This window comes from Panthera onca, chromosome A3 (assembly GCF_046562875.1).
Source record: "Panthera onca isolate mPanOnc1 chromosome A3, mPanOnc1 haplotype 2, whole genome shotgun sequence".
Classification (NCBI taxonomy): Eukaryota; Metazoa; Chordata; class Mammalia; order Carnivora; family Felidae; genus Panthera; species Panthera onca.
Window position 1 is genome coordinate 3,774,989 of NC_138341.1, and position 71,251 is coordinate 3,846,239.

At 48.8% G+C, this 71,251-nt stretch overlaps 1 protein-coding gene and 2 long non-coding RNA genes across 3 annotated transcripts; 1 reads left to right on the top strand and 2 right to left on the bottom strand.

The window, feature by feature from the left end:
- Positions 1 to 16,074: 16,074 nt before the first annotated feature.
- Positions 16,075 to 29,543, bottom strand: LOC132687541 (uncharacterized). The gene is made up of 4 exons (XR_009614178.2): positions 29,391 to 29,543; positions 20,637 to 20,938; positions 16,785 to 16,915; positions 16,075 to 16,474 (listed from the first exon to the last, which is right to left on the bottom strand). It is a non-coding gene; the product is annotated as an uncharacterized LOC132687541 (long non-coding RNA).
- Positions 29,544 to 45,568: 16,025 nt separating this feature from the next.
- LOC132687544 (uncharacterized) lies at positions 45,569 to 46,623 on the bottom strand. The gene is made up of 2 exons (XR_009614179.3): positions 45,999 to 46,623; positions 45,569 to 45,817 (listed from the first exon to the last, which is right to left on the bottom strand). It is a non-coding gene; the product is annotated as an uncharacterized LOC132687544 (long non-coding RNA).
- A 378-nt stretch (positions 46,624 to 47,001) lies between these two features.
- Positions 47,002 to 50,446, top strand: SOX11 (SRY-box transcription factor 11). Its single transcript, XM_060647839.3, has one exon. It carries the CDS (start codon positions 47,479 to 47,481, stop codon positions 48,883 to 48,885), a length of 1,407 nt encoding a protein of 468 aa, XP_060503822.3. The 5' UTR covers positions 47,002 to 47,478; the 3' UTR covers positions 48,886 to 50,446.
- Positions 50,447 to 71,251: the final 20,805 nt, after the last annotated feature.

The following is a 71,251-nucleotide window of genomic DNA, read 5'->3' on the forward strand; positions in this document are numbered from 1 at the left end:
TCTCCGTGACTCTGCCTCACCTCCCTGGCTGGGACAGGTGGCCCTTCGTTAATTGCACCGCACGCTGGGTTTCCCTCCGTCTCTCAACGTATTGTTCTTCATTCCGTCCTATCTTTTCATTTCTCTGTCTCCATAGCTACCCTGTGAAGTCCTTGAGAGCAGAAACTATGACTTTTATCTTTACCTCGAATAACGTGCCCTTTACTCACGACACATTACATTCTCCGTAAATGTTTGATGGGTGAATGAATGGTGTCTTTTACTGGGCTGTGAGCTCCAAGGGCAGGAATTGTATGTCCTCCGATTTCTGTTGTAACTTCCATTCGAGACACAAGAATTGATATGAAACGAAGGCTTAGTGGTTGCGTTCGGAACGCAGGATGGAAGGTCTGGACGAAGAGAAAGGTCGGCCACCACTCTTGCTAATTGCCTCGACATCAAGAAAACAGCAGCAGAGCCCGGAGAGGGAAGCAGGTCTCCTAGACACTCTTGTTTCTCCTCCAGGAACTTTCCTGGCTGGGACTCTGATATCTTTGCCTTTAGTTTTCAAACCACCTCCCTGGCTTGTGGCCTTTGACTGCAGCAACAAACATACTTTACGTGGTAGCCATAAAAATGGCCATGAAAGGATTGCTTGCTTCCCGCCTGGCTTTATATTGTTAGTCTTGTCAATACCTATACTCTGTCCTCCTACAAACAACAGGTTGTTGTTTTTTGTTTTTTGTTTTTTTTAATAAATAACACTGGGGCGCCTGGGGCGCTCAGTCACTTGAGCATCTGACTTCAGCTCAGGTCATGATCTCGAGGTTCACAAGTTCAAGCCCCCTGTCGGTCTCTGTGCTGCCAGCTGGGAGCCCGGAGCCTGCTTCGGATTCTCTGTCTCCCTGTCTCTCTGCCCCTCCCCCGCTCACGCTCTGTTTCTCCCTCTCTCAAAAATAAATGAACATTAAAAAAGGGCAAAACATGGGGCGCCTGGGTGGCTCAGTCGGTTGAGCGTCCGACTTTGGCTCAGGTCACGATCTCACGGTCCGTGAGTTCGAGCCCCGCGTCGGGCTCTGGGCCGATGGCTCAGGGCCTGGAGCCTGCTTCCGATTCTGTGTCTCCCTCTCTCTCTGCCCCTCCCCCGTTCATGCTCTGTCTCTCTCTGTCTCAAAAATAAATAAACGTTAAAAAATAAATAAATAAATAAAAAAGGGCAAAACATTTACTGAGTACTAATTGAGCCAGGCACCTAGGTATTTTACAAGGAATATCACTATCATTGCACAGAATAGCAACGAGATTCTGAGACGTGATTAGATTTGCCCAAGGAAATATAACAGCAGGAAGCACGGCACAATTGGAGCCCCGGTTATGTTGCCGACAAAGTCCGTACTTTTACCGGTACCCAAACTTTATTCTCTCAATGTTTCTTAAAAAATAAAGGTAAAATATAAAGTGTATTATATGCATCAAATGATACATAAGATGCACAGACCTTGAAGTCAGACCAGAGGGCTTCACACTCAGGCTCCGCCCTGCTTTGGATACATTCTTTAAGGCTGTAACCTTAGGGGCGCCTGGGTGGCTGAGTCGGTTGAGCGGCCGACTTCGGCTCAGGTCACGATCTCGCGGTCGGTGGGTTCGAGCCCCGCGTCGGGCTCTGTGCTGACAGCTCAGAGCCTGGAGCCTGTTTCAGATGCTGTGTCTCCCTCTCTCTGACCCTCCCCAGTTCATGCTCTGTCTCTCCCTGTCTCAAAAATAAATAAACGTTAAGAAAAAAATTTTAATGCTGTAATCTTCAACGTCTTCATCTGGAAAACAGAGATACTGATGACATATCCCTTTTTTTGGAAGACAGAATGAGGTCACATGAGTGAAAGGCGCTGTGCACATCACAAAGCACTGTATAAATGTTAGTCATTATCCCAAACATCGTGCAGCTTGAGAAACAGCAAGGAAGAAATCCCTCCCACCTTACAATGCCTCTAATGGCCATGCTATGAGTTTCGGCCAGCAAATACCTGCTTCGGACTCTGTGTCTCCCTCTCCCTCTACCCCTCCCCTGCTCCCTCTCTCTCTCTGTCTCTCTCAAAAAACAAAAATAAAAACATTTAAAAAAGAAGAAGAAAAGGCAGCAAGATGGGGACGCCCTGTGCTCTAGGGACCAGAAACAACAGTAAACTGAGGCATTAAACACGGAAGAGGGAAGAAGGGAACAAGGATCAGAAGTGCAAAGAAGAGGGGCAATTGACAACTGTATGTAGGGCTGTTCCTGTTTAAACTCAGAAAAACAGGGTCCAATTATTTGTGAGGTAGTGAACTAGGTGCAGAAATCCTGCTTCCAGGACGATTGCCCGTGGACTCCGCCGGGCACAGAACTGTCTGAGTGATTCCCCGAAGTCCGTGTGAAAAGCAGCAGGGGTCTCCACTCCCCCCGCCGGGGGGTCTGGCGTGGCTCTGTGCCTGGGCTTTGTGTCACCGAGCCACTTCTGTCCCCTTTGCCCGTGTGGGCTTGAGGCGGGCTTGCCGAAATCCTTCCTCAGCTGTGAATTCTGCTGATGTGAGATGTCCATCAACACGGTTTTAATTCCACAAGGATATTTTCCCCCAGGTTCCCAACTTACCCGTGTTGGAAATAATTAGAAAAAGAGACAACTGGGTTGGAAGGAGGTAAGAAAAGGAGGTGAAAGGGAAAACAAGAAAAAGAAAGAAACAACAAAGCAAGGAGTGCGGGCAGAGGTCCTGCAACTTTCAGAGCATTCGGAGAGACAGGTCCTGGGAGGGAGCTGAGCAGGCATCACAGGGGCCAAGAACAGGTCCCCGGGGAGGCTGCCTCTGTTCTGTGGCCTCACCAGCCATCAAGGCTGCCAGACAGGTCCCCAAACCACCAGCTGAGCCGGGAACCCTGGGAGAAGTCTCGGCCCGGGAGAAACAAAGCAAAGGAGATCATCTCTCAACGTGCGTATTATCTGCAAAGTAGCAAAGCAAATGTACAGACATCTGATTGCAACAGTCAGGAAAGGTTGCAACTTCTCAGGAGTCCTGAGAAGATCCTTCCAGCAAATATCCTTCCAAAGATCTCAGGAGTCCTGAGAAGTTCCTTCCAGCAAAGCATGTTCGTCAGTCAGAAACATCTAACGACTCAGCACATTGAGATGTGCAGAATGTCCCAGAGTCTCTTGTTTTCCTCCCTTGCCTAGTTCTCCGTGCCACAAATGCACATGTGCAAGCCCGAGACTTTCAGAAACCCCGTTCCCATGTTTGGGAAGTCTTTCTGTACTTTAATGGGGCGCTTGTATCTACACCAGAGAACAGGCAGTCCCTCGGAAGGCTAATGTAAGGGGAGGCAATACATTCAACGTGTGTATATGAATATTGCCATTTTTACGTCGCATGCGTTTGTTTACAGAAAAGTGCGCAGAGTACTAACCCTTAAAAAAGGCAGGCTTATTGTCAAGAACCTTAGAGGGCCCAAAGAAAGACAAAGGGAAACCCATAATATGCTCATTACTGCTTACACTTTTAACTCCAGCTAATCATATCCTCGTGTTCCCTGCATGTACACATTAAAGAAAATGTCAGTAATTAGTGGAAAATATAACATAATGGATCCATGTAAAAACAAGGTTTTAATTACAGCATTTACACAGGTTACAAATTCCAACTTGCTTTTGTGTAACAGACAATCAGATCCATACTTTATTTTTTTAAAGCTATTTTAGGGAGGGAAAAAAAAAAAAACAAAAAATAAGCCTTTGATATTTGAGTCGCGATCATGCAGTTGGGTTCCAGGATGGTGTTCTGGCATTTTTCAAGCAGATCTCCATCCTCGTTGGGGAGAAGGGGTCATTCTTACAGCTCACTGTGCATAACCATCATTGTGGAAAAATACACACTTGGCTTCATACTAGAGTACTTCTTCCTGGGTGGTCCCAGTCCCAAAGACCTCTCCTCAGGCTGGTCCAGGACAAGCCAGAGTGGACGTCAACGTTCCGTTTCAACAGTTAGGGATGTGGACCGTGCTTCCGAGATCGAACAAATTCTAGGTCACGAGTTGGGGGGTGACGGGGCTGACGTCCTTCAGGAATCCCGAGAGAGTCAAACCCCCAAGATGGACCAAGAAGCAATGCAGACCAGCCTGGTCCGCTGGACCGAGTTGACGTAAGTCGGGTCTAAAAAATAGTCAACCTGGGTCTAGAAAGAAGACGAAATCTTGACGAAAATGGGAAAATATGCAGGTGTTGGAACTACTGAATGTGCAGAGTGACTCCGAAGCCGTCACTCAGTCCTCATCTCAGAGACGTGCACGTCCAGGGGTCCCACTGGGCTCCCAACAGAGAAGTGGGAGCCTCACAGCCCAGGGTTGGAGCCTGCCCGGACCTCACTCACTGGTTCCTTCACAGCAGCTCGTTAGGGAGCGCAGTTCATCTGGCCCGATTTAGTGAATTTCAGGATTAACTTGTCTACTTTTAACTAAACCAACCTGGCCAAAAGGTTAAGTGGCTTAAAAAGTTTCCTGCAAAGAAATAGCAAATTAAGCCTAACGTGATAATGTAAGATGAAGTTACCAGGACAACGTCATAGTCTCCCTTGCTCTTTTTTTTGTTTTTGTTTTTGTTTTTGTTTTTTGTTTTTTGTTTTTTGTTTTTTTGTTTTAAGTTCATTTATTTTGAGAGAAACAGAGACAGTACTAGCAGGGGGAGGGGCAGTGAGAGGGAAGGAGAGAATCCCAAGCAGACTGTGCATTGTCATTGGGGAGCCTGACCCAGGACTCAAACTCACGAACCATGAGATCGTGAGCTGAGCTAAAACCAAGAGTCAGAAGCTTGACTGACTGAGCACCCCCCCAAGCGCCCTCAGAGTCTCATTTCTAAACTTGGTCCTCCATGCTGTTACCTGACCCATAACGGTTTACGATAATGACACAAAGCCAGCCAAAACTTCTAAACTACCAGAAAAACACCTTGAAATACGGGTTGTGCCTACGGTCATCAACACTGAACCTTGTCGTAAGTGCACATGCTAACTTGACGCTTAAAGGTGATGACGGTCTTCGAAAAACACGTACAATCTCATAACTCATGCTTAGAGCCATGTGACATGTAAGCATCTACCATGCAAAAACTTAAATTTAATGATAACATCGATCTTACCAATAGCAGACAAAAATCTGCCTACTGTTGGTAGATTCTTTGTTATTTACAACTGAAAGGCTTATTTTTCCTATTATTTTGATACGAACAGCAGGGATGATACATGGAACGTATAAGAAACTCAGTAAATAAAACAAGAGACAATATGCTAACAAACTGAAGGAGATTTCTTTGTATTTTCCTACTGTTACATGATCTATAGAAAATATTACTAAACATGTAGAGAAATTAGTATTAAAACAGAGGACACAGAGCTGGAGGTGGGCTACCAGTCGGTTGAAAAGTGACGTATCTTTCAGGAGTCGGCTTGTAGAAATTTCTAGACTCTGTTTCAGTAATGGATCAATACAGAAATAATTGTTTTAGAAGCTACTAAAGAGAAACATGTAATGAACAATAACGGAATCCTTTTTTTTAATGCTGATTTGTTTTGAGAGAGACAGACAGAGAGGGAAAGGGAGAGAGGGAGAGAGAGAGAGGGAGAGAGAGAGATTCCCAAGCAGGATCTGAACCGTCACCACAGAGCCCGACTCAGGGCTCAATCTCACGAATCATGAGATCATGACCTGAGCCGGAATCAAGAGTCGGAAGCTTAACCAACTGAGCCACCCAGGCGCCCTTTAATGGAATACTTTTCCATAATAAATAATGTATATTGGGAACCTGACAGTGGCCATGAGGGTTCTTTTTTTTAAAGTTTATTTATTTTTGAAGAGAGATGGAGCATGAGCAGGGGAGGGGCAGAGAGAGAGGGAGACACAGAATTCGAAGCAGGCTCCAGGCTCCGAGCCGTCAGCACAGAGCCCGACTCGGGGCTCGAACTCACAGACCGTGACATCATGACCTGAGCCAAAGTCAGACGCTCAACCGACTGAACCACCCAGGCACCCCAAACATGAGGATTTTTTTTTATCAGACACCATTTGTTGGTTTTCTCTTGACAAATTAAACCACGTTGTAAACTCAAAAACGAATGTTGCGTTATAAATAAAACTTAACGAAATGAAAATTGTGCTTTTCTCTCACAAAAAGATGAGCACGCAAAACTTGCTCAGTTATGTTGCGATGACACGTCCCTCACAGCGGTGCGTTACGCAACACCCTTTTACACACACAAGGCACAGTCTCACGGCTGATCCAAACCTTCAAGGACAGGGGTTATCTGACCGCGAGTAAGAAGGTAACCGTGATTCCGAATAGCATATGCTACACAGGGGGCATTGTGTAAAGCATTTGGGAAATGTTCCTCTTATCTGATTTCTTAATCTAAAAATGATGTCAGTTTATCAGCTTTAAAAGACTTTTATCTGCTTTGGGAAGCGGAATTGATTGAAATGTTTACAGCTGTCTGAAAAAAGTTCTTGATAAGGCAAAACCCCCACATTTTCAGGTGACTGTGCGACATTTCTGCTCGGATGACTAATAGGCCTCTTGAATGTAGCATGCCCAACACCAGATTCCTATCGACCTCCTGTAAACTGGTTCCACCGTTACGTCTCCCATCGAGTTAGTGGAAGTCGCACTGTTTCGGCTACTCAAGCCCAAACACTGGTACCCAACCTTAAATCTTTTATCTCTTCCTCCCCCCCAACACCAAATGCACCCCACACCAAATGTATCAAGAAATCCTCTCCGCTCCACCCTCGAAACATATTCAGAGTCGGACCCTTGTCTCCACATCGCCCTGGCAGGGTCCCCCCCACTCCTGCATGGCTCCCTCAGCTCCTGGCCCACCCTGCTTCCCCCTTGTCCTCACCTTTATTGTCCTCACCGCGTACAAGACATTCCTGTAAAAATCACCGGGCACCCGGCTGGCTCAGTCAGTGGAGCACACGACTCCTGATCTCGGGGTGTTGAGTTCAAGCCCCACGGTGGGTGTAGAGATTACTTAAAAATAAAGTCTTCAAAAAAATAAGTTATGATTCCAGGAATCAAATTAAAAAACAAAAACAAGAACGTGAACCATGTCCTTCTTCTCTGCTCGAAGCCCTCGCACGCCTCCCATCCACACCCTATTGTTAAACCTATCAGATTTTGACAAAACGACACTGAGATGCCACCTCACGCCGGTCAGAGTGGCTAAAATGAACAAGTCAGGAGACTGTAGATGCTGGCGAGGATGTGGAGAGACGGGAACCCTCTTGCCCTGTTGGTGGGGATGCAAACCAGGGCAGCCGCTCTGGAAAACAGTGTGGAGGTTCCTCAAAAAATTAAAAACAGAAATACCCTATGACCCAGCAATAGCACTGCTAGGAATTGACCCAAGGGACACAGGAGTGTTGATGCAGAGGGGCACTTGCACCCCAATGTTTATAGCAGCATGCTCAACAATAGCCAAAGTATGGAAAGAGCCTAAATGTCCATCAACTGATGAATGGATAAAGAAATTGTGGTTTATATACACAATGGAGTACTACGTGGCAATGAGAAAGAATGAAATATGGCCCTTTGTAGCAACGTGGATGGAACTGGAAGGTAGCATGCCGAGTGAAATAAGTCAGGCAGAGAAAGACAGATACCATATGTTTTCACTCATATGTGGATCCTGAGAAACTCAACAGAAGACCAGGGGGAAGGAGAAGGCGGGGGGTGGGGGGGAGAATGTTACAGAGACGGAGGGAGGCAAACCATAAAAGACTCTTAAATACCGAGAACAAACTGAGGGTTGATGGGGGTGGGGGAGAGGGGAGAGTGGGGGATGGGCATGGAGGAGAGCACCTGTTGGGGTGAGTACTGGGTGTTGTATGGAAACCAATCTGACAATAAATTTCATATAAAAAAAAAGAATTTCTGGGGAAAACATGGGTGTGTATTGAAATCAGAGGCTGAACAATGTGAAAATAAAGGGTGCCTTTGGGTGCCTGAGTCTCCTCTTTGCAAATGGCTGTTTTTCTAGGACGCTGATAAACCCAGCCTTCTACATTCTACTGAGCAACTTCAGAGAGACTCCTACAAACTTTAATTTTCCCGGAATCCATGAAGTAGAGACATACAAATGGGAGTCTATTTCCCTTGTCCATTCTGTATCTCACTAGTTCTTAGAACACATTTAGTCATGCATGGAAACTGTTTACAAAGTGCATGCGCGGCCTACCTTCTCTGATGCTCCCCGGATTGCTTTGGGAGACCTGATCGAGTACCTTTGCTCTAAGTTACAAATGAGACCACTGAGGTGCAGAGGAATCAGGGACTTACCCAATCAGGTGACTGTGGGCCACCTAAAGCCACAGCTCCCACTGAACTACCACGTCTAAAACAGGCCACAGCTGCGGGTCAGAAACACACTTTAAAAATACAGTCCGGGTACATCCAAGATTCAAACCAATTACTTAAAACACCTTTATTAGTTAAAGTAATTAGTGATCACTGGCATTTTGGAAGACCCAGGAAGATTGCAAGTTCCTAATCATACTGGAGAACATTTGATTTCCCATTGTTTATATTGAGTCTCTGTTAACACAGGATAGCATTATAAAAATAAAAATTCAGGAGGCACTTGGGTGGCTCAGTCGGTTGAGCGTCTGACTCGATTTTGGCTCAGGTCATAATCTCAGGGTCATAGGACCAAGCCCCATGCTCGAGCATGGGGCATGCTTAAGATTCTCTCTCTCTCTCTCTCTCTCTCAAATAGAAATAAGAAATAAAATTTAAATTAAAAAAATAAACATTTTTGGAATAGATTTGAGTCTTAATAGGCTGAAGAGGTAAGTCAGTCCTATCTAGATCCTTTGGATAATCAGGAATGGACAGAAAGCAAATAATTGCACCTTTCTGATTAAAAAAAAAAAAAAGTAAGTTCAGGTATTTGTACCAACCCTGATGAGAGCATTGAGAAATTCTGAATAAAACGTGGAAATATAGACACATTCGCAATAGCATCAGAAGCATACAAGATAGTAAGGGATTACCAGACCAAAATCTAAGTGAAATCGTGGTCCTAGAAAAGCAAACAGAATACTGGATCCCCTTATCCTTAGAGAGTTTTGCAAAGCTGAGAATGCGAGCTGCACTTTTTGAGGTTTTGTGGCATAACAGGAAAAGGGGCCAAGGCTCAGGACCCAAGCAACCTGTATCGAAGTATAGTGGACTTTCCCCTGTGAAACACACCCCTGAAAGAGCTCTAACTCCAGGGTAAGGATACACTACAAGTTGACCCCCCCAGGCCCCTCACCTCCACATGCCAACAAGATTTCACTGGGACAGAGCAGAGCCTGGGGGAAATGTTGTTGTGGCGTAAAAATTCAAGCCATACATTTAACTTAAGATGATTGAGTCCATAGTGCCTGATTTAAAAAAAAGAAGAAAAAAATTTCCCAGGTCCTCCTATTTCTGAAAGAATTTTTGCAATAATATTCCAAGGAAAATAACCATGGATGTAAAAAGAAATACTCAAACAAATAGAGAAATAAAGCATCATGAAAGAAAACTAGCAGAAACAACAGAGAACATAATGGCTCTACAAAGACTCTGGATGTAAGAAGAATCGGGATAAAGGTTTGTAGAACAACCCCGCTCATCCTACACATGTATAAAAGGCTTAGAAATACCTCAGGAAAGAAAGTGGTTAAAAATGTGTCGGCACGTGCGAGAAAGGAAACGATGAGACTTCGGATATTGAAAGACACAATAACTAAGATGTACAATTCACTGGCTGTTTAACCTTGTCCTGAAACAGCTAGACTGGGAGGGTGGGTGCTGGTGCCCAGGTTGGTCAGAAGAGAAGAGGCAGCGTGCATCACAGGAAAGCAAAGAGATGGAGATCAGCGCAGAAGCAGCAACACAGAGAACATGGTAAAAGCGTCCGCACGCACCTACCTGGATCCCCAGCAGGAGAGGAGAAGGAACGTGGGCAGAGGCAACACCGTGGGGGGAAATGTCGAGGTCATGACTAAGGATTTCCCTCTAAATTTTTTTTTAATCTTTATTTATTTTTGAGAGAGAGACAGAGTGTGAGTGGGAAAGGGGCAGAGAGAGGGAGACACAGAATCGGAAGCAGGCTCCAGGCGCCGAGCTGTCAGCACAGAGCCCGACGCAGGGCTCGAACTCACGAACCGTGAGATCAGGACCTGAGCCGGAGTCAGAGGCTCAACCGACTGAGCCACCAGGCGCCCCTGAGGATTTCCCTCTGGCAGAGACGGCAGGAAGCCCTCCACATGTGTAGCAGGCTCCACAACAATCAACTCATACTTGAACATGGCATAGTGAACCGTAAGAATCAGAGACAGAAAATCTAAAAACAACCACACGCACACACGCACACACACGATGGGGAATTAAACAGCCTATCCTGAAGGCAGCAGTGATAGTGACAAGTGTCTTCCCCACAGCAGCACTAGAGGAAAATGCCAGTGGAACTATATCTCCAGTGTGCTAAAGTAAAATAAATACCAACCTGGAATTTTCAAGGAAATGCCTTTTAAGAACAGGGTGAAACGAAGACATTATTAGACGAACAGAACAAAGAGAGTTACTCAAGAGCAGATTCTCGTTAAAGGGTGTAATTAATCTATAAGGAAGGTGTCGATTAAGAAAGTGGTGAACATGTAAAAATAATAGAAATAGTCTTTAAGGTGAGGAAAAGGAAGCCAAATGCAAACTGAAAGTCAAGAATAACATAGGAGTTGGAAGAAGACAGAGATAGGGTCAAAATCCTCAAAGCTACTAATTTTTCAGGAGATGGATAAAAATTTGGATACAATTTATACTTTGAAAAGCTAAATATGCATTTGTTGATTTTCAGAGTGACTCCCGAAAGAATAGCCACAAAGTGTTTAGCTAGTAGAGAAAAAAGTGAATGAGAAGATAACCTATCCAAAAACAAAAAACAAACAAAAAAACCAGCCACATGCAAGTAATATCCTCGTTGATGATTTCTAAATCCATTTCCTTTTTAGAAACTTTGTCCTTCCTCTCTGCGATAAGACTCAGGATATGTTGATTCTGATGTGTGGGGTAACTCATTTAATACGTTACCTCCATTACTTGTAAGTTTTCCTTATCACGCGACCATCTCATTATTCAGACATCACAGTCTAGAATAAGCATGCTATGCCTCTTCCCACGCTTGAGGTATGGCGTCCAGACTCAATGTCAGGGGCGTGATCTCAAGAGTAATCAGCCTCAATAGGGGATCCAAATTTCACTAGGAGCTCTTCACGAAAGAGCCATCATGTCCTGCCGGTCCAAGTCACTGCCCCCTGAACAAGGACATGCCTACCCCATACCACCTCACGGCCGAGTGCACGTTCAGCCAACCACCTGCTGTCCCCACGGTCTCTGTTCCAGCTGCTACAATCTCTGGCACAGTTACCAACCACATGAAGTTCCTACAAGATGCAGCCTTCGTTGGCCAATGTCGAGTGGTCACGGATGCCATGCTATGTCTTATAAGGAGAAGCAGTGATAGTCCAGAGAATGTTTCCTGGGACCGTCCCCAGCGGATTCCATCGGCTCCATCTCGTGCCAATGTCCATCCCAACATCCGGGTCCCTCAGCGCCTCATGTCCCAGGCGCCCCCTCAGCACGGGGACCCAGCCTGCCTCTACGAGTCTGTAAAGGTCTGTTTCCCTCTCTTCTGTTTCTAAATGGGGAGCTTACGCAAACCGGTATTCAGCCTCTCCTGACCCACAGTGTCAACGTGCATCCTTTGAGAACTCTTTTCAGGTTCTTGCTCCCGGGCAACCTCTGAAGCCGAACATTCTGCCCTCTATTCCTGGGCAGGTGGCTGATGGCCGCAAATGAGCCAGCTAACCTTCGCAGTGGAAATGGAACCATCACCTCTCGTTCCCGTGATTTAAAGCCTGTTCGACGGAGAAAGGCACGTTTCCTATCTGACAAGGCAAAAAGCAGGCATAACACCACTCAGTGCTAGAAACTGCATTGATATTTCCTTCGCTGGATCAACAGGCATTCAGTGACCACAGTTACGTGCTGAGGGTATAATAGGAAAGAGGGTTCGAGCAGCACCACCCTTCCCAAACATATTTGCAAGCGCAAAAATCCATTCCAGGCGATTTTCTCCTAGAAGGGAAAGGACATCTCCCCGTGAGTCAGCAGTGGCCCCTGTGTGTGGACACCAGCACGTACAGGGATGGTCTGAAATCAGTGTGACCCCACCACGAGAGACATAGCTCTGGAGGGCTGGGTTACATTCAACACATGCACTGAATATTTTAACATATTGTTTTTAGCAAGTGGATAAAAAGTCTCCCTCAAGGCATGAAGCTTCTCTTTCCAGCTCCTTAGAAACGTCCCCCCTCGGAAGGAGACAGGGGTATCTGGGCTTGGGTGTGGGCCACCCCCTTCCAAGGGGGGAAGAACACAGCTCAGGGAAGGAGCACGGCTCTCCAGGCACCGGAGAGTGCTTATTTCTGGTGCCTCAGGAAAGAAAAGGAACAGAGTGGCCGCCTGCGGGAAGGAGCCCGAGGGACCATGAAGTCTCAGGAAATCGCTTTTCTTGTGTCCCAGGCTGACAGCCGCCTCATGCAGCACTTTGTGGCTACGGCCTGCCTCTTCACACCCATGGCCCGGCGTCCCGTCCTCTCTGCTCCTGCTCCAGGGACAGAAGGCCCTGCGGACAGGCCCACCGCCCCGCACGTCTCCTACCCTTCACGCCACCCACCGGCCAAAGCTGGAGATCGAGGGCATCTCAACACCACCCCGGGAAAGCCCCCTCCGCAGCGGGCTGCAGGATGCTGGGTCTCTGGCCACCGGGGAAGCCCCGCTAGCTCAAAGATCTGGGGCCCCGGCTCAGCTCCACACCGGGGAGAGGAAACTTCCTCTTCCCGCCCATGACTCCTGCCCGCTGTCCTGTCCCACTCCATCCCGCTCTTGAGCCTGCAGGTGCCTGCATCCAGCCCCACCACTTCTGCAGACAAGTGACGAGCGCCCTGCCCTGTCCCCAGGCCTCTCGGGCCGCGTGCACCTGTGACTCCTGAACCCCTCCAGCCCGTCCCCCGGCCCGGAGCCCCCCTTCCCACCCAGCGCCTCCTGCCCCTCTCCTCCCTTCCCTGCTGGCACTGCCCGTCTCTCCAGAATGTCCCGGGCTGGGAGATCTTCCCACACCCATTTCAGGCCCCCACACCATTCTCGGCATCCATGCGGCCTCGCCCTCGCCTCCTGACGCGGAGTTCCTGCGAGCCAGCGGCCACGTGGCCCGCTTCTTTCCATTTCTAGAGCCGCACACTGTTCCTGGGCAGCAGAGAACTTCAGCAGCGAAATCTCAGCACATCAGACAACAGACTGGAGTCAACAGCGTCCTACAGGTTACCTGTGGGTAACTCGAATTCACCAAATCCATTTACTCGTCTGCCACGCAGAGGATAATCGAAGCGAGGCAGACTTACAGCACCAAGAGAACAGCCCTGTTTCCCTGTAAGATCGGTAAAGATGTTTTGAAATAATCATAACAGTTTCAAGAGCACGGGAGGTCCTGAACGCTGACCCGACGCTGGGCGCGTACCTCGTGGGAGTTGTGTGGAACCGACCGACGACGTGTACCTGCACATTGACCTTGGACGCGCCCTTCCTTGAACTCCCCCCGCCCCCCACCGGGAGAAACCGTCCCGTGGAAATAATCAGATATCCCGCAGACACGCGTCGCCACAAGAACGCTGATCACAGAAGTGTTTGTCGTACTCAGAAATTAGAAACAGTCTGGGTGTAACAACGATTGGAAAAGCCTGTTGTCCTACACCTGCCGGCTGGAATATTATACAGACACAGACAGGACTTTGGAGGCAAGGAATATGATGAAGTTTACTCTTGTTATGCGCTGTGGGTTCTCATCTTCTCTGGTCTTTAAATATTTGTATGCATACAAAAAATAAAAAAAAGATCCAAAGCCTATGAAATCAAAACATGAACCGTGGTTATCGCTGAGCAGTGTGGCCATGGGTAATTCTTTTTTCACTATTTTTAATGTTTATTTATTTTTGAGATAGGGAGACAGAGTACAAGCAGGGGAGGGGCAGAGAGAGAGAGGGAGACACAGAATCTGAAACAAGCTCCAGGCTCCGAGCTGTCAGCACAGAGCCCGATGCGGGGCTCGAACCCACGAACTGCGAGATCATGACCTGAGTTGAAATCAGAGGCTTAGCCAACTGAGCTCCCTGGGTGCCTCTGGGTAATTTTTATTATTGTATCTTATTTTTACTTTCTTCATTTTCATTTTTATGTTTTTATGTCTAAATTCCACTGCTTGCTTAATAAGAAAAAAAGTAATGACCATGCTAGAAGGCAAAAAAAAAAATGAAACACCAATTAAGCAATATTGCCATGACCATGGACCTTTCTACCCACAACTGTTGTTTCTAAATATCATGAAGGAATTTGGATCCCGGAGCTATTTCTGGCCTGGGCGCTGCTGGGCTATATCCACTCTCCGTGGGAGGATGAGCCCCGTGGTATTTAGGAACCCAGAAATCATTCCCTCACAACCCCCTCACCGGCACGGAGGCCACGCCGCGTTGCGACAGGAATTTCAAATATGAGTGTTTTCCGTGGCTTGCGTGCCAGGCTTCAGAAATGCCCAAGCCCCACACCACATGTATTCAAGGAGCCTCTTCCGAGATCTCTTACCCTCAACAACAGTCAGGAGCTAAAGGTCACGCGAAGAAGAGGGACCATCGCATCTGCGCAAACAGGTTGAAAATACTTTGCACGGACATTTGGAGGCAAAAGTCAAAACTAATGTCCGTTTCCAATGAAACCAGTCACTGCGTCCTCATGAGGAACCTGTCAGGTGTGCTCAGAAAAGGGGTGGTCTTCCCGCAAAGCCAGACCTCAGGCGCCCTGACCTGGAGTAGCCCATCTGGCCCGACGCCAACTCCGTGAGCCCAACACGTGTGCCCCTGTTTCCCTGAGGAATCTAAGCCCCGAATGAGTCCAAGGGCGCGTAGCGGTGGAATCAGGATTCCACGTCTCCAATCCAGAACCATGTACGTTCTAACAACGGAGACAAAAACGTGGGTGTTGGTAAGGAAAATCCAATATGGTACAATTAAAGCTACAAAAGCCTCTAAGCACCCTGGACAAGATCGTGAAATCAATGTATTAAACCTCGTATTATGTTTTTTGGAAAACGCCTCAGCCCCTCATGCGGAACCTATATGTTCTCCTTTTAAAGGCAAATTTTTTAGGAGTGCCTGGGTGGCTCAGTGGGTTGTGTCTGACTCCTGGCTTCGGCTCGGGTCACGATCTCGTGGTTCGTGGGATCGAGCCCCCCGTCAGGCTCCATGCTGCCAGTGTGGGACCTGCTTGGGACTCTCTTGTCTCCCTCCCTCTCCGCCCCTCCCACGCTCACACTCTCTGTCTCAAAATAATTAAACATTTAAAAAATAATAAAACCAATGCAACATGTTAGGTCCTCACTTACGCTTTACTGTTGAGCTCTCCGTCTGTGCTGTGGGGAAAGTCACCAACTCCCCGTCTTCTGTGTGCGATGCTTCTCACCCAGACATCAGAAACCACCCCAGAGCTACAAGGATCAGGAAGCATTTCCTGCTCAGATAAAAATAACTCGAACCTCTTCTGGGATTGTAAGTAGTTACATTTGCCGCAATCTGGGGAGAATGGAGATATCGCGCCCCTGGACGCACACACCTGACCCCTCCAGGCACAGACTCTCGGGGGCCCCGTCTTTCTGGGGCAGGGGGACATCTTCTACGCATCCTGGGGGGTAGGGTTTAAGTGCCAACACCAGAGGAGCCGATGTGTGAGACAGGACAGCAGCCTGCCTCTCTCCTCGGGAAAAGGATTGTAGCCGAGGACAAAGCGGCCAAGCAGATCCCTCCTTGTGCAGGAAATGAAGGAAAACGACCCAGATCCTCCTGCCTCAGAGAGCCTGAATTAACCTCCGGGGGCCCCTGAGAGTTCCTAATACACAAGGACCCTCCCTCACCCCCTTCTGTTTCATGGAGCAAGTACACATGCAGCCAGTACGCTTCTTGGACTCACACTGGGCATTTTATCTGGCCTCGCTTTTCCACTGTAACGGAAACCCTTCCAAGGCAACACGTCCAGAACCACGAAGCGTCTTTTCGACTTGGAGTCAACCGGCAGCATCTCACCGCGAGCATGGCTTTGAAGCTACTCTCGTTCCCTCGTACAAATCACGACTCCTGGTTTTGTTATAAACCACAGGTATATCATATAGCTTATTTGCCACAAAACCAAAAGACGCCTTTTTCACACATGCAAAGCCATCTTTTTTCTGTGAATCCCTCTTCTACAATCGAAAGCACTCGGTGAGCTTAGAGGGCACGATACCACGGGCCAGGTAAGTTCTCACTTCTTGTGCTGATGTGAAATTCATGCCAATGAGGTATGGCCAAGTCTTTCTGAAGATTAAAAAAAAAAAAAAATCATGTGAATACATAATTCCCTCCCTTCCCCCATTTCTGTAAGTCACAGGGCATTTTCTCAGTGACCGGCACTCAGAACCTCGTTCCCTTCCCCTCGTTCCTTTCCAGCGCACACACACACGCACACACACACTCACAGTTTGTCCAGATCAGTACATCCCACTCCTATGTCTGTGGTCCTCCCCAGAAGGTCACGGTGACCCCCCTCTTTCGTGCGTCTCTTTCTGTCCTCCTCACAAGGCTGGAATTCACCCTCGCAAGGTGTGGATTCAGCCACATCACGTACCTCGTTAAAATTCTCCCAGGCCTGAAGAATCGAATACAGTCACCTGGGGGGACCCACAAAGTTGGGGACGGGGTTGGTGGTTCCTGTCCCTGTGGAGAACAAACAAGAGAATGGCGGGCCGGGCTCCAAAGCTGTGGAGAGGCAGGGAAGCAGCATAAATGGTACCGAGGCATGTAGATAATGCCAGCTCCTATCTATGCATGGTTACGCGGGTATCGATACAGACAGCTTTTCCTTTTGGGGACTAAAATGAGACAGTTCCCTGTGCAGATGTCAGACCTCAGTGATCCTTCAGTGGGATACAGCCTCTGAGAGGGCGTTGATAGGAGTTTCTGTAGATGTCTGCATCCAAATTTTAATATACTATGTCCATAGTTGGGCTAAGGGGCACCTGGGGGGCTCAGTCGGCTGAGCGACAGATTTCAGCTCAGGTTTCATCTCGAGGTTTGTGAGTTCGAGCCCCGCATCGGGTTCTGTGCTGATGGCTCGGAGCCCGGAGCCTGCTTCGGACTCTGTGTCTCCCTCTCTCTCTGCCCCTCCCCCCCCCCCATAAATAAAAACATTTAAAAAATATAAATAAATAAATACTTGCGCTAAGGTCTCTATAGGGCATTTCCTCCTTTACAAATTTTACTTCAATTAGTTGATTAATTCTCCTGCTATGGTTTTAATAGCACATACATATCAAAATGTATTGTTTTGCTATTTGATTTTGCCTTTTTCTTTGTATTTAAATTACCATTTTATTCCTGTAATTGTTTTCTTACATTGTGTAATGTCTTACATCGTTATGGGTTTTTTTTTTATTATTATTATTTCAGTTTTCCAAATTGTCTAGTCGGTAAAGATTATTTGGTTTTGCTCTCTTATTGCCATTCCATTTTATTATTTTATACGAATTTGTTGCCATTTTTTCTTTGTCTCTCTCTCTCTCTCTCTCTCTGGCATAGTCTTAGCTAATTTTGTGTATTTATTTCATCACCTTTGACTAGGTAAGAAGCACTCATGTTACAAAATTCAAGAGGAATAAAATAACATAATAAATGTAAACTCGGCTTTTATTTCTGTACCCTATCAGCCAGGTTATGAGTTTCATGCATATCCTTCTACAGATATTTATATTTATAATTATGTGTAAATATAATTGTATATATAATTAAAAGTACAAGCTACAGGTTATATAATCTCATCTCATGTGCACATTGATTTCTCATCTAACAATACATTGTTGCAAACTTCCTGAGCAGTACATTTACAGTATATTATGCTTTTTACTTTTTTTTTTTCAGTTTGAATTTTTATTTTTTTATTTTCTTTTATGATCTTAATTTCCCCACTTATTTCTTTTTTTTAATAGAAATTCATTGTCAAATTGGTTTCCATACAACACCCAGGGCTCATCCCAACAGGTGCCCTCCTCAGTGCCCCTCCCCCACCCTCCCCTCCCTCCCACCTCCCATCAACCCTCAGTTTATTCTCAGTTTTTAAGAGTCTCTTATGGTTTGGCTCCCTCCCTCTCTAACTTTTTTTTTCCCCCTTCCCCTCCCCCATGGTGTTCTGTTAAGTTTCTCAGGATCCACATAAGAGTGAAAACATACGGGATCTGTCTTTCTCTGCCTGACTTCTTTCACTCAGCATAACACTCTGTGGTTCCATCCACGTTGCTACAAAAGGCTAGATTTCATTCTTACTCAAAATAAATATATTTTATGCTTTTTAAAAAGTAGGCTTTCCGGGGTGCCTGAGTGGCTCATTTGGTTAAGCGTCCAACTTCGGCTCAGGTCATGATCTCATTGTTCTTGAGTTGGAGCCCGGCGTGGGGCTCTGTGCTGACAGCTCAGAGCCTGGAGCCTGCTTCGGATTCTGTGTCTCCCTCTCTCTCTTCCTTCCTCTGCTCGTGCTCTGTCTCTCTCTGTCTCTTAAAAAATATATAATAAACGTTTAAAAAATGTTCAAAAATTAAAAAAATTAAAAAATTTTTTAAAAAGTAGGCTTTATGTTTAGAGCAGTTTTAAGTATATAAAAAACCTCCACAGAAAATAGAGAAAGTTCCCGTACCTTCTACCTCTTGCACAAGCTTCTCCTATTATTAACAGCCCGTGTTGTCATGGTATGTTGGTTACCATCAGTGACACAGTATTAGTACATTATTATTAGTTAAAGTTCACAGTTAACACAAGAAGTCACTTCGGGTGCTGTCCCTTCTGGGGGTTTGGACAAATGTGTGAAGGCATGTGGCCAGCATTACAGTGTCTACAAAACATTCCATCGTCCCACGCACCCTCTGCGTTCCTACCTGTTCCTCCCTCCCTACCTCGTAAGCCCGGGCAACCAGGGAACTTTTGTGGTGTCTGCCTTTTCCAGAATGTCATCCAGTTGAAACTACTCAGAATGTAGCCTTTTCAGATTGGCTTTCACTTAGTTATCCACCTTTAAGTTTCTGCCATGTTTTGTTTTGTTTTGTTTTTTTAGGTGACCATAGCTCATTGCTTTTCATCAGTGCAGGATATTCCACTCTAAGGGAGAGCCCCAGTTTATTTGTCCATTCTCCTACTGAACACCATCTAATTGCTTCCAAGTCTGGACAGTTATGAATAAAGCTTCTCTAAATACAGGCATGCGGATTTTTGTGTGGCCATAAGGATTCAAGTCATCTGGGTAAATACCTAATGATGAAGAGGTGAGTCACTGAAGATTTCTAGGGCAGTGAAACTTCTGTATGAGACTGTAAGAATGGAAACATAACTTTTTGTCAAAACCCGTAAGGTGTACAACACAAAGAGTGAATCCCAATGTAACCTACGGTCTTTGGTTTATACTAATGTGTCCATATCGTTTTCTCGGGGGTCAGGAACATACACACGAATGCAAGATATCGATACTGGGGGAAACTATGTCTTGTGGACAGCGTATGGGAACAGTCTGTATTGTCTGCTCAGTTTTTTACAAGCTCGGAATTGCTTTAAGAAATAAAGTCCAGGGGCACCTGGGTGGCTCATTTGGTTGAGCATCCGACTTTGGCTCAGGCCATGATCTCACAGCTCATGGGATTGAGCCCTGCATCGAGCTCTGTGCTAATGGCTCAGAGCCTGGAGCCTGCTTCGGAGTCTGTGTCTCCCTCTCTCTCTGCCCCTCCCTCACTCACGCTCTGTCTCTCTCTCTCTCTCTCTCTCTCAAAAATAAATAAACATTAAAAAAAAAAAAGAAAGAAAGAAAGAAAGTCCATTAATTTAAAAAGGGATGTTTGGAGATGATATTCTCAGACACTCAAACATCTATATATTTTTGCAACTAGATGCCAATAATAGATTCTGCCTTCCTCATCATGAATGATTCTCAGGCTATATATCTACCAAGACACTCAGGGCCCAATGAAGCCTGGAAAAGCCACTCTGAGGAATCTCCTTCCTTTTGACCACACTTGAACTCTGAAAACCTCAGGGTCCTGCTTCATTCACCATAATTTGGTCTCACTGCTAATAATAAAATTATCCAAGGATTATACAAAATCTTCCCCAGGCTGAAGACTGCTTCCTGATTTACACGTGTTTTCTCTAATCTTTACCCCAAACAAAAGGTCATATTAGTAACATCATTCCCATTGTGTAGATTAGGAAACTGAGTGAGTGGTAAAGAAATTTGGTCAGGTTATCCTGCTAACAGAGGAAGGTTCTGGAAATCAAGCTCTACTCTGTCTGATGACAAGACCCATACTCTTTCCAGTATCTTTCACAAAATCCTAAAGGCTGGATGCCTTTCAAAGTTGATATTCCAAATCTTATTCTTTAATTCCCAGATAAGTAGCCATTAAATAAATAAACAGGAAAAAGCCCACGATGTAGCATTTCTTACCCATAGAGCTGTGGCAACCAGAGAGCAAACCCCCTGCTTCACACTTATGGACAATTAGTTCAGCAGATTGTCCAATGTTCTAGAGGCTCCCAGGGGCAGGGGCGGGACTGGAGTCCAATTTCCTTCACACCAAATCCATTGGCTTTTCCTTGGAGTAACGGGGCCCCTGGAGACACATCCGGACACAAGGCCACCAAAATCTTCTTTCTTCTTTATCATCAGCTACCCCGTCAAGATCGAACTTTCATTTGGTTCCACGCTTAGAAGTAATATTTCACATCCAGCCACAGCAACCACCTTTCCTGAAATAAAAGAAAAGTAAAAGGGGCTCGGAGACCACTCTCTAGAGACTGTAAATTTCCGCTGAAGTATTAACACAATCTATTAGGTCACATTATACTCCATTGTGCACAGGGAGGAAACCCTACTCAACAACATTACTTGATGGCATTTTGATGTGCCATTCGCTGGACGCAGCGAAGAATGCGGAGGCTGAGGGCCAGGGTGGCCCGCAAAGCTAACGGCTTTCCTTGGATGCTTACTTCCCGGGCTTAAATGAGCTGGGCATCGGCCCAGGTGATCTATTCAGCAGATCTTCAACAGTGTGCTATGCCCGAGGCGAGCTGACTCCGGACGGACCGGTCCGATTTGTACGCGATCCTGCGGACGAGTGTTTGTGACAGGCACCCTCACATCTGCTTGCCCGCATCTTTGTGACACAGATGCCCGTGGTCACGTGTCGGAACAACCGAAGTCTGTGGTCTCCATCAGGAAGCCCAAACCCAGAGACATAGGCGGGGGGGCAAGGCAGAGGAGTGGGTTTTTTTTGGTTTTTTGTCTTTTGCCTTCTGAAATTTTTTGTTCCCTAAGGACCCGTAAAATTACCTACTCACTTATTTAACAAATAATCACGTGTGTGTGCAGTGTAATACCAAGCATCGTTCTGGGCCCAGAGAGGCAAAGGCGGGAGGTAAGGAGAATGAGAGAGAGATAAATAAAATGTGGCTCCCATAAGCACAGGATAAAACCATCACATTATAGGAACAGTTGAACACACAATCTAATGAAAAGAAAAAACAAAAAGGGGTTGCCTTAAAACGTGAGGACTCCCAATCACCATTGGAATCCGGGTTTCTCAGGGCCGTGTGATGGTATCAGCATTAAGACAGTCACTGAATTTCATTTTTCCGTGGTCACTGTATTTTACCCTTTCTGCTCCCGTCTCCACTTCTCGCCCACTGGGGACGAAAGCCCTGGGCTCCCGGCCTCCTGCAAGAAAGCTGGCAGGGTCAGGAGGAAGGACTGGTCCGACAGCCTCCTCCTTGCTGGGACATCCAAAACCCTAAACCCTTAGGAGGACGCAGAGGCGAGTCCAGACCAAGCGTGTGAGGAAATGTCTCTGGGCCGCGACCTTCGCCCGCGTCGTCATGAAGGTTCTCCAAGCTCCCGGAAGGAAGAGAGAAAGGGTGGACGAGGAGTGGCGGGTGAGAGCGGGCCTGGTCCCTGATTCCTAGCGGGAACCCCAAGGAGGCAGCACACTCAGGACAGGCCGTCACGTGGAGTGGATCTGGGAAGACGGGGCTTTTGCACAGTGCGGGCAAGATGCTCCCGCGCCAGCCTGACGCGCAGAGGCCTGAAGAGTCGGCACATCGCACCCAGTGCTGGAGACGGTGACCGAGCCGGAGGCCAAGGTGATGCCTCCGGGATGCGCTCCACGCGGGCCCGTGGCCGCGGGGCTGCCCGAGAGCGGGGGCCTCCACAGATAAACGGGGGAGCACAGGTGAGTCCAGCACTAGACGTCCCCGGGTTCCCTGTGACAGCGTGTCCCTAACTGCCTGGGGGCTCTGCCACCTTGCCTGAGGGCAGTCTGGAAGCTCTGCAGACACCGGATTATAGGAAGACGACAAGAAAATTGTTCATTTCTTGCAACATCTGGGTTCTGGGCTGAGAGATACAGCTGTTACACCCTGATTGGTAAGCTCGGAAGAATTTAAAAAAATATAAAGTTCTGGGTCCTTTTCCCTTCCCGAAATTGTAACAATGGCGTCATAGAAATCTCATAAAGGCTTCTGTAAACAATGTCCCGCGTGTCCTATCTGTCCCTTTAAGCAGGTGTCGAAAAGCAAAGAAACAACGGAAGCATCTTTGCAAAGGGGAAGTCTTTTGTAGGCACAGCTGATGTATGTGAAGGTCCTGTTGTGTGTGTGTGTGTGTGTGTGTGTGTGTGGAGAGGGAGACAGAGAGACAGAGGCACAGAGACAGGCATATTTTAAGGAATTGACTAGGGGTGCCGTGAAGGCTGGCCCGTCTGAAGTCCGCCAGGCAGGCAGCAGGCTGGACTCCCAGGGAAAAACTGATGCCACACTCCCAGTCTGAAGGCCGTCTGGAGGCAGAACTCCCTCATCCTCAGGGAACTTTCCTGGAGTTTTCTCTTAGAGCCTTCTACTGATTGGATGAGGCCCACCCTCAATAGGGAGGAAGATCTACTTTACTCAGCCTCTGATGATAAAGGCTAGTCTCATCTAGAAAATGCCTTCTCAGTAACATCCAGATGCGTTTTCACCCCCGCGTCCGGTCACCACAGCCCAACCAAGCTGACAAAGAAGAGAAGCCGTCCCAACGCGGAGGAAGGCAGGGTCCAGCAGCCACGGCGGGTTCCTGCTCTGCCCTGCCTCTGGCTGGACTCCAGGTGCCCCTCTCCTCGGCTACACTTCCTGTGGACGCAGTGACTCACCCAGTGGGGGAAACCAAGTCTTCCTGCCTGAGCTCCTGTCACATCGGTCACTGATGCCCTGCGAGCCCCGCCCACAGAGCGGAAGAGTCCCACGCGCCCAGCCACGTTCCTGTCCCCTTTACTCGGCCAGAGACGCTTCCCCCCACCCCTGGCTTTGCCTGTGGAACATAATCACCTGCCCCTACCTGCCACACAGCCTGGCGTGTGTTTGCAAGATTCAATTTTAACGGTAATGATGAGGATGTCCGTGATTAGGATAAAGATAAACTTCATTCCCTTTGGCTCTGTTTTTTCCTAAGATTCAAGAATCAACTAGAATAAACACACTGCAGCCTGGACACAGACGGCCACCCTCTCATCTGGAAGGTAAAGAAATTACTGAAGTCAAATCGAATTTACCCAATACACCTACGGATGTAAATTTTAGCTCCCCTGAACCCGCCCAAAGAGGAAAATCGGTTCATTGCAACAGAAGCGGTCCAAGGGACCATGCTTCTCTTTCCGGAAAGCCTCATGTTAGCTTGCAGCGCATTTTCGTGAATAACTTTTTAAGCTCATTTATTTATTTGGAGAGAAAGAGAGAGACGGCGATCAGGGAGGGGCAGAGAGAATCCCCAGCGGGCTCTGCACTGTCAGCACGAAGTCCACGCGGACTCCAACTCACGAACCGTGAGATCACGACGTGAGCCATAATCGGGAGCCTGACGCTCCACGACCTGAGCCGCCCAGCCTGCCCCAACTTGTAGAGAATTTAACTGACAACTGAAACATTCTTTAAAAGTAAAAGAGAAACTATTTCTTCACCAGAAACAGAACAACAAAACGCTGACAAACAGCCAAAGCGCAGAGCGGTTGGAAGGAGAGCTGCACGGGAACATGATTTACTCAGTGACGTTGCCGTGAAACCCCAGAGAAGTCTTGCTGGTGATTATGAAAGATGGTTCCAAACCTTCTACCCTCACACAATAACCAGCGTTAAAGGGTTTTCGCAGTAGGCAGGTCTTCTGGCGTAGATTTAATTTGCAGATGTTTTGCCGAAACACGAAGTAGACATAAATTGAAAATCTGTACGTGCGCTCATTTGTAATGAATCAGGGTTGCTCCAAATTAGTAAAAGGGGGGAAAAAATGCAAGGACTTTTTGGCCTTGGACAAAACCATCTGAATTTCTTTCATGGTTTTTCCTTGAAATAAGCCTGTATCATGCTCTTAGAGCTCCGTGCAGAGACGCTATCAGAGGTACATTCTGGGGCTTCTGCGTCTCCCGGGCATGACGCACGCTCCCATACTTCCAGGCTACCGGAAAGTCTTCCAATTGTGCAAATCCCACGAAAGAAGAACGTAGTCGAGTGTGCTGTTAGAAGCACCCATTTGGTTAGAACTCTCCCAAGAAAATCTTTGTTTCTTCCCGTGTCCCCATTTACAAAGAGGCAAATGATTAAATTTGCTTCACCAAATTAAACTCAGCCCCGCTTCCTGCTGGGCACCGGGGAGCCCTTCTGGACGACCACCTGCGCGTCGGCTGCTCTTTTCTGCGGGGCCTGAATGTCATTACGTGGCGTCAGCCGCCTGACACGCTGGCGGAAATGTGGGTTTGCCACAGGGCTACTCTGCTGGGTGGGCAAGTGGAGAAGCCAGAAGACCATGATCCAGGCAGAGCAAACACCCCCGAGATTCAGGAGAAAGGCTGCTGCTGAATGCGATGTAAAACCAGCCACGAGGGACGAGACTGTAAGAGGAGTGGGGGGGAGGCAAAGGGAGAGACAGAGAGACAGACAAGACAGAGAAGAGGAGGGAGAAGATGGGGGGGTGGAGAAGAAAAAGAAGAGAAGGAAAGAGAGGAAAGGGAAGGGAAGGGAAGGAAAGAGGGGGAAGGGAAGGGAAGGGAAGGGAAGGGAAGGGAAGGGAAGGAAAGAGGGGAAAGGAAAGGAAAGGAAAGGAAAGGAAAGGAAAGGAAAGGGAAGGGAAGAGAAGGAAAGAGGGGAAAGGAGAGGAAAGGAAAGGAAAGGAAAGGAAAGGAAAGGAAAGGAAAGGGAAGGGAAGGAAAGAGGGGAAAGGAGAGGAAAGGAAAGGAAAGGAAAGGAAAGGAAAGGAAAGGAAAGGAAAGGGAAAGGAAAGGGAAAGAAAAGGGAGAGGAAGGGGGAGGGGAAGGGAAGGGAAGGGAAGGGAAGAGCAGGGAATAGATCCGTTCTTCTCTTGCTCTGAAGGTTGTATCAACCGACAGTCCACTTCTACCTGTGACCTTAGCTGCTTCTGTCCCAAGGTGATGCTCGCACCCAACAGAAGCTGGGCTTGTGTTTGCAAATATTCAGCTTGAGTTTATCTTTATCGCCGGCCAGCTCCCCGCACATCTGCACAGCGAGGGCCTCCCTGTTTCTCAGTGCATGCACCTACAGAGGAAGGGGCTGCCTCTGGCTCTAAGTCCAGCACAATTCTCCTCCCGCATGATCGCAGGCATGAGTATCCTTGCCTGCAGAGAGATGCAATTTTCTTCAAGCAAAGCTCTGATCCACTCACACAGGATCCACATGCCACAATTAGTATGGATCAAAGTTTAGTGAACAGCACCCGCATCTAGATCGTATAACATATTACGGGGAGGGGGCACTCATTTCCACCGTTTGCCAACCCATCCTCTTAATTAACAAAAACCCTTGTTCCTGGCATGCTCGGTGTGCGAGGGGGAAAATGGCTGCATTTTAATTGACAGAGAACAGAAGAAAAGACCACAAAACCGGTGCATGCCAGGACTTGGTAAGGAAAGGAAAATAACAAACAGATCTTAAAAAAAAAAAAAAAGGAGAAGAAGAAGAAGAAAAGAAAACCACTAAGGCTCATTTGAACTTACTCGCAGTACAACAGGGCAACTTCCCCACACACTACCATCCCGGAGGTGCCACTGAGGGTCAGAATTCTGTACCCTCAGGTCACCAAGCTGCACTCGACCATTAGGAGCAGAAAGAATGTCTCCTTATGTTCCCGTTGCCACAATTAGTGTGGCAGAAAAGCACACAGGTCTCTCAATATCTGCAGCGGATGCAATGAGAGACATTGTTCAGGTCTGTGTGATTTGGGGGGTTATTGGAAGCCACATTTCACTCATTGTTGCAGTTGCAAAACCGCATTCCATAAATGTAAGATGATCGGGGACCCACCAGGCATTGCCGACGCAAGAATAAACAGGACAGTCTCTCCCCTCCAAGAATGCGTTCTAGACAAAGGACTGGGATGCAGATTTCCCCTCGGGTTTGGCAACACGGCTTCCTCTGATTTGTAAAAATTGAACTCGGATGTTCACTACCTAGTTCTAAACAAACAAGGCCCAGGAACCCCCCCCCCTAAGTTTAAAATAATACTCCTCCCAGCTTCTCCATGCGTGAAATCTTACTCATCCTTCAAGGCCGTGATCAAATACTTGCTTTTGAAGTGTTTCTTGATCGCTCGTCTTGGCCCTTCTACCAGGCCCAATGACATGGCACCTGGTAGAAACTGGCTTAGCTGCTTGCACCCCTGACTCTCCCTCCAGACTGTGAAAGGATAGCAACCAAGCCTTTGAAAAACACTACGGCTCTCTAGCATAGGAGACCGTATCGTAAACATCACGGATATTCAACAAACTCTTGCTGGAATAGATTTTTGCTCTGGGCTCTGCAGGCAGGCAAATCTGAATTAGCATCGGGCCCTACCAGATGTTGACTGCACGACATAGTAAAGTCATTTAGCGTCGCTGAGCTTCAGCTTCTGGGGCGCCTGGGTGGCTCAGCCGGTTGAGCGTCCAACTCTCAGCTTCGGCTCAGGTCGTGATCTCACGGTCCGTGGGTTCAAGCCCTGCATTGGGCTCCGTGGCTGGCCGCCCGGAGCCTGCTTGGGATTCTCTCTCTCTCTCCCTCTCTCTCTGCTCTTCCCCTCTCATGCTGTTTCTGTCTCTCAAAATAAATAAGGAAACTTCCGAATCCTCACTCTCTCGGGCCCCCATGGGGATTCAAGGGAGTAAAGAAAACGAGCCTCGTAGTAGTCGTGGTAATCTGGCAACATTCCTCCTTTTTCCTTTTTTCTTTTTGAACTTCACCTTTACTGGGATATAATTGACATGATATCATTGCAAGATATTAAAAGTGGGCATCGTGGCGAGATGAGGTAAGTGCACATTGTCAAAGGAGACCCCGTCTAGCTAACACGTAGACCACTTCCCATAGTTATCTGTGTGTGTGTGTGTGTGTGTGTGTGTGTGTGTGTGTGAACACTGAAGTTCTAGGTTCTCAGCAAATTTAAATTATACCAGTGTTATTTACCAGACTCCGTGTGTGACAAGGCTCAGACCTTACCTAGCATACAGCTGGAAGTGTGTACTGTTTGACCAAGCTCTCTCCTGTTTCCCCTACTGCTAGTCCCCGGAAGCCGCTTTTCTGCTCCCAGTTTCTAGGACTTCGACTTTTCATTTAGATCCCACATGCAAGTGATACCATGCAGTCTCGTCTCTCTCTGCCTGGTCCATTCGAGGCATCACTCCCTCGAGGTCCATTCGCTGTGGCAAATGGCAGGGGTTCGTTCTTTCTCGTGGTTAAATAATTCTCCACTTTACTGTTACCCCCCCCCCCCCCATCATTCATCTGTGGCAGGACGGCTAGGTTCTTTCCACACCTTGCCTATTTTTTCTTTTGTCTTTATCCTTATTCCAGTGGACGGCTTGGGAGGGTCTAAATGTCAGGTGACACCCTAAAGAAATCGAAGAGTCAGTCTTTTGAAGGGACTGTGTTTCTTGCTTGTCTTAGCCTTTTCCTATAACGTCCGAAGACATAGTTCTGATTTTAACAAGAAGAGAAGATTGCATGAGCACGCACAGTTGGAAAATCGAGATGCGTTCACCCTGATGATTTTCGAGCTGTGCCCTTAATCACCAACACTCACTCGATCTCTGTGCTTCTGGCACGCGACGTCCAAAGGGGATTCGCAGATCTGCAGCCCAGTCTGTGCTCCGTCCACCCGGGTGCGGGGGGTTGCGGGGAGAACGCCCTGGATCCCACCGTTTTGACCTCCCAGATTTTTGTTTCACTCCTGGGCATGAGGTAAACTCCCGGACCCACGCCTCACGCTGAAGGGCATTGGAAAAAGAATTTGGCTTTGCCAAAACCACCATGAAAGCCGCTCTTGACCAGATTGTCCTCCTGTGACGCCATCTCAGGGGGTAAACAATTCTCCCGTGTCTCAGTCCCGACAATGCATTCTGAAAAAGCACCTGGGGGGGCGCCTGGGTGGCTGAGTGGGTTAAGCGTCTGACTTCGGCTCAGGTCATGATCTCGCGGTCTGTGGGTTCGAGCCCCGCATCGGGCTCTGTGCTGACAGCTCGGAGCCTAGAACCTGCTTCGGATTCTGTGTCTCCCTCTCTCTCTGCCCCTCCCCCACTCATGCTCTGTCTCTCTCTCTCTCTCTCTCTCTCTCTCTCTCTCTGTCAAAAATAAATAAACACTAAAAAAAAAAAATGAAAAAAAATGAAAAAGTACCTGGTTTGTTCGTAAGCTGCGGACCCCGGGAGCCCGTGACACATCACGTTCCCTTTTTGGATTTGGCTACTTGCAGACTCAAAGCCAAATGTGTGCCCTTCACTGAGGTTGGCCTCGTGGAATGCCTAACTACTGTTCCACGGCTGCTTTCTGCCCTTACGTCTTCTTTGCCCACAAAGTCTCCCGTTTTTATTTTGATCTCTTATTTTACACACATTTTTGTAAACTGCCTGAATTCTGTTTTGAAGGAAAAAAACGGAAAAGAGCATTTCTTTTGCTCTGGTCCCATTGAGCAGCGTGCCCCCCTGAGGGCGAGGATTGCGTCAGGGGGCGGTGAAGGGCTGGCCCGGAAAGGAAGGGTGAGGCCTTGGTTGAGAGGCCCCGGGTTGGACCCAAAGGACAATTCAGGGGCCCTTCGGGGTTTACCAGACCTGCTAAGGTCAGCAGCCACAGGGTCCCCCCAGGTTTTCGAGAGGTGCGTGGGGGTGCTTCCCAGCCTCCGACGCGTGGGAACCGTTACCTGAGGACCCTGTTTGATTCCAGAACTCTGGGTGAGGCCTGAAGGCTGCGTGTCTCAGAAGCTGCCAGACGAGGCCAATACTAGTCAGGGGTCAGATTTTAGTAGCAAGAGCACAGCCTGGCGAGAACGAGCGGGCAGGAGCCGCAAGCTGTGAGTGGGGAGGCAGGTGTGTGGGCACTTGGGCCCCGCCCACCCTCCGTGGTAAACAGCCACGGGTGGCCAGGAGGGGCGTCTGTGACGGCGCGCGGGGGCCCTCCGTGCGTGCTGCGTCAGGGTCCACGGGAGCCCTGGCCGGAGGCCAGCTCTGCCATTCGCTGTCTCTCCCTGCTGGCTCCTTCTGCATCCAGAGGCGCCAGGGCGCACGAAGCACCTGGCTTCTCGCCACCTGCCCCTGCAGCTCCTGTGGCTGAACACCTGCCCGCCCCAACGCGGCTGCCAGGGAGGCGCGGGGCTCCGGTGCCTCGGGGCAGGAGGGTGGCACCAGGGTGCCAGAGGCCGCAGGGGAAGGCGTCCCTTGGGGAGTCTGGGGAGGAGGCAGCTGGCACACTCAGGAAGGGGGGGGTCCCTGGAGAGCCGAGGTTCGGGCAGGTGGCTGGGGAGGAGGGGAGAGGCGCTTGTCTGCAGGGCGGCTGGGGCGGGGGGAGGGGAAGGGCATGAATACCGAGGGGGGATAATCGCTGCCCAGGCTGGAGCCGGATTCTGAGTTGTGGGGACGGCCAGGCAAAAAGCAGAGGCTCCCGCAGCGAGGTGGCCGCAACGCGTGTCGTCCCCAGAGTCACCGTGCCCTCCATTTAAAACCAACACGACTAACAGTTAAGCTGAAATAGAATCTGTTTTCCTTTACAGAAGACAGAGAACGTGGTTGTCTTTTAGGGTTTGTTTTTTTTTTAAGAGCTATTAAAAAACCCAGTTTCCTCATTTGGGTGAGGGTCCCACTTGGATGCCTCTTTTCCCGTGTTCCATGAAGCCACTGGAATTCCCGTGATTTTCCAAAGCCCTTCACTCCAAAATGAGTCATCCAGAATGACATGTGGGATTAGCATGAGGATGTATGCTTGAGTCGTAGCTCGCAGTGGTGGGCGACTTATAGACCTACACGGACGCACCCGCCATGTTGAATAGCGCGCAATTCACCGTCTTCTCACCCGGCACTGGATCATGACCCTGAAATTTATGTGTGTATGTACGTGTGTGCACGCACGCACACACGCACACGGAGTAAAGTCCTGGTTTGTGAGCATAACTGGTTCCAAAAATCTGCTTGTAATCCAAAGCACTCGTATACCAAAGCGAATTCCAAGATCCTTTGGCTCCGTTGCGATCTCGTGACATTCGACGTCACGCACTACTCGTGTTGCAAGACACGGCTCGTTTATCGAGTCAAAATTGATTAGAAATGTTTGTTCGTCTTGCAGAACGCTCTCAGGACAAGTTCCTCGCAGTGCAAGGTTTTGCTGTAGATCTCTATCTCTAGCTCTGTCTCTATCATCCAGAGTTGTCCAAGCATTAAATATACGTCGCATGCCCCCTGGAGATACCACTTGAGTTTCAAGCTCAGTAGCTTCCCCCGTCATTCTCCCCAAGCCAACAGGCCAGGCCTCCCCTCGTCCGAGAACCTGCAGGCGGCCAGTTCTCAGGAAACACCTGCCTGAGATTTAAAAGCCTAAGCCTTTAAAGCAAGGCTCATATTGAAAAAAAGACCCTCAAAAGCCAGAAAAAGACATTTTGCATAATTTATCGAGATCAGGGAGCCAGTCAAAGCCCCGCGAAGAGTGAGTGGCGAATTTGAAGATGAACCTGGAGGTGTGTGTGGGGTGCCCGCGGAGTGAGGACCGTGGATGGACGGACAGATGGACGTCACCACAAAAGTAGCACAAAAGTTGGAAGGTGAGGGGCGCCCGGGTGGCTCAGTCGGTTAAGCATCTGACTTCGGCTCAGCTCATGATCTCACGGCTCGTGAGTTCGAGCCCCGCAACAGGCTCTGTGCCGACAGCTCGGAGCTGGGATCCTGCTTCGATTCTGTGTCTCCCTCTCCCTCTGCCCCTAACCCACTCACATTCTGTCTCTGTCTCTCTCAAAAATAAATGAACATTTAAAAAATTAAAAAAAAAATATTTAAAGGGGCGCCCGGGTGGCTCAGTCAGTTAAGCATCTGACCTCGGCTCAGCTCATGATCTCACAGTCCGTGGGTTCTGGCCCCGCATCGGGCTCTGTGCTGACAGCTCGGAGCCTGGAGCCTGTTTCAGATTCTGTGTCTCCCTCTTTCTGCCCCTCCCCACTCACACTCTGTCTCCCTCCCTCTCTCTCTCTTTCTCTCTCTCTCTCTCAAAACAAAAATAAGCGTTAAAAAAAAAGTTGGAAGGTGAACGTGATGGTTCCGGACTGTCTGTCCGGTGACTGGAGTGACACAACAGCACTCCTGTCCTTGTCCTCAGTCCCACAGCCTTCTCCACTGTCCTGCCTCAGGGGGTCTCTGGACAACGCTGTTGCGTCCCACTGGGACGTTTCTGTGAAAACTTCCAGAAAGAGAAGTACTCAACATCAAGTCTGCACGTGCTACACACACACACACACACACACACACCTTCCAGCATAGATTTTAGTTCTCGTAAAGCCCACTTAAAAAACATACAAACATATGCATGCTAAGGGCATAGTTTAGCATAAGTAAAGGTCCTTTGAGAATTAAGGACCGCATAGTCCCCGCATTTCCTATGTCACCTACTTTATAACAGCGCTGTGCATCTATAAATGACTCTGGGCACGAAGATTTCTTCACTTCTGTGTACGGACAAGGAAACAGTCTCAACGCAGTTATGGGACCTTCCCAAGGTCCCCCGCCAGTAAAAGACCACAATGGTACTTCGCTCCTGGTGCACATTTGGCGATCCTTGGACGCAGAACGTCAGGAGAGATGTTAAGGACAAAAAGCTCCTGGAATTACGCATTGTTGTCTGTGTTCCTTCAAACAGACTGCCCCCCCCCACCCCTTACCAACCTCCATATTCCCAGAAGAGAGAGAGAGCACCGGGCATAAACCCTTTCAAACTGAGCTGGCCACGGAGGAAGATATTCTGTGATTCTTAGAAGGAAGTTATTCGCAAACGACTTTACAGTATTTATTTCTATGAGCCATCTCCTCGTGGAACCCATGGTGCTAAATCCTGCGTGGGTCTGTTCCTCCCCACAGGACCACGAGCTTTGCGGGGACAAGCATCTCTACTTGCCCTCTGTATCCCCAGCGCTCAAACACAAGGCACGTTACCTGCACTCATCAAAGACACGCCCGGCTTCCATAGAAGGCGCGCTCTTCATTAATGACCTGATCGTGGTGGTTGGGATAGAGTTGGAGCTTAGTAAATACTTATTAAACATATAGACATGTACACATGAATGGCTGACGGATATTGATACCCCCTAAAAGAAAATACGGAGACACGTAGTGATGGGAGACGATCTGTTCGTAATATACTAAAGAGAAAAATTGTTCTCTTTGCTTGTTTGCTGTGGAATGTTCTCTCGGTAGCTAAAATAAACAGAAAATTCTGTTTCTTGAGCAAATTCCAACCCCCCTCCCCCATTTTGATCAGAGTGTCATCAGCAAGGATGAAGTCGTCCCAAACGAGACTGGCTCCTAATGGCATTAAAAAATTGGTAGGGACCACGTCTTTTAAGCACAAATTGTGACTTCATCATGGCTCATCACGGCTATGGGCTCCCCAGGTGTAAACATACAGCAGTTGATCCAAGAGCCGACTGAGTATCTGATCTCAAGTCATGAGCTTTAGTTGGGTGTGGTCATGCTCAGTTTGATGGACAGAAAGAAAATGTTAAATCAGATATCCCGATGGAGCCCTCTGCTATCGTCACTTGTGAAAAGACCCTCTCAGCTTCTGTCTGGGTGAAGACGAGAGAATGACCTTTTTCTGAGATGGGGGTCGTCTGAAGTTTGGCCTCGTAGTGTTTCTTTCCAGACTCCAAGTTTAGTTGAAGGTGGAAGATATCACAGGTCCTGAGTAACAGAATCAATCCTCAATGAGGTGTTCTATAATTTACTGTATTTATTACTTAGTGATGATCCCCTATGGTCTGTCAATTCCCAATAGAGCTGAAATTGTAAAATTTCATAAATAGCACGAAAACCAGGAAGAGCCAAGCTGGCATGGCCTAGGCAGCACGCATTACCATTGAACTCCAGCCTGGTCGACCTTGTCAATATTGTTCCTGCCGCCCCCAGCTTCACAAGGACCTCCCGACTTTGCAGCAATTGCTTCTGGATTCTGTGCTCTCAAAGTTTCATGTCGCCTTTCAGCGAGGTCCCTAACCTATCGAGAAAGCTCTAAGTCATCCTAGCAGGCTGGATCTAAATATTGCTTTCTCTCCTTTCCACCTCCTCTATCCAGAAAACATTCAGGCAAAGACTTCCTACCTTAGGAAGGCAAAATCATCACATCTCTGGAAGAGACGGCTAAAACGCCTTCTTTCCTGTGTTCCACCTCGATTCCCAAAGCGCCTTGGCCCATTTTTGTACAATCCTACGGGAGCTTTGTAAAGTACTTCTCAACCGCCTGGTAACTTCAGGGACATAGGTGGGACCTACTCAGCCATTTTCCCAAAGACAGAACTGTGGCTCTTACAGAGTAAGTTTACCAATTTGGTGAGCGGAGATTCCAAGCCGTAAAGCCAGAGCCCCTCATGCAGAATTGTGTGTGCTAAGTACTCTCAGCGCACACTCAGTATACATCGGAGTGTGTCGGGGATGTTGGTGTCGCACCCAGAAAAGCAGTGGCCGCGCCCTCTAAGCGATCTGGATGCCGCACATTGTCTTTGGATTTCAGGCGGATGGCGTGGGGGGGAGGGGCGGCCACCTGATTCTCGTCTTTCGCTTCTGGAAAATAGGAGCAAATTTACACGCGATTGATGTCAGTGGAGTAGGAGTTTTTATATCTCCCAAGTACTTGAATGTGTCATATAGAGCAGCTAATCATTTTTGTACAGGGCATAATAGGATGCTATATAGCCCTGCTGGAATTAACATGAACACAATACACAAGCTACAGCCGCGGTAGCTGAGCAAGTAAACGCATGACCAGGAAATACTATAAATATCTTTCCTTTTGTGCCTCAGATCCTATTCTTCGCTGTTAGGACCAAAAGCACACACACCAATAGTTCACTCATGCTGTCATTATTCCCCCAGAAAATGTACGTGTCTCTTTGCTCTCTGCTTACAAGAAGGTAACTAGAGGCAAGGCATCCAGTATTAGGAACGGCAGAGTTAGGTCCTGGGAAAAAAAAGTGCTAAATATGCACGGATGCACTTGTCATTGCTCCCAGAAAAAGAGAGATCTGAAGGAAGGAAAAACACACACACACACACACACACACACACACGCACCTAGCTTGGGGGGCTGATATGAAGCCATTTTAAACCTGTGAAATTATCACTATGGCCTCTCGAAGATAAGAATTCCACCCTGAATCAGATCAAGGGTGGATTTGTTCCCTGGATCCTTGGAGCACGCTGTGGGGAGGATGACGGGCACGGACACTTCCCTACTGCGTTCACCCACCGCTTTATAGACTCACCTTGGGGATGCCTACCTGTTACGTATGACGACGGATTCTTCCTTTGAGATGTCCTCAATTTACCCACTTTGGAGGTCTAAGAAACCCTCAGATTTAGAAGAGCATGTGGTAGCGGATACGTTTTGTGTAGAACTTTACAGATTTCGAGCGCCCCTGAATCTTGTGTCATTGGTGAAGGAGAAAGGGACCGAGAATCAAAGTGCCAGAGGAGTTCTTTTGGGGGGAAATGCAGGAGGAACAGGGAGAAAGAATGCGTCTGAACACAATACACTCTGTTCTGCACTGCCTTCTGCTCCAGGACAATCCCTATAGACTCATGCAAGAGAAAAAAAGAAAATAACGGTAAGAGTGAACTCCCTAAAATATGGGTAAGATATTGAAAGCAGCAAACTGCGTTGCTGGGAGCGAGGTCACCGCAGGAGGCAGAAACGGAGCAGTGAGCTGGCCAAGGGGGACCGTGTGTCCTCTTTCTCGCTCTTGAATTTTCTTTTTCCGTCTCTGGCCACTCTCTCAGACTGACCTTGACCTCTGGTCTTGTTCCTTATTTGTTCATTTGCTCGTTCATTTGCACGTCTATGCCCTACTAGGTGCCATGGTACCTTGTTGACTTGGAGGAATATGCAGTGAAAGAGGGACACCCTCCGGCTTTAGGAGAACTCACGGCCCCGGGGGGACAGTCTTCTCTTTCGGTCCTGACACTGTGTTTCTCATTCTGCCTGCGCCACGACGAGCGGGACACCCATAAGCTAAAATCCACGTTAATTTTCTTGTACTTGTCAGCCATTCTTGCCTCCGAAATACGCCAGGGACACCGGCTAGAGGAACTTCATTGTATCGTGGAGGGCTAGCGCTGAAACAAGTCTTTATAAATAACCCAGAAGAACTTCCTTTCTCATAGACTCGGGCCCCCAAGAATCTCCCAGAGGCCAGCCTGCGTGCGGCGAAAGAAACAGACTCATCCTGCTTTCCAGAACTCACTGTCACCGGGCAGGGGGATCCAGGAAATCGGGGGTGGGGGTGCATGCAACAAGGGCTACTCTAGTGGCATCTCCAAGTGCCAGAAGGGGTGCACCGACGCCTCAACAGTTCTGCCCACCGTGCGCAGCGTGGTCAGGAAACATGGTTAAAAACCGTTGTGTCCATGCATACCCAGAGTGCTGTCCCTCCACGGGATTTCCCTTCCGATAACGCTCGGGCTGGGGGGCGGAGGGCGAGAGATCATCACCTTGACAACTTGGTTTCCAGTTCCAAACTAACTTACGTTGATGAAGGGATGCCCTTTGGCTTGAATGAAAAGTTAAATCGTCCTTTTCTGGTTCTCACAGCTTTGCCGAGACCCCAAAGCTAAAAAGGGATTGACGTGGCCGTGCACGTCCAAGCTGTGACCATCAGACAGAGCAATGAAAGTCTGGCTGCGTGGTGGGCAGTTAGACCTTTCCTAATCCACTGCTGCCCAAGTGCCCATCAAAGTCTAGAAATCAACTAATGGGGGACATTCTTCAGAAAGACTATGTAAGAGAGGCCAGCTCTATGGTTCTTGTCCCCTCTCTTAATTTCCTGGGGCTGATGTGTCACTGACTTAGACAACAGGGCTGACTTAGACAACAGGAGTGACTTCTCTTTCAGCCTGGAGGCCAGCAGCCAGAGATGGAGTTGCCGAGAGGTTGGGTCCTTTCGATCACCGGGAGGGAGACTGTTTCAGCCGCTCTACTTGGCTCACCCGTTTCCATCTGCACCCCGTGTCTTCTCTCTGTGTGTGTCTGTCTCTCTGTCCAAATTCCTCTTTCTTAAAAGGTGTCACGTCAGCCATATTGGATTAGAGCCCCCCCGAATGACCAGCCACCTTCTCAAAGGCCCCGTCTCCAAGTACAGTCTCATCCAGAAGTACTACAGATTAGGACTCCCATGTGTGAATTTGGGGTCAACACAATGCAGCCTTCAGCAGTCCCTTCCCTGCTGCATGTCCTTCCACGTGCAAAACTCACGTGCCCCGTCCCAACATCCCCGCAGTCTTAGCCGGCCCCGGCGTCATCTGTCAATCCTCAGTCCTGTCTAGATGTCCTCTAGTTCAGTTATGGGTGACACTCGAGGTGAGTTTCTCACCATCTGTGAACCCGTGACACCAGACAGGTCACCCTCTCCTGAAGTACGATGGTGGGACAGGCAAGGACAGAGGTTCCCACGCTTCAAAGAGGAGACACCGGAAGGGGGAAAGGGGTCATGGTTGGAACCCTAGCAGGGACAGTTCCATTCAGTTTTAAGGCTGACGCCAATCTCCTTTAGCTTGATACTCTTTGCTCTTGGGCCTGCTGGGCAGGACCTTTATCCGCCCCTCGCTGGACTTCACCTTGTCTGGGAACAAAGGGCTCCAGCCCTGAGCCGTGGGGTCCCAGCAGGGGTGGGGGCTCAGCAGGGGCTGAGGCATGTGGGAACCGGCACGGGACTCCCACCTGGAGAGGTGAGGGCCAGGCATGTCTGCCCAGCAGAGTGAGCAGGCCAGAATCTGTTCGAGCAGAAGTTCCAGACGTTTCCAAGAATCGGAAGGACACGGAGAAAGAGGGCTGGAAAGGGTGCTTCCTCCTGAGCAGAATGGGCATTTGTGACGGGAAACAGCAGCTGAGAAGGTGCTTCGGGGGTCCCTGGAACAGGTGCCCCCGCCACAGAGAAGGGGGTGAAGTTGTAGCCGACAGTCTGTGCTCAGAGCCTTTATGGCGCTGACACTGCAGTGCATTGAGAGAATGTTATTGAGACTGAAAAAGAGGCCGCAAAATGTCACCGTGGGCATATGTGGGGGACTTTGACCTCTTTATTTGCTGCCTGTACAGTCCATGTTTCGACCACGAAAATGCACTACTTTTAAATGGAGCGAGAACAATCATCACATACCATAAAATACTGGAGTCACAGTTAAATGGTCACATTTAAAAAAGAGGAAACTTGGGCACCCAGGTGGCCCAGTCGGTTGAGCATCTGGCTTCGGCCCAGGTCGTGATCTCACGGTCTGGGAGTTCGAGCCCCGCGTCGGGCTCTGTGCTCACAGCTCGGAGCCCAGAGCCTGCTTCGGATTCTGGGTCTCCCTCTCTCTCTGCCCCTCCCCTGCTCACTCTCTGTCTCTCTCTCTCACTTAAGAGAATGCAACGAAACTAACATCCCCTAGTGTAGAATTTCTGCAGAAATGATGTGTTGGGTCACATAAACACTATAAAGCTGTGAAACATCCACGTGACCTTGGAAGCCACTTGGTCTGAAATACTCACACTCAGAAGAGGAATATGGCAGCCAAAATGGTTATCCATTGGTCTGAAGTCAGGTGGCTGATTCATGGTGTAGCAGGAGGGGGAGAGTCTGGGTTTTCCCGGCCCAGAGTGTGGCGCCCGCACGCAGCCCTCTGCGCAGGAGTCTCTCCAAGCTGAGCAAACACGGGGATCCTCCTACCAGCCGCTCCCCTCTTCTGCCCCCAGTCCATGGTTGTACGTTCGCACACCAACCGACAGCTAGTGTTAACAGGAAGCAGAGATGGGCAGGATCAGTGAGTGCCCCCTCCAGGGAAAGGTGCAAAGCCCATGCCTCTCTACAGGTTTGCTTTCGCTCACTCTATTTCTTATCCGTGCTTTGATTATCTAGAATTTAATGACTGTGCCCCACACAGCTCTGCCTACGCTACAGGGATAACGCAACTAATAACGCTGTTTCGTGGCAAAAGACGAGGGGGGAGAAAAAAGATCTTAACTGCCTTGAACATCAAAAAGATGCACCGGAGACAAGCAGAGAGAGGGAGAGAGAAAGGGGGAGCAGGGGAGAGAGAGGGAGAGAGAGAGGTTGAGAGAGAGTGGGAGGGAGCGAGACAGAGACAGAGGATGAGGGGAGGTTGGCTCAACAAGGGCTGGAGAAGAAAACAAGAGCAGCTACCCAAGTTCAGGAATCGGATAAGGAAAGACGCGCTTCTCCGGGGCTCAGGCGGGGAGGTGGAGACACAGCAGAGGCCACTGTGCAAGAGGCATTGCTGGGACCTGGCCTCCTTCCACCCGACGGAAAAGGGCACCTCATCAGGCGTCACCAGCGATCACCTTCTCGGCCAGGTCCGTCCGTAGGCACCTGCCTCCTGAGGTTGCTTCCACCACGTCCCCGAGATCTACAGGCCGCTCCCTGGCGAGATAGTCACTAGCTCCTAGGTGCCCGGCCTGGGGGGACATCCCCGACACTAACGACACATCCGTCGCTCTGGGCGGGGATGGTTTCTCTAAGAACAGATGAAGATCCATTCATCGGGACGGTAGCCATGTGGAAAGAAACCAGATTTGATGTATTCCCAAAATTGGCGATCCACGCCTTTTTATCTCAGACTCCTGTAAACCTGCAGACACACACACTCACAACTACACACGTCCTCTTCCTGAGTGGTGACGGTGACACAGAGGCACTGCTGGAAAAGGAGCAGAGCCTCCGAGGGAGGGGCCTCCTCCGTCCCGAGGTAGATGGACGGGTGTCTTCTCCCCCCTCCCCCTCCCTGCACACGGCCACCTGAGGACGGGCACACAGCATCTTTGGAGTGTCTCTTTTGTTCGGGGGGTGAAGGGTTCACGTAACACACAGGAGCCCTGTGGCCAGCCCACCTCGCTGGCTGCCCATCCCCCAGGGCACGAGACAGGGCGGCTGCAGGAAAATACAGCAGATGCAGGACCAGGCAGCACCGTGTGCAAGCTCAGAGGGCAGCCTGGGAGGAGGGCAGACCTGAGTTTTTAGGAAACAATTACTTACCTTTTTTATGAATAAGGGTTTTTTTTTAATCCCCAGGTGTCCAGTCAAATGGTTTTCCTAGAGCAGTTTCTCATCAACAAACAAACAAACAAAAAGGTGGAGACTGAAGTTGATTAATGTAAGTTTAATGAAAATAAGTTTTGTTTAAATTGCAGAAGCCATCGAGTTCTAACAAATGCCTAGGCACTAGGACCAGCGTGAGCACGGGAAACAACTTTATCTGGAACCACAAGCGTCTCTCCCGGGCATGGCTGCAGTTTCATTCGTGTGTAGTGTGAATGTGCCCGGGGTCACGATGTAAAGACGTGTTTCGTGTGGCAGGTCACGGTCAGAATAAGTTTGAAAGCCACCGCTCTGCGCTGCGCTGCCCTAATGCTCCTTTGCGTTTTTGCTGATTGCAATAGAGATAAAGCTAGAGAGGCCGAAAGAAAAGAACCCTGCTTTGCCTGCATCGCAAAGGGGAGTGGATTTTGTTCGAGGGCGAAGCGTTCCATTGGACATGAACTTGGGGAGCCCTGTGGGCCTGGCCGCATGTTGGAGGAGGGTCTAGTTGCAGCGTGGTAACTGGGAGACCGGCTCGGTGTCTGGGGCTGAAATTCTGAGAGTCTTGAGGACAGCCGAAATGCACACGGAAACCAGCAGGAGCGAGTGAAATCCGGGGTCACTTGGGTGGGAGAACTGGCCGAGCTCCCTGGGGTGCGTGAACAAATAGGAAAATTCACTGGACATTTGGCGAGCGGCCACTGCCTGCCAGGGACTGCTGGAGGCACTGGACGGACAGAGGTTCGAACCACCACAACAGCAACATCTGTGGGCCTCCCCCCAGACGCTGGTGTTCTTCTCAGCACTTGGGGATGACGGTGAGAAGGTGGATGCTGCCCGCATCCCTGCTGGAATGGGAAGCGGGGTGGCCACTCGGGAAGACAGTGTGATGGTTGCTTACAAAGTTCAATACGCTTTGGCCACAGGTTCCAGCTCGTTGGTATTCACCCAAGGATTTGGAAACTTAGGTCCACACCAATACTCCGTATGGATGTTTACAGCAGCTTTACTCACAATTGCCAAAACCTAGAAGCAACCAGGTGAGTGGATACACTGTGGTCCATCCAGACAATGGATACTACTCAGCACACACACACACACACACACACACACACACACACGAGCTGTCCAACCATGAAAAGCCCGAGAGGAACCTTAAATACTTCTTTCTGAGTGGAAGAAGCCAATGTAAAAAGGCTACACGCTGGATTCAAGCTATAAGACATTCTGGAAAAGACCAAGAAGAAAGAAACTGCAGAGAGAGTAAAAGGATTAGTGGTTGCCAGACGCCAGGCGCAAATGGCATTTAGAGCAGTGCAACTATTCTGTGCGATTCCATCGTGATGGACATATCGTGTCATCATCCATTTATCAGAACCTACAGAGTGTGCACCACCAAGAGTGAGCCCTAATGTCAACTGCGGGCTCTGGGCGATTGTGATGAGTCCGTGTAGGTTCACAAATGTTAACCACGCACAGCTCTCATAGGGTGTGTCCACAGTGGGGGAGGCTGTGCGTGTGTGAGGGACAGGCATATAGGAGGATTTTCTGTACTTTTCACTCAGTTTTGCAGTGGACCTAAAACTACTTTAAAAAGTAAAGCCTATTTAAAAGAAAATACTTAGCTCATACGAATAATAAAAAAAGAAAAAACATGAAGTTTGGAAGCAGTAGGTTTGTAAAATTCTTTTGTTATTTTTAAGAATCAAGGGCTACATGATGAGATCCACTAAAATAATTACAGGAAGGAAGGAAGGAAGGAAGGAAGGAAGAAGAAGAAGGAAGGAAAGAAGGGAGGAAAGGAGGAAGGGGGAGGAAGGGGAAGGAGGAAGAAAGGAAAGAACAAGAGAAGGAAGGGAGGGAGGAAGGAAGGAAGGAAGGAGGGAGGGAAGAAGAAGGAGGAAGGAAAGAAGGGAGGAAAGGAGGAAGGGGAAGAAAGGGGAAGGGAGGAAGAAAGGAAAGAACAAGAGAAGGAAGGGAGGAAGGAAGGAAGGAAGGAAGGAAGGAAGGAAGGGAGGAGGAGGGAGGAAAGAAGAAGGAGGAAGGAAAGAAGGGAGGAAATGAGGAAGGGGGAGGAAGGGGAAGGAGGAAGAAAGGAAAGAACAAGAGAAGGAAGGGAGGGAGGAAGGAAGGAAGGAAGGGAGGAGGGAGGGAAGAAGAAGGAGGAAGGAAAGAAGGGAGGAAAGGAGGAAGGGGGAGGAAGGGGAAGGAGGAAGAAAGGAAAGAACAAGAGAAGGGAGGGAGGAAGGAAGGAAGGAAGGAAGGAAGGAAGGAAGGGAGGAGGGAGGGAAGAAGAAGGAGGAAGGAAAGAAGGGAGGAAAGGAGGAAGGGGGAGAAAGGGGAAGGGAGGAAGAAAGGAAAGAACAAGAGAAGGGAGGGAGGAAGGAAGGAAGGAAGGAAGGAAGGAAGGAAGGAAGGAAGGGAGGAGGGAGGGAAGAAGAAGGAGGAAGGAAAGAAGGGAGGAAAGGAGGAAGGGGGAGAAAGGGGAAGGGAGGAAGAAAGGAAAGAACAAGAGAAGGAAGGGAGGAAGGAAGGAAGGAAGGAAGGAAGGAAGGAAGGAAGGAAGAAGAAGGAGGAAGGAAAGAAGGGAGGAAAGGAGGAAGGGGGAGGAAGGGGAAGGAGGAAGAAAGGAAAGAACAAGAGAAGGAAGGGAGGGAGGGAGGAAGGAAGGAAGGAAGGAAGGAAGAAGAAGGAGGAAGGAAAGAAGGGAGGAAAGGAGGAAGGGGGAGGAAGGGGAAGGAGGAAGAAAGGAAAGAACAAGAGAAGGAAGGGAGGAAGGAAGGAAGGAAGGAAGGAAGGAAGGAAGAAGAAGGAGGAAGGAAAGAAGGGAGGAAAGGAGGAAGGGGGAGGAAGGGGAAGGAGGAAGAAAGGAAAGAACAAGAGAAGGGAGGGAGGGAGGGAGGAAGGAAGGAAGGAAGGAAGAGAGGAAGGGAGGAAGGGAGGAAGGGAGGGAGGGACAAAAAGGAAAGGGAAAGGGAAAGGAAAGAAGGACACTGGAACTGGAATTTTCAATCCAAGGCAGAATATTCCAGGGTCTTAGAACACCCAAGCCACCGTCACTCAAACTTCAATAGTGTGTCATTAATAGGTGAACTCGGCGGATCTTAACGAACATGGTTTAAAGAAACGGAAAAGGAAGTAGCCTGTATTACACTGGATAAGGAGAGAGATTCATTTGTGACACTTTGGTTCCTGCTTTGCATACATACAGCTTGTGTGCTGGTCATGATGTCAAATTACGTTTTAGAAATAAGTTTCAGAGTCCCTGCCCTATGTCCTTCTGCTAGTGTTTTAATGAAGCGTACTCTCTGGCTGGGCGATTCAGAGAATACACGAGTGAGAATATCAACAGATTATTGTAGCAACTAAAGTATGTCCTGATGTACCAAACATGAAGTGACCGTCACTGGCAGCATATGTGTCGAGGGAAGGGGCAGCAGGTGCCTGGAAGCACACCCCACCCCCACCCCCACCCCCACCTCCAGCATTGCACCTGGGGCTAAATGCAATGCAGGAGATCAATATGCAAAGATCAATATGCAAAGATCAGGTGAAAAGAAAGCTCTAGATGGATAGGCTAAAATGCCAAGGCCCTAAAGCACCATGAGAAAACAACGGGGTAAGACAGGGTCTGGAGAGTCTGGGAGTTCAACTGACACCCGTCACCAGGTCTGAGGATACGTACAAGGGGGACTCCAGGTAGACAGAGGATACAGGGATCAAACTCAGGACTCAGGTCTGAGGCAGAGATGCCGAGAGCTAGCAGAACAGTGAGGGGAGAAGCCCGTTTCAGGAGAGTGGGTCACGAGAGAGGAGATGGAAAGAATTGTCCTGCAGGGTATCATTTCAGCGATGGAGATAATGCACGTAGTCAGAGCTCTTGTGAAACGGGTGTGTTCAATTTAACGGGTCAAATATTTACCCAGTGATATTTTTAGTGTATTATTTGCTTAGCAAAATGTTTCTTGTTCAGAGGGAATAGGAACACTTTGCATGTATTCTAAATGTGTTATCATGATTTTGAGCGATTTCGTATAATAGCTTACCCTTTACATAATAGTTCTTATAAATGAAAGGTCTTCTTTCTAAAGATACGTTTGTAAAAAAAAATAATAATGATAATGATAAAAATAGTCATTTGTGGCTATCATAGAATGTACATCTTAAGACTCTGACCGTTAATTATATACCCAACAATGTTTAATATTAGCAGGAAAACTGCAGAGATGTCCATAGATATACACACATGAAATGTATATTGGCTATGAAAAGATGATTCAGAGGTCTAATCCTGATATGCATTCACCAGTTTTAAATATAGCAGACAAATTTCCATTTTACTAAGCTAAACTTTCAGGAAGTGTATCATTACAGAGGACTGCATTTTCCATTTGTTAGCCTCAAGTTCCTTTAACTAGTTGGTTGATGCTGATGCTGCAAGCAACCATTTTTTACGAGTAAATACTGTTCCTGTGAGAAGCATTCAGGTCTCAGGCATGTTCCCATTTCTTTTCTTTTAATGTTATGCTTATTTTAAAACCTTCCCATAGAGAGGGTGAAAAAAAAAAAAAGAAGAGAAAGGAAAGAAAGGAAAAGAAAAGGAAAGGGAAGAAAAGAGAAGAAAAGAAAAAAAAGAAAAGAGAGAAGAAAAGAAAGAAAAAGTATACATAAGAGTTATTTAGTTTTTCTTTTCTCCCTTCAAGTCCTCACTAAATTCACTAACATTAAGGAGGTGGGTAGATCGTGTTACAAAATAGCAATCAAGGTAATCCTTTCTGAAAATTCGGACCTTTCTATAGAAGACAGAGGGGGGAATTAGCTCCAGTCCATTCCTGTGGAAGCTTCCATGCCTGCTTTTGCTCCGCCAACCTCTACTGTGTGTTTATGGAAAGACCCATCAAGTCACAGCACTTCCCTCTCATGGTCCCTGCTGCCCGGCTCGCACTAATAAACAATCCCAGTCACTGGTTTTCTCTTCTCCGAGGGTGACCCATCTTTCTCAGAACAGAAATTATGTTTCTTATCTGAAAGACTAAATATTAACTTATACTTCCTCTGAGAAGATCATAGCACTCCCAGAATAAACCCATTATTTTCCAGCCTGATTGTACTTAATCTAATTCTCATTCTAAAGCTAAACATGATTTTTGGTGTCAAGTGAAAAAGGCAAATAAACACCGAATTTGCTTAAGATTTGCAAAGGCATTCTCTCTCAGAGTCTGAAATGCTAGATGCCCTCATGGTTTGCGCGAAAATAATGCAACTGGGCTAAATTTTTTCGAGGCTTCTGGCCGGAGTACGGCTTTATCATGTGTTGGGTGGGTTGGGGGCGGGGAGCAGTGAGGATTCACCAGTCCATCCACCCACCCTCCTGTCGTGTTCCCAGGAGCTGAAATGGCTGGGAAGTGTGCGCCCAGAGACAGGAACACGAGGCAGGGCTTGCCTTGTGGGAGTGAATACGGATTTTCACACACTGCCTTCGGTTTTATACATCTCCAGACTTGAGGTCACCCTGTGTGGATGACTGTAAATTCCTCTGGTTCCGATGGCTCGAGAGCATAGATTGCCCACACGATTGGCTTGAATATCACAGGATTGGACGCAGTGTTTTTCTTTAGGATGAATAACGTGGGGGAGGGTACTGCAATGGTGGCACGCGCGCGCGCGCGCGCGCACACACACACACACACACACACACACACTCACACAACCGCGCACGCGATGGTCTGTGAAAAATGTGAAAACATGGTACCATTTTCTGTGACTAAAGACATCAGGAAACTGCAACGTGCAAGCAATGTAGTGTCATTTGCAGGAAAGGAACCCGAAAGGGAGCAGCGGGTTGGGGTCACTGTGCGAGTCCTAAGAGGCTGACTTGTCTCGCGAAATACTCTGGGCAGTATCTTGGGGAATTACTCAAAGTTGCCGGCTCGCCAGCGCTGGAGGGTGTGAAGGCAGCGATGACGACAGGCAATGAATAGGAAGCAGCGGTTTTCTTTCAATCTCCCCGCAGAATATCCACAGATGGGTAACAGCGACTAAATAAAGAAACACAAAGAGAAACGGGTTTCCAAGTAGCACAGCGGGACCGACGGGCCATGGGGCCGCTTTACATAAGCCAGCCTGTTCTCCGGGTACGCTCGCAGTCCTAGGAGCAGTGCGCCCCACCTGGGCACAGACACGGGACGTATTTGGACTCGGAAGTTGGGGTGCACCTACTTTTCTCCTCGGTCCGTGTCGCTACCTAAAACAGCCAAGGCCCCGCAAGGCGTGCTGGCTCCTCGCTAGACGTTCAGGACGAGGCTGCTCCGGAGGGCGCTGGTGACCGAGAGAGGGGGAGGGGACAAAGAGGAAGAGGGGGAACGGGAAGGAGTGGGGAGCGGGGGGAGGGGACAGGGCGGGCTGGAGAGCCCGGGGGGCGGGGCCGTGCCGAAGCTCGCGGGTCCCGGGAACCGGGTTCAGAACCAGCCTCGGGAGTGGCCAGATGGAACGCGAGGACCGGGTCCCCGCCCCAGCCCAACCCCGCAGACCGTTACTCCGGCCTCCGCCTGGGGCGGGACGCACGCGGGCCGGGCGCGGCCAAACGGTCCCGCTGCGTCTCCGGTCGCCGCCGAGGGAGGGAAAACACGGGGAGAAAAGGGACAAAGCACCGCAAATGCAGACGGGGGGAAGGGAGAATGCAGCCTCTCGGGCTTTATATGGATTTCTTTGCCTTAGAAAAACAGGGAGAAAGGGAAAAGGAGAGAGAGAGAGAGAGAGAGAGAGAGAGAGAGAGAGCGAGCGCCCACGTGCCCGGGAGGTGTTGTGTTAAAGCGCCACCTGCCGTCGGCCGGGGCGCGGCGGGCTCCCCCGGCGGGCTCGGGCGCGCGCGGCTCCGGGAGGCAGCGGCAGCCACCCGGGGGCGCGCCGGGCGGCACCCGCCCGCTCCGGCTGCGCGCGTGCCCGAGCGTGTGCCCCGGGAGGGCGAGCGCGCCCGGTCGGCTCGCTGGGACCGGCCTCCCGGGGACCCGGCACAAAGGGGCGCCCGGCCCGGCCCGGACTAGTCCGGTTCGCCGCGGTGCAGCGCGCGGCTCCCGCGCATCCCGGGAAGCGGCGCATCTGTGCACACACGCGGGTTTTTTTTTTTTTTTAAATAACATATTTCCAGACGTGCCTCCCCCCTCCTCCCGCTCCCCCACCCCCCATCTTTGCAAAGCAGCCCCGAGGGCGGACGGTGGGGGGGGGGGGAGGGGGGCGGAGGGGGCGTGGCCGAGGAGTTAATAAAGGGAGAGGGGCGGAGCCGGGCAGCAGCCATTGGCTGGCGCGCAGAGTGATGTCACCCATATGACGCCCTGATAACTAGTTGGGAGAGAGCCCTCAACTTTTTGCAGAAGGAGCGCGCGCGCCTGGGAGTGCTCGGGGTCCGGCGCTTGCGGCGGGAGCCACGAGCCGGAGAGAGGGGGTCCCGGGCTGCCTCGACCGCCGCCGCCTCTCCCGTCGCGGCCGCAGCTTCCCGCGCTCGGGCGGCCGTCGCCGCCGCAGCCGCCGCAGCCGCTGTGTGCAGCCTGGAAGGGGGGGCGGGGGGGAGGGGGGGAGCCGCGGACGCGGGGTACCGAGGACTTTGCAACTTGCCCGGGAAGGTGGAGGGGCGAGAGGGGGAGGGGGACCTCCGCACGAGACCGAGCGGCCCGGGTTGGAGCGCCCAGCCCCGCGGCGGATCATGGTGCAGCAGGCGGAGAGCTTGGAAGCGGAGAGCAACCTGCCCCGGGAGGCGCTGGACACGGAGGAGGGCGAATTCATGGCTTGCAGCCCGGTGGCCCTGGACGAGAGCGACCCGGACTGGTGCAAGACGGCGTCGGGCCACATCAAGCGGCCGATGAACGCGTTCATGGTGTGGTCCAAGATCGAGCGCAGGAAGATCATGGAGCAGTCCCCGGACATGCACAACGCCGAGATCTCCAAGCGGCTGGGCAAGCGGTGGAAAATGCTGAAGGACAGCGAGAAGATCCCGTTCATCCGGGAGGCGGAGCGGCTGCGGCTCAAGCACATGGCCGACTACCCCGACTACAAGTACCGGCCCCGGAAAAAGCCCAAAATGGACCCCTCGGCCAAGCCCAGCGCCAGCCAGAGCCCCGAGAAGAGCGGCGGCGGCGGCAGCGGCGGCGGCGGGGGCGCGGGCGGCGGCGGCGGCGGCGGCGGCGGCGGGGGCGCGGGCGGCGGCGCGGGCGGCGCCAAGACCTCCAAGGGCTCCAGCAAGAAATGCGGCAAGCTCAAGGCCCCCGCGGCCCCCGCGGCCGGCGGCGCCAAGGCCGGGGCGGCCAAGGCGGCGCAGCCCGGGGACCTGGGCGGCGCGGGCGACGACTACGTGCTCGGCAGCCTGCGCGTGAGCGGCGCGGGCGCGGGCGGCGGCGGCGGCGGCGGCGGGGGCGCGGGCAAGACCGTCAAGTGTGTGTTCCTGGACGAGGACGACGAGGACGACGAGGACGACGACGAGCTGCAGCTGCGGATCAAGCAGGAGGCGGACGAGGACGACGACGAGCCGCCGCACCAGCAGCTCCTGCAGCCGCCGGGCCAGCAGCCGCCGCAGCTGCTGAGACGCTACAACGTCGCCAAAGTGCCCGCCAGCCCCACGCTGAGCAGCTCGGCCGAGTCCCCCGAGGGCGCGAGCCTGTACGACGAGGTGCGGGCCGGCGCGGCCTCGGGCGCGGGGGGCGGCAGCCGCCTCTACTACAGTTTCAAGAACATCACCAAGCAGCACCCGCCGCCGCTCGCGCAGCCCGCGCTGTCGCCCGCGTCCTCGCGCTCCGTCTCCACGTCCTCGTCCTCCTCGTCCAGCAGCGGCGGCAGCGGCAGCGGCAGCGGCGGCGAGGACGCCGACGACCTGATGTTCGACCTGAGCTTGAATTTCTCCCAGAGCGCGCACAGCGCCAGCGAGCAGCAGCTGGGGGGCGGCGCGGCGGCCGGGAACCTGTCCCTGTCTCTGGTGGATAAGGATTTGGATTCGTTCAGCGAGGGCAGCCTGGGCTCCCACTTCGAGTTCCCCGACTACTGCACGCCCGAGCTGAGCGAGATGATCGCGGGGGACTGGCTGGAGGCGAACTTCTCCGACCTGGTGTTCACGTATTGAGAGGGGCGCCCCGCTTCTCGCTCTTTCTCTCCGCGGGTGCTGAGCAGGGTTCCTCGGGAGGAAGTCGTGGTGGTCGTGGCGGTGATGATGATGATGATGATGATGATGATGATGATGATGATGGTGGTGTCGATGGTGTCGGTGGTGGCGGTAGGGTGGAGGGGAGACATGAGATGCTGATCTCGATATGATGTCGTGACACAAAGAAATTGGAAAAGATGATGAAAATTTTGGTGGAGTTAAAGTGAAATGAGTAGTTTTTAAACCGTTTTTCCTGTCCCTTTTTTTTTTGTTTGTTTTTTGGGGGGGGTTGTTTGTTTGTTTTTGTTTTTGCTCCCCTCCCTTCCTTTATCGTGTCTCAAGGTAGTTGCATACCTAGTCTGGAGTTGTGATTTCCACCCCCACCCCCAAATGTGGTTTTGTAATTACTATTTCTTTTTCTTGAAATTCGTGATTGCAACAAAGGCGGAGGGGACAGGGCGGGGGAGGGGAGGGAGGACCCGCTCCGGAAGGCGCTGTTTGAAGCTTGTCGGTCTTTGAAGTCTGGAAGACGTCTGCAGAGGACTTTTCGGCAGCACAACCGTTACGCTAGGGAGTTGGTTGGAGATTTTTTTTTTTTTCGTAAGAGATCTTAAAGAACTGATGATTTTTTTTTAAAAAAAGAGAAACACAAAAACAAAAAAGGGACCATTGCAACTTTTTTATTTTATTTTATTTTTTTGGAGGGAGAAAACTGATGTCTTCTATGCATCCGATTCTTAACAAAACTGCAGGGAGCTTGAAAAAATGCAGACTGTACAAACGCTTACAAAAAAAAAAAAAAAAAAAAAACTGTGAACTGACTTAAGATCAGAGTTTACTTTTCAGATCAAATTGTTTATGGTTTTACAAATGTGATTTCTACTTGCCAACTTTTTTTTTGTAACTTGTTCCCTTATACCTCCTTGATTGAATACCAGACAGCCTAGACCTCAGTACAAAAGGTATTGAAACATTTTTGATACATAACAGACCTCAGTCTTTTTTAAAAATTAATATATTTTCAGGCGTATTTTTGTACAGTGAAAAGGGAACATTCTTGCTGTGTTTTTTCAGTAAGACTTTCAGGCACTTCTTCCCTTTTGATTTCTTTTTTTCCTCTGTTTTTTAGCATGCAAGTATGTTGGTACGTTATGTCCTGGTTTTAAAAGGATTAAAATTTTAAAATAATCCTTGCATCTAAAGGCCTTGTGGTTTTAAAAAAAAAAAAAAGCAAACTTTTTTTTGTACAGCTATAGTAGAGATTTGTTCAATATTTGTAGGTAAAGATTTATTGAAAATGGTGATATAGACCTCAGAGCTGTTATCTTAGTCTAAAGATTGTATATGTACTGTACTATAGTAGGACTTTATGTATCTCATACGCTGTGATATGTGGATGGGGCCCCAGATGGAAGGTTTGAAACTGGATTCTCGATTTTTAGCAAAAAAAGAAAAAAAAAGGCACATAGTTTAAAAAGTTTCTCATTTTGTGCAATATAATCTAAATAAAGTACAGACCATCTGCATATTTTGTAGCAAATGGTGGCAAAGCAGACTCAATGCACTGTCGACATCGTTCCCTGTTTTTGGTTTTTTTTGTTTTTTTTTTTTTTGTTTTTTTTTTTGTGCTGGAAGTCTGTATCTTGACAATTTTAATAAATCAGCTGGAACTGATAGAAACGCGCATCTCCAATAGTCTCTATAGAAGTCCAACTGGAGGTCCATGTCGTCGCAGCGCATTCAGTGACGAGGCTGTTGTGCGGCGGCTGGGAGTGGGGTTAGGCTGGAAAGGGCTCACTCCGCAGGCCGGTTTCTTTTTCCTCTGCCTTCGGTGGCTGGTGATTGAAATCCAGGGAGGAGGATTCTTTCCCTCTGCCTTCCCTTCCCGCCCCCCGCCCCGTCCGTTTCCTTTCTCACCTCCGCCTCCACTCCCACTCTCCCCCCCCCCCCCCAACCCCCAGCCCGGCCGGGGCGGGGCGGGGCGGGCTGGGCGAGGACCCGGGGCCCGCGCGCGCCGTCGGTGTCCTGCGCTCGCTGGGGGTGCGCGTTCTCTGCGCCCGGGCTGCGTCCCGGCTGCGCGTCGCGGTGACCGCCGCCCTCGGGGCGCTCTGCTCCCCGCCGATCTCCTTTGGAGGGTGGGGACGGCCGTTTCCAGTTTTGAATTTTTCTTTCTCTCTCTCTCTCTTTTTTTTTTTCCTCCTCCCCTAACGCTGCATCTCCGCCTGTGCGCAGAGGTAGATGCTGTGGGGAGCGAGGCCGCCGTTCCCGAACCCGAGCGGTGCCCGGGGCCGGAAGGGCTTGTCGGTGTCGGTCTCTTCCCGGCCGCTCCGCGCGGGCGGGAGCGCGGCGGGGCGGCGGGGGGTGGGGGGGGGGGGGACCCTGGCACCGCCACCGCCACCCGAGCCGCGGCCACCGGGGTGTCGGCGGGGGCACCGAGGGCGCAGCCCGCGGGGATCGGGCCCCGGAGACGCGCGGGGACGCCGGTGCCCCGAGGCCCGCGGGGCGGGGTGGGGGGGTGGGGGAGCGAACCGGGGAGGAGGCGCCGCCGCACCCGCGTACCCGCGCGCGCGCGCGCGCGCGCGCGCGCCGGCTCCCGGGCCGCCCCGGAACTTGCCTCCGGGAAGGCGCCCCGGCTTCGGGGTTGTTCTCCTTCCCCCGCTGCCTCCTGGGTCTCCGCGCCCTGCTCGCCGCGGGCCCTTCGCGCGGCCCTCCCCTCCTCCCCCCTCCCCCCTCCCTCCCCCCCTTCTCTGGGCTCCGCTTCGCCCGGGCCCGCCCCCCCCCCTCCCGTGCCTTCCGCCCCTCTTTTCCCTGGGGGCCGCGCCGGGGGAGGGGCAGGGGGAGGCCGCGCGGGGCCGGGGGGCCGGGGGGAAGCCGGCCAGCCCCACCCCCGCGCCCGGGCGCCCGCCGCGGGGGCGGTTTCGGCGGCTAATTGAAACTCAGCGCAGAATCACCACTACTCCTTTCTAACCTACTGACACGGTTTACCAGGGTTCGGCCTCCATTTTTACCCAGATTTGGCGAGACCGAACGGGGCGTCGCAGGCTGCCGGGGATGCTAGGCCGAGGGGCCCCGCACCCTCCCTGCCTCCCCTCCCCCACTTCCGGGGGGGCCTGTGCCCCCCCCCCCCCAGCCCCAAGGCGCGGCCTCCCCCCGATCCCCACCCCTGGGACGCGAAGCCCGCGAGCTTTGGCTGCAGAGGGACGGAGTTGTGTGGTTCCCCCTCTCGATGAACCACCGGATTCGGGTAGGACACTGGGGACGCGAGAGGGCTAGGGGTTCGCAGGGTTCTCCGTACAGAACTGGATTTCTGGAGTTGGCTACCTTTTTTTTTTTTCTTGAACCTTTCAAAATGATAGACCGAGGCAGTCGCGGGCCGGACGTTGACTCTCGCCACGAATCCTCGAACCAGCGGTTTACAAGTGACAATTCTGTGCTGGTGGTTTTACGTGGCGGCCCCCGCCGCAGCTGCGAGACTTGTGGAAAACGCAAACCCATTTCTAAGACGGAGTCTATGTATTTTGAAAACCTGAAAACTTTGCGTGTGTTTTTCGTTTTGATCCTGGATGAATCCTGGACTTTTTTTTTTTTTTTTTTGGTGGTGAGGTAGAAACTCTAAGCTAAGGAAATTAGTAACATCATTGGCCTCAGAATGGCAACAAATAGTCTTCATAGAATAAAAAAGAAAAAAAGAAGTTTATGTGGCGAAGTTCTTGATAGGAAAAAGGAAAAAAAAATAGATGGTCAGCGATCTAAATTGAAAACCTGTTAGAGCTCAGGACAGGCGCTTGAATGCGCTTTTAACAATATTTAAGGCTGTTTTGCTGAATGCATTGTGAAGATCCTTCTTGATGAATCCTTTCTTGAATGTCGAAAACATAATATAATACACAGGTATTCTTGCCACTGGATAGTCTTCAATAAAACTTTAATTGCATTTTTTTTTTTTTTTTTTTGGTCTCTTAAGTAAGTCTTATTTTTAACTAAGCATTGACAGAATGTCTTAAAATGGTAACATGGGGGTGGGGGGTGGGCGCTACAATCTGCAGCCTAGCCAGTGGTATTCTCCTGTTTATAACTAGTTCACAGACTTTGATGATGGCTTTTTGGTAAGATTTCCAACTTGAAGACCTTAAACCAGCATTCTCTTATTAATTCTTTAAACTGTGGAAATAATCTTCCAGTTCTTACACTCTGATATGCATCCCTTTTATTAAAATAATAATAATAATAATGCTAATAAAAGGCAGTGTATTTAAACTGTGCTTTGCAAATATTACGTATGTTATGAATGACTACAGTCACAGGGCAAATTATTTGTAGAATGATTATCCTTTAGCGAGAAAAAGATCATGACCACCCTTTTGGGCAGAGATGTTTCTTTTTAATGTTAATTAAGGGGAAGTGACTTAAATATGCATGCGTATAGCAGTCAGGAGGATTTACTTGTTTTTATGTTGTTTTATTTTTATTTTTTGAAAAAGAGAAGGACTCAAAAGGCAAAGGTTGTCTTTCTCTTCTCTGGGAGTTGAAACCGTCATCCTGCGATACTGGTCCAGTGAAAGAAATTCACATTTCCTGTTCACTTCAGAACTTAAGTGACTTTTGCCTAAGGAATCTGAGAAATAAAGCAAATAAGTTGCTCTATTTTAAGGTAGTCATTCAATATAAATATATTATATCGATCTTAACTTTTTTATTCTCTGGATGATTAATAATATGTATATTCTTACTTTTTCTTCTAATGGGCATATGTAACCTTGTGGACACTTTGGAGAGAGGTTTTCTTGCACTCTCCCATTTATAGAATCTTTATACTCTTTTACTGCGTGGTCCCCTGCTTTTAACAGATTTCTGAGGCAAATATATTTGTGCTTTTTTTTTTTATGTAGGATGACCAGCAGAACGTAGTTTACTGAGTTGTCAATTTTATCAGTAGATAAGAAGCTTTCTTTCTTACAGTTTCAGGGAAGATTTTTTCAGGATATTTCTCAGTTCTTCTAAGGGCCAAATTTTATAAAATTTCCATTAGGAATGTCAGTTCCAAATACCCTTTGTATAGCCTGGGCCTGTGGGGGTTCCAAGTCTGAGCCTTACAGAACCCAACACAGGAATTCCTGAGTTCCCAAAGTAACTGTCTCCATGCGATGACTCTTGTCCATGCTCCTCAGAGATTGGGCTTATTTTCATGACCACTCCTTTCTCACCGTTCATTGACGCCATTTTTTCTGCCATATCCCCTTTCAGTTGATGATCTGGCAAATTCTGCTCTTTGACAACAACAGTTGCCTTTGGTTCGGTTTGGGGTTTTTTCGTTTTGGTTTGTTTTGTTTTCGTTTTTGTTTTTGTTTTGGTCCCTTCTGCGGAGCCCACGTTTTCGGTCACAATGAAGATGAAACAAAATGTATTAAACTCAGCTCTTTACCACTTTACTTTGCTTTTTCCATTGAGGTTATTATTATTTTTTTTTTTTTTTAACACTACCTAGATCCATTAGCTGGCTAATTAGTTTTATCTATTCCATGTGGATGCAGTGAGTTTATAAGAGAATTTCACAAACAAGTAGTTTTTTAGTGAACTTAAACAGAATTTTAAAGGAGACCTATTTTTATACTCAATAAAAGCACAAACGTGCAGAAAGTATAAAATGGCTTACAAAGGGAAACATAAGTTCATAATGTTCCATGTATAAAAGTAATAATTTTATTGGGTAGAGATACTCTTAAAAGATTCAATACCTCTGCCAGTGCACAGATAGGACTGTTTTGAATGACTTGGGAACTTCTGTTGCCTGTGGTCGCAAACAGATAACCTCTCCGTAGAGGAAACAAACCACGGAAAGCAATATGCCGGAGGTGAGACGTGGTTTTTCACATGAGCAGTTGAGGAATTGAAACAACCTGGATGTGCGTACGTGGAGGCTTCCTTACATCCTTTGATCAAACTTCTTTTATGTGGTCACGTAGACTTGGGTTTTCTCTGCTGTGAAAGTGACAGATAAAGCAATATGACAAAAAGTTTGAAACCGCGTAGAAAATACTTACTCTAGGGTCCCTGCAGTGACTTTGACGTTTATGTTATTCTATTAGACCTCGTACATTCCCTCCTCAAAGGAAGAGCAACTGGAAATTCTAATGGGGTACCGTGGAAAGAATTTTGAGCGAATCGATATGGACACAGGGCCCTCTAACACATTTTCCTTCATCCAGCTTACTTACGTTCGAGAACACAGTGCCCCATCCCTTGAATCACGTAGGGAGAAGCGTTCTATCCCATTACCGTTAATTTCCCCATCTCGTCTACTTTTTACCCTTGTACATACGTCGTGGGTTTAAGAGTCTTTTGCATTTGTCTGTGACACCTTTTATTTGAATGGACTGTTTCAAAACGGAGGCCTGCCTTTCCGGTCTGGGGCTCCTGGTGGTCACGGCCTCCCACGATGCCCCGTGGCGGCCACCAGGGCAGAGCCACCTGGTAAGCGAGAGCAGTTTTCAGCATGACACTGTCACCGAGTCTGTACTTTCCAAGGCCACGTGGAACTTAACCTTCATAGCCACTGCAGGTTTGGGAGCAGAAAAGCTGAAAACCCTTTTGTTTAGAAGTCTGAGTGGTTTGTGGGGGGGGACCTTTTTTAGCGTTTGCATGCCAGCGCTCGCCCTGACGCTGTGAAACAGAGAGAGGGTGAAGCTCCCGGAGGCGGTGCGCTGGAGGATGAAGTGTTTGATAGCACTAGGGGGAAAGAAAATGCATGGTCAAGTTTCGTCTTCTAGTAGAGACTATCTAGCATGCAGAGTTTAGTGTGTTGAACCAGTGTATGGCATTGCTGTATCAAAGTTGTAAAATTAAGCATTATTTATTGAAAACTATGTATTTTTTTGTAAAAACCTGATCACATAGAGAATATCAGTGGCTTGTGCTTGTGCCCCAGTGGAACCGGCTTCGTGACCCAACCTCCTTGGTATGCAGTGTCATTGCTCAGGGTTGAAAATAGTACACCCCAATGTCTCTTTGCAAGAGTTTTTCACAGAGGAATACATTTGTTCAAAAGACTCTAATAAAATTGTGTGATCGATCTGCACTTGTGGTTTTCATGTGACTTTTTTGTTTTTTCGGGGTTTTTTTTTTGTTTGTTTGTTTTGTTTGTCCCTTCCCCTTCCGGCTTTGCCTCGGGTAACCGCTTGGTTAATTCCTAAAGAGTTGTCCCCCTAACTGATCGTCCCGGACAGGCTGGAAACGTCCTGGATGTCCTGGACAGGAATAGGCCCCGCAGGAAGGTTCTGGGCAGCGTGGAGAGCTGCTGAAAATGGGAATAAGCATGATAATAAGGCCTCGAGGCTTTTAACCGGCCAATGGAGGGAATAAAAGCATAAACAAAGTACAGAAAGGCAGATGAACGGCTCGGTCAGAAATGCTTGAGGTCGAAAATGAAGGGAAATTACCAGGGGCAGCTGCTGCTGTTGAAGGGATTAGCAGCCAACTCCATTTCTCTGTGTCTTTTTTTTTTTTTTTTTCTAGCAACAATTTACAGCCTAAATGTATTTTGACATAGAAACCATCCTGTATTGAGATTCTTGATATAAATGCTTTTATGGATGCCTGTAAGTGACCCTTGGAATTATTACCAGATTTTTTTTAAAGATGCGTTTACATGGTGAGTGTTTACCGTACATTAAATTCGGTTTCGTAGAAACACTTGTATTGTAACAGATTTCCAAGTGCACAATGAACACGGCTACCCTTAAGCTTTTAGTGACACCAAGTTTCACGGCCAAGCGTAGAGCAAATTTCAGAACCATCTCTGGCAACACTGATCATTGCTCGACCAATGTTTTCACTTTATTCCTGAATATTTTAAGATGTCTTTCACCTCGGTAGGGTTTTATTTTTATTTGATTTTGAAGGAAACAAAGAATACATCCGGTGTAAGTTTTATCTCGTAAAAAAGTTCCTTGCAGTTAGCAGTGAGGGATCCTGGATGTGTTTCAAATTCTTCTTTGGGGCTCCTGGTGCTGTGTAGTGTGCTGCGTGCCTTTCAATGCTGTGGATTTTTTAAAAATAGGAATTATTTTTTAATGCCATAGTTAAATTTATCGAAGGGACTTCAGCTAAAATGTCACTGGTAGGAAAAGATATAAAGTGTGAAAACGTTGACATTACTGTCCTCCCAGTAGATGTAGGAATGGAAGAGGGAGGTGATGTACCCTCAGTCTAGGGATTGCTTATCTATAAGGTGCCAGAAAAAATGGTATGGCCTGGACAGAAAGCCTTGACCCAAATGCAGATGACCGTCTTGTTGGACGATACGTTGGTTCTACCTGAAAGTAAACACTTGAATGACACGTGTAGCTTGGTGAGTTTCAATAACGACATCCTCATTTGGACATTGGCCAAAGCGTATAGGACTTTGCATGTTGATGTTTTGAGCACAGTGGGAGTGGAGAGAGGCCTCAGCAGATGACTCACTTTCACTTTACATCTTGTCATCCCATAAGACTGAATCACAGGGCTACAGATGTTGTCATCCATGATCAGTATGAAAACTGGACCCAGTCACGATGGGCCGCACACCAATAGATCTGGAAAAGTTAAGGGAGATGCGGATCGCCCTTCGGATTTCACTTTCCGTGAAGTCGTCACCAGGGCACATCAGCTGAGCTCATGTGCCGTAGATGCCCATCATTCACTGTCCTTCACGTCCCACACTCCCCTTTCTTGCCGGACTTAGTGACCACCTTCCACCCGCCGCCCCAACCGGGGCTAATACGGTCGGGTGACCACCAACTCGATGACAGCACCCGGAACTCATCTGATCCCTCTCAAGAGTTCCAATGAACTAATAATCAGACTGTTTCCCAGACTTGGGGTCGAAAACAGAGACTGGCCTAGTTCTCTGCAGGATTTGTATTGAGAGGTCATGAGGAGATCCTTAGGGGTAGAGTAGCCATGACAAGCCGAAATGAGGCTGAAACCAAAAGGAAAAACCTGGAAGACAGAGACGAGGAGGAGGCAGAAGCCGTGAGGGAAAATCACATGTCTTCTGAAAGAAGTGCCGTGTGTCTGGGGAAGGGGACAGGGTTCCGGTGGCTTTCTGGCCCCAGTTCAGCGGGTTTATGCAGTTCATCAGTGGCTGCTGACAACCTACCCAAGAGTCACTTGGCCATGTTTCCCAACTAACAAAAACTTAACTTGGGCTTGAATGGCAATACGATCCGGCCAAGGAAAAGACCTTCTCTTGCCTCCCTTGCAGAGACAGGTGGCCTGTGACGTGGCTGTGGTGGAGGAATGGTAGTGCAAGTTGTTCAGTGAGGCCTCCAGGAAAACACCTCCGCAGGAAAGCCTACCTACTGCGTGGGCACTTTTCTGCCATTATTCTTCCATCTGGCGTATTCGTGACGGCTGGAGCTCCAGCTGTGAGCACGAAGCAGAGGGAGAAGGGATCCCTGAACCCTTGACCAGCCTCCAAACCATCGCCCACGCTGCCTGTGTGTGAGTCCCGTTTGCTCAGATTTTCTCGTCAATGTGGCCAAGCCCAAACGGTAACCCACTCCTATTTCCTTGGGATTATTTGCACGGGTCCGCGTTTCTTTTAACCCAATGAGTAAAAGTAAATACAGTCTAAGTAGCCAACGCATTGGGAGGATGGGCTAAATGTTGGGAAATAGATAGAATTTAGTCAGACTCGCAGCAGTGGAAAGTTGAAACAAAAAAATGGTCGAGAGAAAGAAATAGCGAGAGTTGTCACCAACAGGATATTGGGTTTCACCGCTGAAGTCCTAGGACGATTTTTAGGAAATCTTTACATTAAAGGCTCGAGATGAAGATTCAGGATGACACAATACCCTTCCCTCGTCTTCACGCCTCGAGTGTGTCCCGACTCGTCTGCTGAGATCCGGCTCTCCCATGTGCCTTGGTCCTCCGCACGTCCTGTCTCACCGCCAGATGAGGCCACATGGTGTTTGACCGAATGCATGGCGTCTTAAAAGGAAGAGGTCCTCAAATACTACGGACTCCTCTATTTGTCCTATTTTGTTAATATGTTGGCTTTCTAACTTGTAGAATGTCACCAGCAACACGCTTAGGGGGGTGAGCACAGAGGAAACTCACAGAGCTACAGCAACAGAGAAAAAGAAGGGAAAGAAAGTAGCAGATTAACAGGGAACCTGTAAAAAGTGAACAAACAGCTCAAAAGACACATCGTTTTGTGTAACGACAGACAGCGTGACTCCAGCGGTCCTGAGCGTCTTAGTGTATTACGTATCGCATTACCAAAATCAGTGTTTCTTATTTTTTTTTAAGTTTCTTTATTTTGAGAAAGAGACAGCATGAGTGGGGAAGGGGGAGAGAGAAAGAGAGAGAGGGAGAATCCCAAGCAGGCACCCCGCTGTCAGCACAGAGCCCAAAACGGGGTTCCGACTCACACACCGTGAGATCATGACCTGAGCCGAAATCAAGGGTGGGACACTTAACCGACTGAGCCACCCAGCGCCCCCAAAACCAGTGTTTATAATAGTGATGCTAAGTCATCAGGAAAAGCTTCAATCATGTTAACTTTGGACTATTGAACAAAGCAGGAAGGTAAGAAACTTCAAATATTTCTACTCAACATAATTTTATTTATTGAAAAAAAACATTTTTCATGTTTCTTTTTGAGAGAGAGTGGCAGAGAGCAAGCAGGGGAGGGGCAGAGAGAGAGAGAGACACAGAATCCGAAGCAGCTCCAGGCTCTGAGCTGTCAGCACAGAGCCCAACGCGGGGCTTGAACTCATGAACCCTGAGATTATGACCTGAGCCGAAGTCGGACACTTAACCAACTGAGCCTCTCAGGCCTCTGTAAATCTGATTTTTCTCTTGGTTGACGTTACATTAATGGGAATGGAGAAGGAAGGGAGGGGGCTATTTGAGAGAGATCCAGACAACTCTTTTTTGTGACATTTGATAGGTTAGTCATCAGAAAAAAGCATCTGTAGAGAAATGTCCTTGGAGTAGAGTCACCTGGGGCGCCCCCATTAATACCTGTGGGGCTGGCCCTGGTTCTCTGCCCCCTTCTCCTTCCATCTGTTCCCTGGACGCTGCCTTCCCTGTCCCCCCTTCCCTGGAAGTGGAAGGGGCCAGCATGACCTGGGGAGCCCAGGCTCTGCAGCGTGAACCCCCTGGCTTCCAGGCCTGGGTCTACCAGTCTCTGCCACGTGTCCCTGGAGAAGTTCCTTAACCGCACTGTGCCTCCTTGTCCACTGGATGTTACACGAGAGCCCAAGCATAAGCTGTTGCGGGAGTAAATGAGACCCTCGGGTCACAGTAAGTAAAAAATACTGCCTTGGGGCTTGTCATCGTGTGAGAACAGGGACCCTTCTGCCTTGTTGGGCCCGGCATCCCTGGAACCGGGCACAGAAGCCGGGGGTAGCTTCCTAAAATGTGCATTGAATGATTGACCAAAAGTGAGATAATGGACTGGAAAGCTCTTGTTCCAGGGCTCTGGGGAAGCATCTTGATGGAGACACTGAGTGGCCAACCTTTTGGGAGTAAAGAAAAGTCCCCCCAGTGGTGGCCACTCAGGATTTCAGATCAGAAAGCTGTTCGGTTCTTGCAAAGGAACTGTGAGCAGAAAACAGACTGGCCTCGGTGACTTTCTCTCCAGTATTCTCCTCCCCTCGGGAGAGGAAGGGGGAGGATAGCACTTTGCTGATGTGACAGGAGAGGCTTTCTGAGCGGATTTCAACCACGGGGTCCTGCAGCGACCCACTTGAAGGGTGTCATTCACATGGATGATAGATGGGATGATACGATGTCTTAAAGACGTCGTAGGGAAACAACTTAAGTAGTGAGACAAAACCCCACGGTCACTGCAGTAGGTCATAATTACCCCCACATCAGGATGGTCACTTTGACTTGCTCTATGCCTACAACAAGCTGTGGTTTCAGTCCGTTCTCTGCTCCTCAAGGAGCACGTAGGAAGGCACAGAGTAAGAGTTAGAAATGATCTTTCGGGGGCGTCCGAGTGGCTCGGTTGGGCGTCTGGTTCTCGATTTGGGTTCAGGTCATGATCCCAGGATCGTGGGGTCAACCTGGGTGTTGGGCTCTGGACTGAGTGTGGAGCTTGCTTGGGATTCTCTCTCTCTGTCCATGTCTGTCTGTCTCTCTCTCTCTGCCCCTTGCCCTACTTGAGCTCACTCTCTAAAAAAGGAAAAACAAAACAATAAATAAAAATACATGATTTTTTGAGACATTGTGATTTTTAAAAATAAATCCATAGTCTCCGAACTGTAATAAGCTAGTGGTTGTTAGTTAGAAATGACCATGTACACGTCCCAGTTCACGTGGAGAAATTGTGTCTTAGTGCAGAAGTCCGGGAGAGGCTGAGAGGCCACTCAGCAGCTCCAGAATTGTGTGAGATCCTCTGAGGGATGGGGGAGCAGGGGGGAACAAGAGTGCTTTCTCTCTGTTCATTTTCTAGCTTACAAAAATGAAGAGATTTCCTTTATTGACGTTTCATAATTGGATTAACAGCAGGGCCTGTATATAATTTTGAAAACAATATGTACAATGGGGGTAACTGCTCAAAAAATGTAGAAGCTAAAATTGCACGATGAGACAAGATTAGAGGCCTCTGTTCTGGAGAGAAGAGACGGCAAGTTATAAGGCAGGGCCCGGGGATGGAGAAGAGAGACTGACTTCCGGTGCTGTTGAGTCCCGAGGCCGAGGCTAGCTGCACGTATGAGGTACTTATGTCCCCCTCTGGTTCCCTGATTCTCATGCATAGATTGGTGGCCGACCTAGATCATATTTAAGGTTTCTTTCAGGTCTAACAAATAATACGATCTGTTCCTATTTATTGAGGCTCACAGTGCCTGTTTGGAGCCATCAGTATAGACCCAACCTCTCAGAGCTGGCAGGAAGTACTATTGAAGGGATAGGGCCAGACAGCCAGACGCTTTGTGGCCTGTGGACGTCAGGAAAGGCAAGCCCTAACTGAGGTTGTCCACATTGACAACACTTCAAACACTCAGTGGACCGAACTAAGTGGTCATTGCCCCCTGTGTGTTATTGTTTGGAGGATAGGTAGTCTGTGGTTTTGAAGGCCCTGGTTACTCCGCTCCAAGATAGATCTTTTGTGTTCAAACTTTATAATCAGTTTTACAATTTTTACAATAATTTATAATTCTTTTTACCAGCCCAGCAAATACTCAAAATCAAGTTCGAGTTAATTCTTTGGGGGGGGGGGGGGGGGGAGAAGTATATTGCCATCTCATTTGACAAACTTCTTTAAGTGAGAAAATGTGAGCACAGTATAGCATTAATGCAGACACCATAACATTTTATGAAGCACAAATCTGGTTTGTAAACCTACCAAACAAATATCAAAAGTCACATACTCAAAAATGCAGACTTCTGGGTGCATTTCACAAAATACTGATGCAGTGTGTTTGGAATGAGACCTAGAATCTATATTTTTCATCACGTTACCAGCCAATTCTGAGTCTCTTGGGTCACAGATCAGCTTCTGAGATCAACGGACCTTAAATCAGTGAGGGGATCACACGAAAACCAAAATGGTTCTGTCACGAATTAGTGTCTCGGGTCACATAGTAATTTCCGCGGCTGAGGTGAGCACGGGACCCTGGCTGGAGGAGACAGGGAAGAGGTATGAGGCTCGAGGGCCACCTGGGAGAACAGGACTTTCTAGGCCGTGTGCATGTGGGGAGCTGAGGACTATAAACTGGAAGCCATTCACTCTCTCTGGAGCCACAGCATGGAGGGATCATGGGGAGTTGGGGGAGGGGTGGGCAGCAGGAAATCCATGCTGGTTGAATCTTTGGTTTGGGTCTGGGATGGGGCAGTGCTTTGGGTCGATTTCCTGGGGTGTTTTTCAAAAACTTTTTTGTATTTATTTATTTTGGGGCGAGGGGCAGAGAGAGGGAGTCAGGGGATCCGAAGCGGGCTCTGTGCTGACAGCGGTGAGCCAGATTCGGGGCTCGAACTCACGAACCACGGGATCGTGACCTGAGCTGAAGTCGGACGCTCAACCCACTGAGCCACCCAGGTGCCTGACTTTCCTGGTTTTTAAACTCATTTATGCCTCCTCACTCTGTCTGGCTCCTTTGGAGTCTTGTTGAGACCTGAGATCCACATTTCACACATGTGCCCTGAGAGTTGGGATAAACCAGACTATGTGAAATCGACACCGTGGTTTTCCCATTGCTTACCCACTGAGTGGTGCTGCCATGGGGGTTAGGAGGAGGGTGGGCAGAATTGGGGAAAAAAAAAAAAAAAAAAAAAAAAAAAAAACAGAAGGGGAAACCTACAGGTCTATGAACACTCAACACTGCTGACTATTTAACATAGTTCTGATGCTGACTTAACCTCTCCGTGCGTTTTCTCATCTGAAAAGTGGGGCAACAACCCTGACAGGTGTCATGCCCCTGGTATCATAAGGCACGGAAATAAAAATGATGGCGGTTTGTAAATAATAGGCAGATGGTAATGGTGCATTCGGATTTTTGCCCACCTATAAAATAAAGATCGTAATCTTTGCTTCCTAAGGGTGTTCTACTGGTTAATGAACATTGCAAAGCTTTCTGAGACGTACCAGCTGAAATTACCTGGCATTAAAACTGGCCTCTGATGGTCTGAAGCTGGGGACTAAGGCAGAGGGAAGAAAAAGGAGAAATCCAGTTTGGGGCTGACGATTTGTTCTACGCCTTAGCCTACAAAATAAAATACAAGAGCGAGATGTTCTGCAAGAGATGACAAAGAATCAAACAGGGACGTTTCCCACATAATTACAGGGAGCAGGTAAAACCACAACAACAACAACTAGCCCCCATGTAACGTCAGTGCCATCGTTACCTCCTGAACACAGTGGATCCTTGACATAAGAAGTCTCCACAGCGGAACATGAGGGAGAGACAAGAAGGACAGGAGGAGATGGCCCGGCACATCCCGGGGGATTTATCGTGTGCCTGAGATGGAATGTGACAGTGAGTGGTGAAGTCTGTATGGTCCAGGGAGAAAGAGGAACAGAATGCAGGAGTGCAGGTTCCGTGGAGGCTGCTCCCCGTTGACCAGTCCAGACCTGAGCTGGAGCAGACAGAGGCTTAAGAAGAACAAAGGGCCAGATCGTTCATGCTACGGGCGAGGGTGGTGGAAAATCGTTCAGGGTAGAAGGCACAAGGGAAACTGGCCGGGTGCAGGAGGAGGGTGGGCACCTGCCTCACAGAAACCCACATGAGTGGGATCACCAGGGCCCCTCCGGCACTGCCCGCTCACTTGCTCAAAGTGGTTTCTGCCTGGAACCCATACCGGCAGGAGCTGCGCAGTGGGCCCCAAAAGCGATCTGGGGGGTGGATACCAACGCAGAGCCCTGGAAGAATCACATGGAGGCCGTGGAAGCAACGCAGTACTAATCGGGGCCACCACTGCCCCAGTCAAATCCCACTTACAGAATTACTCTTTGAAGGCAGCTCCGCTAAGATTGGGAGGTATATTAGTCAGGATTCTCCAGGGAGGCAGAACCAGTGGGACGTGTATATGTAAAGAGGGAAATGTATTGGAGTAGACCAATGGGATACACTGAACGGGGTAGACCAGCAGGCTGGAGACTTGGGGACGCACTTCAGTTCGACTCCGAAGGATCAGGAAGGGCTAATGTCGCAGCTGAAGTCTGAAGACGGCCGATGGCGAATCCCTCCCTTGCTCAAGAGAGGTCGGTCTTCTTGTTTTATTTTTTCTTTCTTTTTTTTTTTTAATATGAAATTTATTGTCAAATCGGTTTCCACACAACACCCAAGGCTCATCCCAACAGGTGCCCTCCTCAATGCCCGTCACCCACCCTCCCCTTCCTCCCACCCCCCATCATCCCTCAGTTTGTTCTCAGTTTTTAAGAGTCTCTTATGCTTTGGCTCCCTCCCTCTCTAACTTTTTTTTTTCCTTCCCCTCCCCCATGGGTTCCTGTTAAGTTTCTCAGGATCCACATAAGAGTGAAAACATATGGCACCTGTCTTTCTCTGCCTGACTGATTTCACTTAGCGTAACCCTCTCCAGTTCCATCCGAGTTGCTACAAAAGGCCAGATTTCATTCTTTCTCGTTGCCACATGGTATTCCATTGTGTATATAAACCACAATTTCTTTATCTCTTTTTGTTTCCTTCATGCCCTTCACCTGACTGGACGAGACCCCTGCGCAACTATGGAGAGCAACCTGCTTTACTCAACGTCCGTCAACTTCAACGTTATAGTCTCATCCCCAAACACGTTCACCCAAATAGCCAGGGTAAAGTTTGACCAAACATCAAGGTCCCGTGGCCCAGCCAAGTTGACCCAGAAAATGACGCATCAGAGAAGGGAAAAGCAGAGGCCTGCAACTGGCCTAAGGACAAGAACGTGAGGGGGATCTGCCTTCTCCATCTGGAGAAGTCGGCCTCTCCGAGGCAGTCGGTGCTATGGACATATCCCCGGCTACTTTCTGGCCATGCTGTAACAACCTAAGGAACACCTTGTAGGACAAGGTAGGCCTTTCGTAAAACCGGAACTGCCCAACCTGGCATTCGAGGACTCTATGACCTGGTCCTGAACCATTTCCCCAAACTCAGTTAAGTGACACGGCTCTGCCTTTGTTGCTTCGTTTTGCCCCTTGCCCTTCCTGTGTTCCTTCGGGGCCCCATGGGCAAGGCAGGGGGAACGTGCTGTGGGAAGGAGCCGGCGAGATGAGGATGCAGGACTTCGGAGGCACCAGCGAGAGGACACGAAGTCACGTGCTCAGCCCTCGCAGCGATCCCAGGAAGCAGGAGGTCCTCAGCGTTCCCATTCTGCAGATGATGACGCCGTCATGGGCGGCTCGCCTCACAGCCAGACAAAGGCCAAACCGGGTGGGGTGGGGCCCACACAGTCTGGCTTCTGCTGACGGGACATCTATCTCTGTGTCAACCTCCCCATGAATTGGGACAAGAAGTCACCCCTCGGTTTTATAATATAGGGACTCGGGCTATCAAGGCTCTGGACTCTATCCCTTCTGTGAAGCTCTCCGTGGTGGGCTTTGTTATACTCTCAATATCTCCTCCCCTCCACTAGGTAATTCTGACCGCTGGCCCCTTCACGCCCCTTCCCTCCACACATCGTGGGGCCGGGATTTGGCTCTTACCAGTATTGTCAACATAACATCATCTGTTGGCTCCAGGACTGGTCAGAGATGGGCAGATGGTCCAACTCAGGCCAACGAAAGAGGCTCACTCACCCCTTCTGGATGGTAACGTGAAAAGTTCTGAAGCCCGGAGCGGCTGCATCCATCTGGCCATCAGAGGGAAAGCCAGACTGAAGCTAAGCATGATGTCATAAGCGGCAAAGCCGAGAAACGCAAATATGGGTTGCTGTTGTTAGGCCTTTAGGGCAAACAGACCGGGAACCACCTTCCCTGCGGATGTCTCGGGTGAGCCTGGAAACCTGGCTCACGGTTCAGCCAATTCCAGTTGGGTCTGCATTCCAATAGTGAGAGCTTTCCAAGAGGCTCTTTTGTGATCTCTCAACCGGTGGCGATCTCCCTTTTCCTTAGAGCACCGTTAACTGCTTAACTCACTGCTAATTTGACGCAGTCACATGTCTGCCCCTTCATGTTTAAGGTAAGGTATTAGGTGTTTCCTTTCAGATTTATGCCTTAATTCCTCATCCAGATTGTAAACTAAGGTCTTTGACATCTTCCAAGAATCCATAGTGGTAGTTCGTTACTAAGTGTTTACAAGAATGCATTTGGGAGGACCAAAGCAGGAGGCATCACAATCCCAGACTTTAGCCTCTACTACAAAGCTGTCATCATCAAGACAGCATGGTATTGGCACAAAAACAGACACATAGACCAATGCAATAGAATAGAAACCCCAGAACTAGACCCACAAACGTATGGCCAACTCATCTTTGACAAAGCAGGAAAGAACATCCAATGGAAAAAAGACAGTCTCTTTAACAAATGGTCCAGGGAGAACTGGACAGCAACATGCAGAAGGTTGAAACTAGACCACTTTCTCACACCATTCACAAAAATAAACTCAAAATGGATAAAGGACCTGAATGTGAGACAGGAAACCATCAAAACCCTAGAGGAGAAAGCAGGAAAAGACCTCTCTGACCTCAGCCGTAGCAATGTCTTACTTGACACATCCCCAAAGGCAAGGGAGTTAAAAGCAAAAATGAATTACTGGGACCTTATGAAGATAAAAAGTTTCTGCACAGCAAAGGAAACAACCAACAAAACTAAAAGGCAACCAACAGAATGGGAAAAGATATTTGCAAATGACATATCGGACAAAGGGCTAGTATCCAAAATCTATAAAGAGCTCACCAAACTCCACACCCGAAAAACAAATAACCTAATGAAGAAATGGGCAGAAAACATGAATAGACACTTCTCTAAAGAAGACATCCGGATGGCCAACAGGCACATGAAAAGATGCTCAACGTCGCTCCTCATCAGGGAAATACAAATCAAAACCACCCTCAGATATCACCTCACACCAGTCAGAGTGGCCAAAATGAACAAATCAGGAAACTATAGATGCTGGAGAGGATGTGGAGAAACGGGAACCCTCTTGCACTATTGGTGGGAATGCAAACTGGTGCAGCCACTCTGGAAAACAGTGTGGAGGTTCCTCAAAAAATTAAAAATAGATCTACCCTATGACTCAGCAATAGCACTGCTAGGAATTTACCCAAGGGATACAGGAGTACTGATGCATAGGGGCACTTGTACCCCAATGATTATAACAGAGCGTTCAACAATAGCCAAATTATGGAAAGAGCCTAAATGTCCATCCACTGATGAATGGATAAAGAAATTGTGGTTTATATACACAATGGAGTACTACGTGGCAATGAGAAAGAACGAAATATGGCCCTTTGTAGCAACGTGGATGGAACGGGAGAGTGTGATGCTAAGTGAAATAAGCCATACAGAGAAAGACAGATACCATATGGTTTCACTCTTATGCGGATCCTGAGAAACTTAACAGAAACCCATGGGGGAGGGGAAGGAAAAAAAAAAAGAGGTTAGAGTGGGAGAGAGCCAAAGCATAAAAGACTCTTAAAAACTGAGAACAAACTGAGGGTTGATGGGGGGAGGAGGGGGAGGGGGGTGATGGGTATCGAGGAGGGCACCTGTTGGGACGAGCACTGGGTGTTGTATGGAAACCAATTTGACAATAAACCTCCTATATTGAAAAATAAATAAATAAACCAAATTTCTCTCACACACACAAAAACAAAACAAACAAACAAAGAATGCATTTGGGGACCACATAACATAATCACAGTGTCTTTGCCTAACGGTGTCTAGGGTAGCAATCAAAGAGGAACGGGGCAGTGACGGCTTTGATGTGTGCGGTCTGGGAATTCAAATATTCCAGGTGTCGTGACGCCCTGGTTTCTCTGCAACTGAGGAGTTTTCCAGGACTTAGGACTTACGAGTTTCAATGCCAGAAAGCCCCAGGCACACCAGGATAATCTGATCCCCACTGGCACTGCTGAACCTTCTTCATTCGATCCAACTGCAAGGACTAGAGGGGTGTAAACATGTCAACAGTTGTTAGAAGAGAATCTCACGATTAGCAATGCAGTCTCCGGCCATCCAGAGTTGTCTTGGGCCAGGTTTGCCGGTCACAGTAATATATATTATTAAATTATTTATAACCCCCACTTTTTTTTTAAATGTCCCCACCTTTGCAAAACTGGAATTATTTCATCTTACAGAAGAAGCGTCATCGCCTGCCTCGCCCAAGGCAGCACAGATAATCAGGTGGTAGCTGCAGTCCCGAAACCTCCAACTTCTCCTGGGAGAGCGTGTCCCTGTCACTGTGCTCTAATCGATAACCCAGCCGTTGTAATTACATTACTTCCTTCTTTAAAACTTTCGGTGGCTGTTGTATTTTTCTGCACTTGTGACTCGAGTTCTTAGCAAGCATGTGTGGGATAAGTGGATGAGCTGAGAAATGCTAGATCTCCCCTCTTATTTACACAGCAGCATATCCCCAAGGAAAAACAGGGTTTGGGTTTGTGTGGTGTCTGAGAGGAACCTCTACGGAGTGCCTTACAGATGGCTAAGGGATGAATGCTGTGGGGGGTGTGATTATTAATGATTACTAATGATGTGATGTGACTATTAATGGGCAGCCACAGCTCTTTGTTTTGTAGGAAAGGCCAGTCAAGAACTTTTAGACAAAATATAGGGGACTCGGGCGTGGTTAATGTCATGTCGACCTGAGGGCAATAACAGATGCCCAGATAGCTGGTAAAAGGTTTCGTGGTGCATGTGGAAAGGCGTTTCTGGAACAGATTAACATTTGAATCAGTAGACTGAGTAGAGGAGACCCCTGGCACCAAGGTCTTGAGGGTCCCTTTAGAATAAAGAGGTGAGGACAGGTCGGATTCCTCTCTGCCTGACCTGGTGAGCTGGGATGTTCATCATCTCCTGCCCTAAGACCTCGGAGTTCTTCGTTCTTGGGTCTTTGGCGGGAGTCGGGGGGGTTCTTCATTCTTGGGTCTTTGGCTGGGGGGGGATGGTGCTGACCCCAGTGGCTTCCTGGTTCTCAAGGCTTCTGCCTTGGAATGAATTAAACGGCCTGGTTCTCCAGTGTGCAAATAGCGGATCACGGCATTCTGAACCTCCGTAACTGCATGAGCCAGTTCCCATATTGAATCTCCCCTTATCTATTTCTATATATCCTGTTGCTTCTGCTTCTCTGGGGAGCCCTGACTAATGGAGACCCCCGACTAGTGAAGACCCCCATTCCTATTTCCAAACCCTAAATATCAAGAACGACCTTTGTCCTACTTCCAACTAATTCAATTCTTGAAAATGCCAAACTATGTAAAACACGTTATTTGGAAAATAATCAGAAAATTATATTAATTATTAAGAAAACACCATTTGGTAAATTTTTTTAGTAGTTGAAGCTTGATCTTTTTTTTTTTTTTTTTTTTTTTTTTCCTTTCTGAGAAATAAGGCCCCAGATAGGCTAAGAAAACAGTTATGGCTCTTTTCCAGCGATGGGCAGTGGTTCTATCAGCTTTGGGGTTTTTCTTTTTCTTTTTTGTTGGTTATTTTTCTTTTGGTTTGTAAAGGCCTCTAATAATCTTCAGAATGAAAGATACCATGTAATGAGTCTCGCTATTATATTTGATACATTTTTGTAGTTATTATTTTAAAAATGAAACATGTAAAAATCATTTATTTCATTTGCTACATGGAGAAGTATTAGCATATTAACATAGCTGTCAAGTTACCATGCCATAGACAGAAAATTCGTATTGCATATGTAATGTGGGTAAGTAATGAGGTAAGAAAATATGAGGGCTTACGAGAGAAAAATACAAATATTCATGGTTGCCCACATCATTCCACTGGAACTTCTCTAATTATGCTACAAAACGTCATAAGACATAGCAGACACTAAGTGCTGAGTAATGGCCTGACACCAAATGTAATTCTTGCTACTCATGAAATAGTTGCTTTTCCCATGAGCAAGATTCAAAAAATGCTAATAAAATATTTACTAGCTATTACTTTTCTTGACCTATTAGTGGAGTTCACTAATGGACTCAGGCTTCCTAGACAGAACGTTCTATGTATTTCTTTAGCATCTAAGCCAGTAGCCCTCCTGTATGGTGTATCTGTGGTACTTTCTGAACTCTAAGGTCCCGTGCTTTTCAAGGTCACACGTGGTCGTGAACCCGCTGTACTGTCACGTCCCAAACATCCCAGGCAGCCAGGGGTCCTAGGTGCAAGCAGTAGGAGTCGGCTCTGGTTAACAGAAAACAAGTGATTGGAAATAGAATCTTCTGGAAGGCTGCAGACCCTGGTCCGGAACCAGGCAGAAACAAGGAAGGCTATATGTCAGCACCTTGCCCCCAAAGCCCCTCCACAAAAGCCATCCAGTGGGGCCTTCTGTGCTGCTTCAGGGGAACACGAGGTTTCTCAACCCTCTTCATCTCTGTCAGCGCTCAGTACGGGACACTGACCCTGTCCCTGTGGCTGTGACTCCCCCAGAAATGCAACATCACCATCACCATGGGGATTTCCCCACATTTCTGGATCCAAGTTCTAGTTCGCTGGGAACATGTGTTCTGGTCTCTTTTAGCTTTGACAGTGAGAGGCAGCCACACGTATGAGGTGGGGAGTTTCGTAAGGGGGGAAATGGATTCTGATGCAGGGAGAAATCAAAAGGACAAGTAGAGAAATGTCACACGTGTATGCTTGCACACACACGAGGTTACAGACAGATAATCATGCTGGTGTTGGACAGGCTTTTGTGTCAGTTTTATTCTGAGCCTGCAAAAGAACGGGGGAACTCTTCCTTCCGCACGCTCTAGA

Bases quoted from the DNA above. Each gene is read 5' to 3' on its own strand.
- SOX11 (XM_060647839.3), top strand. From the start codon at position 47,479: ATGGTGCAGCAGGCGGAGAGCTTGGAAGCGGAGAGCAACCTGCCCCGG.